Here is a 51,894-nt window from a genome sequence, read left to right as displayed (position 1 = left end):
AGTAGTTGTGGCTCCCGGGCTCTAGAGCGCAGGCTCAGTAGTTGTGGCGCATGGGCTTAGTTGCTCCATGGCATGTGGGGTTTTACCGGACCAGGGCTCAAACCTGTGTCCCTCGCATTGGCAGGCAGATTCTTAACCACTGAGCCACTAGGGAAGTCCCTTGTAGGCTTTTTAATGATGGCCATTCTCTTCCCTGGTGGCACAGTGGTTGAGAATCCGCCTGTTCATGTAGGCGACACGGGTTCGAGCCCTGGTCCGGGAAGATCCCACATGCCATGGAGCAACTAAGCCCGTGCACCACAACTACTGAGCCTGCGCTCTAGAGCCCGCGAGCCACAACTACTGAGCCTAAGTGCCACAACTACTGAAGCCCGCACGCCTAGAGCCCATGCTCCGCAACAAGAGAAGCCACCGCAATGAGAAGCCTGCGCACCGCAACAAGAGTAGCCCCCCCGCTCGCTGCCCGCGTGCAGCAACAAAGACCCAACGCAGCCAAAAATAAATAAATAAATAATGATGGCCATTCTTACCAGTGTGAGGTGGTACCTCATTGTAGCTCTGATTTGCATTTCTCTAATAATTAGTGACGTTGAGCATCGTTTCATGTGCCTACTGGCCATCTGTATGTCTTCTTTGGAGAAATGTCTATTAAGATCTTCTGCCCATTTTTCGATATCCTTGTTTGTTTGTTTTATTTATTTTATTTTTGGCTGCATTTGGTCTTTGTTGCTGCGCGCTGGCTTTCTCTAGCTGCCTCGAGCAGGGGCTACTCTTCATTGTGGTGTGTGGGCTTCTCATTGTGGTGGCTACTCTTGTTGCAGAGCATGGGCTCCAGGCACTCAGGCCCCAGTAGTTGTGGCGCACGGGCCTAGTTGCTTTGGGGCATGTGGGATCCTCCTGGACCAGGGCTCTAACCCATGTCCCCTGCTTTGGCAGGCGGACTCCCAACCAGTGTGCCATCAGGGAAGCCCCAGTTATTTGTTTTTGTTTTTGTTTTTGTTTTTGTTTTTTTGCGGTACGCGGGCCTCTCACTGTTGTGGCCTCTCCCGTTGCGGAGCACAGGCTCTGGACGCGCAGGCTCAGCGGCCATGGCTCACGGGCCCAGCCGCTCCGTGGCATGAGGGATCCTCCCGGACCGGGGCACGAACCCGTGTCCCCTGCATCGGCAGGCGGTCTCTCAACCACTGCGCCACCAGGGAAGCCCCTATTTGTTTTTTTGTTGTTGAGTTATATAAGCTATTTGTATATTTTGGAGATTAAGCCCTTGTTTGTCGCATCATTTGCAAATACTCTCTCCCATTCTGTAGGTTGTCTTTGTTTTTTTTTTTTAATGGTTTCCTTTGCTGTGCAAAAGCTTATAAGTTTGATTAGGTCCCAACAAATAATTGTTATTTTAATCCACTAAATTTTGAGGTGGCAATAGATAACCAGAACAACAGTGTATATCAAATCTGGGGGTCAAGGACCACCTGCCCCAACACAGGAGTAAGTTCCTTGGTTGGTCTATCTGGCTTCCCCTGGTTCTGCCCCCTAGGAAAATCCTCACTGTTTCCCATGGTCCCTTGCTCTGTCCTCAGGGAGGTTGTTTCTTGTCCATCATCCCTCATGGCCCATCTGAACAGGCCCCTGTGGGTGACACCCTCTCTAAGGGCTACACAGCTTTGGCAGCACCTCTAGAGGGAGCCACTTCTGTGTAGGAGGTTCAGGATGTTTTAGCTTACAGCCATAGCTGTTGCAGGCCAGATATGGGTTTTGTGTGTATGTTTTTGTTAACATAGCTTCCTAAAATAACTAGTAAGCTTCCAGTCAATTCTTAAGCATGAGTTACTATGGCCAAAGATCTTACACATCATATTAAGCCTAAAAACTCATATTCTGCATGTTGGTTTCTGTGCTCTGACCATCTTCCCTAATTACTCCCCAGGGTTTGAAGGGGAAGATAACATTGTTAATCTGGTCTTTGCTGGGAGTCTTGCACTGGGTAGGCACAGACCTCTCAACAGAAGGTGCTTGAGAAAGGATTGGGTCCACAGTGTTAGCTCCTGGCAGGGTGACTATTTAGCAGCTACCATTCTGAACTGCTTCCATTTGAACCTGTGTCCCCTGCAATGGCAGGTGGATTCTTAACCACTGTGCCACCAGGGAAGCCCTTCTTAATGGCTTTCTAAGATACAATGAGCAACCATTTGACCAAGTGGTTTTGCAAATACTGAGGGTTGCCAGCTTTCCAGGCTGCAAAGGAGTGGATCCTCCCTACACACTTGCCCAACAAACTTCCCCTAAGCTAATGCCACATTCTAGATACTGTTAAGGCACTACCCCACTTCTAGTACCAACTATGTATCAACTTGGATTGCATTTATGTCTGTTACAGAGACTGGAAATAGCAGAGACTTAAACTAGATGGAAGTTAGTTTTTCCTGACAGGTGATAAAGTCTGGGTGTAGACAGCTCAGGGCTGATGTAGTGTCCTCAGGGATTCATCAGGTTCTCAGACTCCCTGTAACTGTCTCTCTACAATCCTTAGCCTGTGGCTTCCATCCTCAGTGTGCCTCCAAATCACAAGATCCTTCAATCATCGCTCTAGACAGGAAACAGAAAGAGGGGAGATGGGAAAAAAGGACTAAAGAATTAAAGAGAGTATATGCCAGCTGACTGACCTTCCTTCAAGGAGTTTTCTGATAGATCCATCCAGCGAACACTACTCACATCTTTTTTATGTTTACATACATAGTTAGAATGTAGTCACATGGTCACAATTAGCTGCAAGAGGTGGTATATGTAATATTTAAGCGGGTTATGCTGCCACCCAAGATAACAGGGGCATGAGTAAACTTTTGGGATTGATGAGTATGTTCATTATCTTGATGGTGGTGATGGTTTTGTGGATGTATACTAAATCAAAACATCATATTGTACATTTTAAATACGTGCAGCTTCTTATATGTCAGTTATACCTCAATAAATCTGTTAAAAATGTTGTACGTGTACAAGAAAAGAATATGTGCTCCCAATTATTGGCTGCAGGGTTTTAGATAAGTTCAATATGCCAAACCTTTAACTGTGTCGTTCAAATCTCCTTACTGAAAAACACTTTTTTTCTTGATCCATCAATTAACTGAGGGAAATATGTTAAAATTTCCCACAATTGTAGTGGATTTGTCAATTTCTCCTGGGAGTTCTGAAAGTTTTCCTTTATAAATTTGAAGCTGTATCATTAAGAAATATAGGTTTATAATTATGTCTTCGTGGTGAATTAAAACATATCAATGTGGCAGGTCTCTTTATCTCTAGTTCATACTTTTAGTCATAAATTTTATTTTATCTAATATTAATATATCTACACAGGGTTTTTTTTGTTTGTTTAGTATTTGCCTGGCACATATATGTTTTCTGTTCTTTTACTTTTAACTTTTTTTCTTACATTTTAGTTATACCTCTTGTAATTGACATATAGCTGGATATTAATTTTTATTTAGTCTAACAAACTATGTATTTTGACTGGAGAATTTACTCCATTTATATTGATTGTGATTATGTTATCACTGGATTCATTTCTACAAAAAAAATTGGGTGCTTTTCATCTGTCCAGAGTTTTCTCTTATTTATTTTTCCCCTTTCTTGTCTTCTTTTGGACCATTTGAAGTTTCTCACCCCTTATTCTTTTTTTTCTTCTTACATGTTTGGAAATTACACGCTCTGGTTCCATTAATATTTAAATTAAAAATTTTAACATGAACATTTAACAATCAAAATTAATTAAGGGAATTCCTTGGCTGTCCAGTGGTTAGGATTCCGCGCCTCCACTGCAGGGTGCACAGGTTCAATCCCTGGTCGGGGAACTAAGATCCCGCATGCAGCACTGTGTGGAAAAAAAAAAAATCAATTAATATATCAAAACAAAAACATTAGAATAACTTTAATCAATCCCTTCCAACCAATATGCAGTTATGCTCAAGATTTTAGTTCTATCTTTTCCTATTTTAGTTTTGTTTTTAGTTATACATGCACATAATTTGGAGTTAAACAGTTATAATACCTGTAAACAACACCTCCTGGCCCACACTCCCCATTTCCTCCTACCTAGAAGCAACCACCTTCAAATCTTGTACCTGCTATTTTATTAATTATCTCTTATCATGTCTCTATATAACATATAGTGACTACTTGATTTTTTACTTAATAGTATTATGCACTGATTTCTAAAATGGAAGATAAAGACTCAGCTGTTTCAATCCTCCTCCTCCCTCCCCCATTTTCCCCGTATAATTATGTAACAATTTTGGTTAAAGGACTATTCATAATTTACATTATTTTGAATATGCAAATGATATTCATAGATGAGTCAATATGATACTTTCTCTTCCTTGAAATGCTTTTTGTTCTCTAGCTATTACTAATTGACCCCAAACTCTTCTCCAACTGCCTAGATCTCCTCTGAAAGCATCAGTCAATCTTACTTTCTCCTGTGATCCCCCTTCACTCTCATCCAGGGGATTCTTTGCTGGAGCCTCTCTGGCCTCTTTGCCCTTTCCCCTGTGACCTCGCCTGTGATCTCGTGCTGGGGATTCTCCTGGCTTCTTCTCTGTGTTGCATCCTATTTCCCATATTCCACTGGACTTCCTTCTTGGTTTACTCTTGCTTTGGTGGACCAAAGCCTCCAGTTTTCTTTGAGAGAGTTGTTCTAGCCCAACCAGCTAACGGCCAGGATGGGCTTATTGGCCTGTGGCAGTGAGCGAGATCACAGACCGAGCGAAATATGAGATCTAATGAAACAGTGGAAAAGATATGTGTGCTGCAGGATTGGGGGCAAGGGTGAAGCTTAGGTGAAATTTAAATGAAGCAGAGTTCTTAGAGGTTCAAAGTAAATAGGGATCTGTGTAAAGAGGTTAATATCAGCTCTGGACTATGAAGTAAACATTGATGTAGAATACTGTGTCCAGAAATCCCTTGTTTAAAGCTCTGCACCTCGGCTGTAAATCAAGGCTGCTTCTCTGTCTCAATGTGACTTGGATCCTTCAGGCAAAAGAAGAATGATTCATTCTTACTGATATCCTTTCAAAGAGCAATGTTTCTTATAGTTTATGATTTTAGAGAACAATTTTTTCAGTGAGTAAGAAAGCAGTAGTCACAGAAAGGGGTCGTTATGAATTTTACTGCTACATAGCTTGGGAAAAATAGTGTTTCTTGTTAACGTTACTGGCTTTCTGCGTCTATTATCCCAGCTTGATGAGTGGCAGGCCAGAATTGCACTGTCTCAGTCACAGGTACGTTTTACTTTCTCAGGGTGTGTGGGAGACAATATTTTTGAGCCTTTTTGGGGAGCTGTTAGCTGTAAGGTTCTCTGTAGGATGACCTGGCCAGGTCTTTTCCTGGGGAAACCCCCAGTGTAAGTATCATTAGATCAGATTCTCCAAAGCAAACCTATTCCAGTCTCCTACTTGGAGACTATAGTTCTGATTGCTAGTGTTCTGGGTACTGAGCTGGGGGAAAGGGCTGGGGTTCTCAGAATATAGGAGGTAAATGTTCTTTCAGGCCTCCTGTTTTTAGAATAATATTCCTGCCCTCTCTGGAGCATAAACTTCCAGGTTTCTGCTGTGGTGGAGAAGGAGCAGTCAAATTGCTGTGTGGACCAGGGATACACCCTTCCTTAAACAGATTTTCAAATAATTCTCCTGTTTTTTTTGTTTTTTTGCGGTACGCGGGCCTCTCACTGTTGTGGCCTCTCCCGTTGCGGAGCACAGGCTCCGGACGCGCAGGCTCAGCGGCCATGGCTCACGGGCCCAGCCGCTCCGCGGCATGTGGGATCTTCCCGGACCGGGGCACGAACCCGTGTCCCCTGCATCGGCAGGCGGACTCTCAACCACTGCGCCACCAGGGAAGCCCTACTCCATTCTTTTGAACCCACTACAGGCAAGTTTTTGTTGCCCTCAATCCACCTAATCTGTTCCTATCATGATCACCCATGACCTCCATTTGGCTTAATTCATTGGTCAGTTCTCAGGCTTCACCTTATTTGATCTTCTAGTGGCATCTGACAGGTCATTATTCTTTCCTCCTCCTTGAAACATTCTTTATTTGACTTCAAGGACACAATCCTCTCCTGGTTCCCTCCTTCCTCTTTGATCTTTCTCAGTCTCCTTTACTGATTCTGTTCACCTCCCTGACCTTTAAACTTTAGAGTTCCCCATGGCTCAGTCCTTGGACTTTTTCTCTACATTCCCTTGGTAATCTCATCCACTCTGACCCAGATTTTATTTTATTTTTTTATTAAAGTATGGTTGATTTACAATGTTATGTTAGTTTCTGGTGTACAGCAAAGTGCTTCAGTTATATATATATATATATATATACACACTATATATATAGTATTTATATTATATATATACTATATATGTAGTATTTATATTATATATATATTCTTTGTCATATTCTTTTCCATTATGGTTTACTACAGGATACTGAATATGGTTCCTTGTGCTATACAGTAAATTCTTGTTGTTTATCTACTTTGTATATAATAGTTTGTATCTTCTAATCCCAAACTTCAGATTTATCCCTCCCCCACTCCTTTTCCCCTTTGGTAACCATAACTTTGTTTTCTATGCCTGTGAGTCTGTTTCTGTTTTGTAAATAAGTTCATTTCTATCATATTTTAGATTCCACATATAAGTGATATCATATGGTATTTGTCTTTCTCTTTTTGGCACTTCACTTAGTATGATAATCTCTAGGTCCATCCGGGTTGCTGCAAATGGCATTATTTCATTTTATATACATATACATATATATATATATATATATATATACACATACATATATATATATATATATATATATATATATATATATATACCACATCTTCGTTTTTTTAATATCACATCTTCTCTATCCATTTATCTCTCGATGGACATTTAGGTTACTTCCATATCTTGGTTATTTTAAATAGTGCTGCTATGAACCCTGGAGTGCATGTATCTTTTCAAATTATAGTTTTGTCTGGATATATGTCTGGAAGTGAGATTGCTGGATCATATGGCAACTCTATTTTTAGATTTTTGAGGAACCTCCGTACTGTTTTCCATAGTGGCTGCACCAGTTTACATTCCGACCAACAGTGTAGGAGGGTTCCCTTTTTTTTGCACCCTCTCCATTTGTTATTTGTAAACATTTAAAAAAAATTTATTTATTTATTTATTTTGGTTGTGCCAGGTCTTAGTCATGAATCGCCGGCTCCTTAGTTGCAGCACATGGGCTCCTTCGTTGTGGCATGCGAATTCTTAGTTGCGACATGCATGTGGGATCTAGTTCCCTGACCAGGGATCAAACCCAGGCCCCCTGCATTGGGAGCGTGGAATCTTATCCACTGTGCCACCAGGGAAGTCCCTGTAGACTTCTTAGTGACAGCTATTCTGACTAGTGTGAGGTGGTACCTCATTATAGCTTTGATTTGCATTTCTGTAATTAGCAATGTTGAGCATCTTTTCAAGTGCCTGTTGGCCATCTGTATGTTTTCTTTGGAGAAATGTCTATTTAGGTCTTCTGTCCATTTTTTGGATTGGGTTGTTTGTTTTTTTGTTATTGAGTTGTATGAGCTATTTGTATATTTTGGAAATTAAACCCTTGTCAGTTGCATCATTTGCGAATATTTTCTCCCAGTCTGTAGGTTGTCTTTTCATTTTGTTTATGGTTTCCTTTGCTGTGCAAAAGCTTATACGTTTGATTAGGTCCCATTTGTTTATTTTTGCTTTTATTTCTATTGCCTTAGGAGACTGACCTAAGAAAACACTGGTAAGATTTATGACAGAGAATGTTTTGCCTCTGTTCTCTTCTAGGATTTTTATGGTGTCATGTGTTATATTTAAGTCTTTAAGCCATTTTGAGTTTATTTTTGTGTATGGTGTGAGGGTGTGTTCTAACTTCACTGATATACATGGAGCTGTCCAGCTTTCCCAACACCACTTGCTGAAGAGAAGGTGGTGTTGCATATTGTATACTCTTGCCTCCTTTGTAGAAGATTAATTGACCGTAGGTATGTGGGTTTATTGCTGGGCTCTCTATTCTGTTCCTTTGATATATATGTCTGTTTTTGTGCCAATACCATGCTGTTTTGATTACTGTAATTTTGTAGTATTGTCTGAAATCCGGGAGGGTTATGCCTCCAGCTCTTTTTTTTTTCCTCAGGATTGCTTTGGCAATTCTGGATCTTTTATGGTTCCATATACATTTTAGGATTGTTTGTTCTAGTTCTGTGAAAAATGTCATGCTTAATTTGATAGGGATTGCATTAAGTCTGTAGATTGCTTTGGGCAGTATGGCCATTTTAACAATATTAATTATTCCAATCAAGAGCATGGGATATCTTTCCATTTCTCTGAATCATCTTCAGTTTCCTTTATTAATGTTTTATGGTTCTCAGCATGTAAGTCTTTCACCTCCTTGGTCACGTTTATTCTTAAGTATTTTATTTTTATTTTTTTTTTTTTTTGCGGTACGCGGCCTTTCACTGTTGTGGCCTCTCCCGTTGCGGAGCACAGGCTCCGGATGCGCAGGCTTAGCGGCCATGGCTCACAGGCCCAGCCGCTCCACGGCATGTGGGATCCTCCCGGACTGGGGCACGAACCCGTGTCCCCTGCATCAGCAGGCGGACTCTCAACCACTTGCCACCAGGGAAGCCCTATTTTTTTTGATGTGATTTTAAAAGGGATTTTTTTTTTTTTACTTTCCCTTTCTGATATTTCATTGTTAGTGTAAAGACCCAGATTTTAAATACTTTCTAAAACTGATGACACTCAAATGTATATCTCTCAAGTATATATATATATATATATATATATATATATATATATATATATGAATATATATATGTTGAGCTGTTGAACTTACCCCAGAACCTGCTTCTCCTGCAGTCTTCCCAGCTGAGGAAATGGTAACATCATTCTTCTACTTCCTCAGGCCCCAAATTTTTGAGTTTCTTTTTCTTGTACCCCACATCCTACCCTTTTAAAAGGTAAGTGAGGAGACTTCCCTGGTGGCGCAGTGGTTAAGAATCCGCCTGCCAATGCAGGGGACACAACATGGGTTCCATCCGTGGTCCAGGAAGATCCCACATGCCACGGAGCAACTAAGCTCTTGTGACACAACTACTGAGCCTGCGCTCTGGAGCCCGCGAGCCGCAACTACTGAGCCTGCGTGACACAACTGCTGAGCCCACATCCCTAGAGCCCGTGCTCTGCAACAGGAGAGGCCACTGCAATGAGAAGCCCACGCACTGCACCGCAATGAAGAGTAGCCCCCACTCGCCACAACTAGAGAGAGCCCATGCAAAGCAACGAAGACCCAACACAGCCAAAAATAAATAAATTTATTTATTTATTTATTTATTAAAAAAAAGGGTAAGTCAGGCCACCATGTTATTTGTCACCTTCCCGTCTTACTTTGAGAGAAAGCCAAAGTCCTTCCATTAACCCCCAAAGCATCCCATGATCTGATCCACTCCTCCCACCCCCTTACCTCTTTGGAAAACGCTCCCACCTCAAAACCTTGTAGTTGTTCCCTCTTCCTGGTATGTTCTTGTTCCAGATACCTGCATGGCTCATTCACAACTTTTCAGCCTTTACTTAAATGCCACCTTCTCAGAAAGGCCTTCACTGTCTACCCTATCTAAAATTGCATCCCTCCTCACATGTCTTGTCCGCCTTCCCTGCTTTGCTTTTTCACATTTAAAAAAAATTAATAGGCTTTATTTCTTAGAGCAGTTTTAGGTTATAGAAAAGTTGAGCAGAAATTACAGAGAGTTTCCATATGCTTCCTTTCCCCTAGTTTCTCCTGTTATTAACATCTTGTATTAGTGGTACTTTTGTTACAATTAATGAATCAACATTGGTATATTATTAACTAATGTCCATATCTTACGTTAGGGCTTTTGACAAATGTATAATGTCATGTAACAACTATTACAGTGTCATAAAGAATAGTTTTTTTTTAAAATTAATTTATTTTTGGCTGCCTTGGGTTTTTGCTGCTGCACGCTTTTTCTAGTTATGAGCGGGGGCTACTCTTCATTGCGGTGCGCGGGCTTCTCACTGCAGTGGTTACTCTTGTTGTGGACCACGGGCTCTAGGTGCGCGGGCCCAGTAGTTGTGGCACGTGGGCTTAGTTGCTCCGTGGCATGTGGTATCTTCCTGGACCAGGGATGGAACCCGTGTACCCTGCATTGGCAGGTGGATTCTTAACCACTGCACCACCAGGGAAGTCCCAAGAATAGTTTTACTACACTAAAAATCCCCTATACTCCACCCATTCATCCCTCGCTCCACCCAAAACCTTAGCAACTACTGGTCTTTTTATTGTTTCCATAGTTTTGCCTTTTCCAGAATGTCACATAGTTGGAATCATACAGTATATAGCCCTTTCAGATTAGCTTCTTTCACTTAGCAATGTGCATTTAAAGTTCTTCCATGTCTTTTCATGGCTTGATAGCCCTGCTTTATTTTTCTCCTGGGCAATTTCTTACATGGTTCTGTATATTTTTCACTTATCATATTTATGGTCTTGTCCACAGGAATGTATGTATCATAAGGACAGGGATTCTTGTCTGTTCTGTTCACTGCTGTATCCCCAGTGCCCACAACAGTGTCTTATAGACGGTGCTCAAGAAGTATTAGTTGAACTAAAATATTTCTTAAATACAATTAGTGTATCTAATTGAAGAACAAACCTATCCAGAACCCTCCTGGCAAGGGAATATGTGAAAAAGTGTTTAGCTGTCTGCACTCTTAAGAATTTCAACTTCACTGCCTTCGACCTTGGGCAAGTGACCTAACCGAACCTGTCTGTGCCAGTTTCCTGCTCAGTAAAATGGAGTTAATAATAGCACTTCCCTCACAGGGTTTTGGTAACGATTAAATGAGTTACTATACATAAATTCTCATAATAGGTCCCACACATAGTGCGTGTATATGAGTAGTAATTATGGCTCCATACAGGAAGACTCAGAGAAGGAGATGAGAATGGAATGCCAGTTGGCTACATCCAGTATGCGATTCTAGTTAGTTGTTTAGAGGTGGACGAGGCGCCCTGAGCTGGAGCAATTGCAGGCAACCTTGAGAAAGACGGCGCCGGAAAGGGGGGCACTAATCCCATTTGCCCATCGCTTTACAAAGCACTTTTACATTCTAAACGCTTGAAATCCTCACAATCATGTCTGGTGGGCATTATGATCCCAATTGTATCCATGAAAAAACTGGTTCGGGGAGGTTGAACGACTTGCCCGATGGAACCATGTGGTAAGTGGTGGCCCGAACATTCCCATCCAGAGGTTCTGATTCACACCTCAATACAGTCGCTATTACCCACGTAAACTCTCAGGGCGCGCCAGAGTGTCCGGGGTCCAGGGGTCCTGGACAGGGTAACAGAGCCACCTTAATAACAACATCCAGGTTGTCACCGGCTGTGTGCAAGGCAGGATGTGCAGGCTCGCCGGCCGGCTAGGGTGTGCAAGAGCTGGCACGATGGATTTGCAGACGAACTCTGCAAGCGCTTGCGCATTAGAGTATCAAGGTAACTCAATTTCCTAGCATCCCCTCCCCTTCCCCCGCCTCCAGGGGGCGGGGCAACAAAGCGCGGGAAAACCGGCCTCGACTCCACCCCCTCCCCCCGTGCTGGGGGCGGGGAAAGGAGAACTCTTAAATGGGTAATGGACACGGGGCGGGTTTCCCCCTCCCCCATCCCCGTGCTTAGGAAGCGTTCCACAATGCCGCTTTAAGATCCCTTTGGAAATAGCCCAGGCCACGCCAGCACGCTAACGTCACCTCTCCCCTACTTCCGGTCTGCAAGCCCGTCCCAGGCTTCAGGTGCCGGTGCCTTCCACACTCCAAACCCCGCCCCCGCTACAAGCCCTCCTGCAGAGGGAGGAGCAGTGGGTGACGCCATCGCCCAGGAGCTAACCCGTGCGAGGACCCCATCCATTCAGATTATATGACGATTTAGACAGTGGGAAAACCACGAGGAAATGGTCAACCAGATGACGTGGTGCTTTCGGTGACGTCCCATTCTGTGACTGCTGCACGGCATGACTGACATTAGGGTTTAGCTTGAGAAAACACCGCAAACGGATCAACACATCCGGGCTCCACTCGGGGCCAACGCGGTTCTCCTCAACCTGCCCAACAAATAGAAGCAGAGAGTTCTCTAAATTTGCATAAGTGAACTGCAGGCTTCAGGGATCGCGGCCAATAGGGAGTGAGGGGGCGGAGACACACCTGGGATAGTCACATCCTCCTGTAGGAAAACAGGGAATCAGACTGGCTTCTTTTTAAACGACAGTGGCGGAGGCCAATCATTTTTGAGATGCACAGATGGGGCAGTGGGCCTCGGCGCAACCAATGGGAAGAAGCTTCTCCAGAAGGACTAGGCTTCTTGCCCAATGAGGCTGGGAAGCCTGTGCCTAGCTGTTTCCGAGCGGCAGTACTTAAGGCCAACCCAGTACGGAGCTGGGCGGGGCGCAGTACTGAACGACGGGGGTATTGGCCAATGGCGAGTGCGAAAGCGGGCAGCCCAGACCTGGAACGCGAAGGGAGCTGAGGGAGGGGGAGGCTGAACGGGAGAGAAGCAGGAAGTAGCGGCGGTCGTGGGGAGGGCGGCGGCGGCGGCGGCGGCGGCGGCAGCGACTGGAGCAGGGAAGAGACCGCCGGGTCTCGGCCCGCACTGGGAGCGGAACAAGTAAGCGTGCCTGGGGTAAATACCCGCCTTTGGCCCCGCCCCCTGGGGGGGCGGGTAAATACCCCCACCCCTCCCCCACTTGGTCAACTACCCCCTCTCCGCGCCGCCCCCCGGGATGGCTTCTACCGGGGCCCCGACGTCGCCCCCATTCCTTGGGGCACGTGGGCGAAACTCCTAGCCTGTTGAAAGCACAGCCCCTAGCAGGGTAAACGTGGAGGGGCGTCGGGGTCCCCAACTCCTGGCGCCCCCAGCCCGAGAGGCGTCCGAAGCGCGGCCCGGGGACTGGAAGCTGCGGGATGTCGCGACCTAAAATGGTGTCCGTGTCCGGGGGTGGGGGCGGGGGAACTGGGCCAGGCCGGAGCGGAGCCTGCACCCCGACTGGGCACGGGTCAGCGTCCGGGCCCGGACGGGACCCAGGCTCGTGCCCCAGGCCGCGGCGTGCCTTCCGATTCCTCCCCAGTCTCGAGAGAGCCTCGGGAGCCCTCGGGGGGAGGAGGCTGCGCAGGGAGGGAGGGGAGGAGGTCGGAGTTGGGACGGACCCCGGCTGGAGAGCTGCGAGTCTGGCAAAACTGTCCCCTCCCCACTACTCTCTTTCCACACCTTCCCTGCTCCGGTGTAGTCTTGGGCCGGGAGGTGCTGCGCGGCAGCTCCCCGAGGGCCTGGCCTGGCCAAGGCCCGTCCTTCCCTTAGCACGCTGGTGAGAGCTAGAAAAGCGCGGCGCGCCTCAGTTTCCCCTCTGGCTTCTCCCATGTACACCCCGCCCCCTTTCCGCAACCCTGGACATGCTCCCCGCGCCGGTCCTCAGCAGATGGCAGGGGCTTAATTCCGGCCGCTGCCCAGCTTGGCGGCAGCCTAATCGCCCCCGGCCGCCGGCCCCTCGCCCTCCTGTGCGCAGCAGGCCCCGGGCCAGGGAAAGGGACGCGGAGCCCCCACCCGACCCAGGCCAGTTCACCCTCTTCCTGTTCAGCCCCTTCCTTTGGCTTTTGGGGAAGAACAGAGGGAAGGAGGGGGGCTGGAGCCCGAGAGACAGGGCGCAGCAGCCGCAGAAAGGCCTGAGCCGTGGGGCGGGGAAGCCTCTTCGGCCTTGAGCTGCGCTTCTTGATCTACTGTCTGCTCCTGGCTCTCCGATGACCTCTAAGTCACTTGGACGCCAAAGGGGGAGTTGCTTGGGGGAGGCAAGTTTGCAGATGTTTTCTCATAGTCCCCACTGATCTGTGCTCCACCAGCCCACTTTTCTGAGGGCCTGAGCGGAGGGTAGCTCTGGTCTCTCGCGGTCGGGAGGGAGCCGGCCAGGGGAGGGCCCTAGCGATCCAGCTGGGCAGAGGCAAGGGGTGGAGGGCTTTGTTTAAACCCAGATCCTGTAAATTAAGTAGAGGGGGATGAGAGGAGCACTCCCCTTTCGTTCTTCCTCTAGTTGGTACCCTCTCCCTCCACCCCCATCTTGGTCCCAGCAATGCCAGCTGCCACCTGCTGGGACTATCTCCAGTTACAGTCTAAAGGCTGGAAAGAGGTGAGAGAATTGGCCCTGGGAAATGGCTTGCCTTGAGGGCAGGGAATGTGGAGGGAAAGAGACTTTTTCAGTTGCTTCTTCCTAGGTATAGAAACACTTGTGGGGAGAAATGGGTAAGGAACACACCTGGGTCCCCCACAAGCTCTAGGCTGGCCTTCTTGTTGGTTTAGTGCCACATAAGTCTTGTGGGACCTTTTTTTTTTTTTTGTACTGGGACAAATGGGGGTTGGGTGAGACTTCCTGGGCCACTGTTGCCAAGGGAAAATGAAAAGGGTGAGGAGTGTGAGTTGGGGATAAACTGGGGTGAGGAGCTCAGAGCAGAAATGACAGGGGTGAGGGGCCTGGCTTTTCCCGGTTGAGGCAGCTGTGCTGGATAAGCTCATGCCCTGGAGTTTCAGCCCTGAGAGAGCAAGATGGGGAAGGAGGGAGGGAGGGAAGGAGGAGGGGTTGGCTAAGAGGGGGCCAGGCACTCTTGGGAAGGTAGGTGAGCGAGCAGCAGGTGTTTGTGACAGGAGAGGCCTCGGCTGGGGCCCTTGTGACCAGACTGCTGTTATGGTTTTCCCGTTTCTTCTCTTTGTCTCTTTCTGTTCCTGTGTCTTATTCTTTCCATCTTGGTCTCTTGGGTAACTTCCCTGAGCCCACTTCGCCCTGTTAACCAAGCTAGATCTCCAGGTGCTAGTAATGACCCCAAGTGGCCCAGACTTGAGCTTACATGACCCCTGACTCTTGTCTCTGACCCCAGCCCTAGATTTCCAGTGCTTATTCCCTCCCAGCTTCTCTTCGGCCTGGCATATCCTTGTTGTCCTAGCTGTAATAATAAATCGTACTCTGGGTTCTGGCTCTCATGTTTGTGATTCATGTCATGCTCAGAACAACCCTATGATATATAGATTACTTGTCCGCTCTTTCAGACAGCAAAAGTAAGGCGGTAGAGTAACTTGCTTGTACAGCAGGCCATTGATAAGGCTGGAACTAGAATCAGTTCTTACATCGTGTCTTAAGTCACATGCCCCTTTGTACACATGGCCTTTCAGATCTCTGTGGACCCCCAGAAGATCCATGAAGAATATGAATGGATCCCATGCTGCCATGAATGAGCCCTTAAACTTAGAGCATCACGTACATCCTCCTCCTTAATAGTAGTATTGACTAATTGATCCTGTGCTGGGCACAGGAGGGGTTGAAGTGGTTTCAACTAAGATGCTCACTGAACTCCCTCAGTCTCTACTCCCTTGTCTCTTATCTGTATTTTTTTTTTAAGATTTATTTATTTTATTTATTTTTGGCTGCGTCCGGTCTTAGTTGCGGCATGTGGGATCTTCGTTGAGGCATGTATCTTTTGTTGCAGTGTGTGGGCTTCTCTCTAGTTGTGGCACGCAGGCTCCAGGGTGCGTGGGCTCTGTAGTTGTGGTGCGCGGGTTCCAGAAAACGTGGGCTCTGCAGTTTGCGGCCTGCAGGCTCTCTAGTTGAGGCGTACAAGCTTAGTATTTGTGGCGTGCGGGCTTAGTTGCCCCCACGGCATGTGGGATCTTAGTTCCCTGACCAGGGATCAAACCCGCGTCCCCTGCGTTGGAAGGTGGATTCTTTACCACTGGACCACCAGGGAAGTCCCTTTTGTCTGTATTTCTGAGAAGTCTCTTTTCCTTTGCTTTCTCTGGATTTTGGTGTCCTCCCTGGAAAGTGCATACTACATTCCTTTCAATTTTAGGGTTTGGTAAAACAGGTGCCTCCACCAGCTCTCTAGGATTTGCACTATGGTGGAGGTGTACCCAAGTCAGAGTGTGTGTGAGTTCTGAGAGCGGATGAATTTGGAGGTCTTGAGGGAGGAGGTCCAGCGTTCCTGCTTCCAGAGGTCTCAGTTTGTCTCTCTTTTTCCTGTTTTCCTCAGGTCTGGGACCTGTTGCCATGGGGGACATGAAGACCCCTGATTTTGATGACCTCCTTGCTGCCTTTGACATCCCCGACATTGATGCAAATGAAGCCATACACTCTGGGCCAGAAGAAAATGAGGGGCCAGGAGGCCCAGGGAAGCCAGAACCCATTATAGGAGGTGAATCTGGAGAAGCAACAGCAGCAGCTGCCGGGGATGGCCCTGGCTTGCCCGCCCAGGCCTCTGACCATGGCATGCCACCGCCAGACGTCTCAGCAGTCAGCGTCATTGTCAAGAACACTGTGTGTCCTGAGCAGTCGGAGTCCCTGGCTGGGAGTTCAGGAGGGGAAGGGGCCCGGGCTGGGGGAGTGACTAAGGAGGGGTCTGTGGGACCTCGTCTGATGCAAAATGGTTTTGGGGGCCCTGAGCCATCCCTTCCAGGAACCCCACACTCTCCAGCTCCTCCCAGTGGGGGTACCTGGAAAGAAAAATCCATGGAAGGCAAAGCTCCCCTGGACCTCTTTGCTCATTTTGGGCCTGAGCCAGGGGAGCACCCTGATCCCCTTCCTCCCTCTGCACCCTCCCCACCTCGGGAAGGGGCCATGACCCCACCTCCTTTCTCCTCTCCCTTTGAGCTGGCCCGGGAGAATGGCCCAGCCCTGCTGCCCCCTGGTTCTCCCCCACTGCTGGGGGCCTTGAAGCAGGAAAGCTGCAGCCCTCTTCATCCCCAGAGCCTCCCAGGCTCAGGCTCTAGCCCTGAGGCCACAGTCGTCCCTGCCAGTGTCTCCCCTTCCCGGGTTGCAGGGGTGTCCTTCTTCAAGAAGTCTCCAGGGCACCAGAGCCCTCTTGCCTCCCCTAAAGTGCCCAGCTCTCAGCCCCTAAAGGAAGAAGAGGATGAGGGACCAGTGGACAAGTCTCCCCCGGGAAGTCCCCAGAGTCCCTCTAGTGGAGCCGAGGCTGCAGATGAGGACAGCAATGACTCCCCTGCCTCCTCCAGCTCCTCTAGGCCCCTCAAGGTACGGATTAAGACCATTAAAACATCCTGCGGGAATATCACAAGGACTGTAACCCGGGTCCCCTCAGACCCTGATCCCCCTGCCCCCTTGCCTGAAGGGGGCTTCCTGGCAGAGGCTAGCCTCCTCAAGCTGTCCCCCGCAACCCCAACCCCTGAGGGTCCAAAGGTGGTGAGTGTCCAGCTGGGTGATGGCACAAGACTAAAGGGCACCGTGCTGCCCGTGGCCACCATCCAGAACGCAAGCACTGCCATGCTGATGGCAGCCAGTGTGGCCCGCAAAGCCGTGGTTCTGCCTGGAGGCACTGCCCCCAGCCCTAAGACGATGGCTAAGAATGTGCTGGGTCTGGTGCCCCAAGCGTTGCCCAAGGCTGAGGGGAGGGCAGGGCTGGGGGCCGGGGGGCAGAAGGTGAACGGTGCCTCGGTGGTGATGGTGCAGCCCTCTAAGCCGGCCACCGGGCCGGGGGCAGGGGGTGGCACGGTGATCTCACGGACCCAGTCCAGCCTGGTGGAGGCCTTCAACAAGATCCTCAACAGCAAGAACCTGCTGCCTGCCTACCGGCCAAACCTGAGTCCACCGGCTGAGGCCGGGCTGGCCCTGCCGCCCACGGGCTACCGCTGCCTCGAGTGTGGGGACGCCTTCTCGTTGGAGAAGAGCCTGGCGCGACACTATGACCGCCGGAGCATGCGCATCGAGGTCACCTGCAACCACTGTGCCCGCCGCCTAGTCTTCTTCAACAAGTGCAGCCTGCTGCTGCATGCCCGTGAGCACAAGGACAAGGGGCTCGTCATGCAGTGCTCACACCTGGTCATGAGGCCGGTGGCCCTGGACCAGATGGTGGGGCAGCCGGACATCACGCCCCTGCTGGCTGTCCCACCTGCCCTCGGACCTCCAGCCTTGCCTGCCTTGGGCAAGGGTGACGGGGCCGTCACCTCCTCCGCCGTAACTGCAGTTGCCGCTGAGGCCCCTGTGCTGCCACTCTCAGCCGAGCCACCTGCCGCCCCTGCCACCTCTGCTTACACCTGCTTCCGCTGCCTGGAGTGCAAGGAGCAGTGCCGGGACAAGGCCGGCATGGCTGCCCACTTCCAGCAGCTCGGGCCACCCGCCCCTGGCGCCACCAGCAACGTGAGTTACTTTTCCCAGCCCCTCCCTGGGACGGGGACAGCCAGATGCCATGGGGACAGGATCTAGGAAGGTGTGGGGGCTTGGTTAGCAGAAGGAATGGGGGACAGGCCACTCCTCACAGACTCACCTGGTTTCAACTCCTCGACAGGTGTGCCCAACTTGCCCCATGATGCTCCCCAATCGCTGCAGCTTCAGCGCCCACCAGCGCATGCATAAGAACCGACCTCCCCACGTCTGCCCTGAGTGTGGAGGCAACTTTCTCCAAGCCAATTTTCAGACCCACCTCCGGGAGGCCTGTCTGCATTTCTCTCGCCGCGTAGGATACAGGTGCCTCCCATCTCTCCTCCCCATAGTCCCTCAACACTTTTCCTCCTGTACTTGGTGGTCTCGTGGCTCCTGGGACCAGCCTTTCAGATGGCCTCACAGAGGTGAGCCCCATCTCTCCTGTTGAATCACTCAGCCCCAGTGTGTTAGCAAACGCAGCCAGGGCGCTCTCTGCCTTCCCTTCGTTCCCCACGGAGAGGGAGCAGGCGGGGCCCCCTCCAGAGCATCAGCTCTGCCTCTCTGCCCCGCAGGCCTCCCTTGGGGAACTGGGTGCTGCAGCTCCCTCTGTCCTCCAGTTGCCTGGGTTCCACCGCTGATTAACTCCTTAGAGTCCACCCAGCCCCTGTGAATGAGTGTGGGGTTGGAGGTGGCCGTGGAGATGCCCGCAGCTCACCACGGTGCCTCCTACTTACTTCCCAAGGTGCCCCAGCTGTGCAGTGGTGTTTGGGGGTGTGAACTCCATCAAGTCCCACATCCAGACGTCACACTGCGAGGTTTTCCACAAGTGCCCCATCTGCCCCATGGCCTTCAAGTCTGCACCCAGCGCCCACGCCCACCTCTACACCCAGCATCCTAGCTTCCACACGCAGCAGGCCAAGTGAGACCTGGGGAGGGAGCGTGAGGAGGGGCGGGTGGAGGGGGTTGGGCCTCGATGGGGCAGGACGTCTGCACTGTCTTCTCCACCCGCCCAGGATGATCTACAAGTGCGCCATGTGTGACACAGTCTTCACTCACAAACCCCTCCTCTCCTCGCACTTCGACCAGCACTTGCTGCCCCAGCGTGTCAGCGTCTTTAAGTGCCCATCTTGTCCTCTGCTTTTTGCCCAAAAAAGGACCATGCTGGAACATCTCAAGGTACAGGGGTCGAGGGATGGAGGCAGGGTTGCCCAGCTGTGTTGACCGGGGACCCCTCCGGAAGTGGGAGCAGGGGAGGAGCCAGGACTCTGGCAAAGCCAGGTCCTCCCCCACACCAGCCATCCCCCCTTGTCTCCTTCTCACAGAACACACATCAGTCTGGGCGCTCGGGGGAGGAGACTCCTGGGAAAGGGGCCGGGGGTGCCCTTCTGACCCCCAAGACTGAGCCTGAGGAGCTGGCTGTGTCTCGGGGAGGAGCAGCTGCCCCTACTGAGGAGTCTTCTTCATCCTCAGAAGAGGAAGAACTGCCCAGCTCCCCTGAGCCTCCTCGCCCAACCAAACGGCCCCGGCGAGAACTGGGGAGCAAAGGCGTCAAGGGCGGGGGTGGGGGCCCTGGAGGCTGGACCTGTGGCCTTTGTCACTCCTGGTTCCCTGAGCGTGACGAGTATGTGGGTCACATGAAGAAGGAGCATGGCAAGGTGAGTGGGGTGCCCCTGGGGAGCAAGATGGGCTGGAGGGGCAGCATTGGGATTGACCTGTGTGGCAGTGGAGATCGGGTGCTGCATGGAGCCTGGCTGAGACCCCCAACCCCTGCTCTCCTAGTCAGTGAAGAAGTTTCCCTGCCGCCTGTGTGAGCGCTCCTTCTGCTCCGCCCCCAGCCTGAGGCGCCACGTCAGGGTCAATCACGAGGGTATCAAGCGAGTTTACCCATGCAGGTAACCCTTACCCCCTGGCCCCCTTCCTCTTTTCTGTCCGGCAGGGTGCCCCCAACCCTGGTTCCCCAAAGTACCTTCCCACCTGCCTCTTAGGTCTGAGTGGACTGACGGTTGAGGCCTCCCTCTGCTCAAGCCACGAGCCTTGGTCTTTGGGCTGTGGCGCTGGAGACCACCCCGCCCGCTCTCCCCTTTAGGTATTGCACAGAGGGAAAACGCACCTTCAGCAGCCGCCTGATCCTGGAGAAACACGTCCAGGTCCGGCACGGCTTGCCGCTCGGGGCCCAGTCCCCTGGCCGGGGGAACGCCCTGGCTCGGGGCCCTGGTGCCAGAGCCCAGGTAGGCAGAGGCCCACCCTGCTGCATGAGGGCTGTGGGAGCAGGAGCCTGCGCGGTTATAGCCGAGGCCTCAGGAAGCTGGGCAGGGGTGCCAGGGACGGTGGGGGGTGACGGGAGGCCCGGTTTCTTCACTCTCTTCTCCAGGGGCCGGGACGGAAACGCCGCCAGTCCTCTGACTCTTGCAGTGAGGAGCCTGACAGCACGACACCTCCAGCCAAGTCCCCCAGGGGCGGCCCCGGGGCGGGAGGCCACGGCCCCCTGCGCTACCGGAGCAGCAGCTCAGCGGAGCAGAGCCTCATGGCGGGGTTGAGGGTGGATGGCGGTGCCCAGCAGTGCCTCGACTGCGGCTTGTGTTTCGCCTCCCCTGGCTCCCTGAGCCGGCACCGTTTCATCAGCCACAAGAAGAAACGGGGTGTGGGGAGTGCCAGTGCCCTGGGCCTGGGGGATGGGGAGGAAGAAACTGCCCCTCCTTCCAGGTCTGACCCAGAGGGGGGAGATTCACCCTTGCCAGCTTCTGGAGGCCCACTGACATGTAAGGTCTGTGGCAAGAGCTGCGACAGCCCTCTCAACCTCAAGACCCATTTCCGCACACACGGCATGGCGTTCATCAGGGCTCGGCAAGGGGGCAGTGGGGACAACTAGGGCCCAGGCCTGGACTCACTAGCCCCTCCCTCTTCCTTGGGAGCCTGGGTCACTGCTGCTGCCTGGTCCCTGGGCTGGGGAGTTCCATTAGAATTCATGTTTTGTTCAACTCCTGTCCCGCTAACCCCCAAGGACAAGCTTTTGAGAATGGTAGTTGAGGTTCCTGCCTTGGGTTTGGCCCTTGGGTCCTAGTAGAGTGGGTCCTCCATTCCTTCTTTCTGAGCCCAACACTAATTATTTTCTTGCTGCAGCCCCCCCCCCCCATGTGGGACGGCGGGGGGTGGGAGGACGGGAAGGCCCAATGCTGGGGTGGTCAGGGGCACTCTCCTCAACCCCTGTGGGCACAGATGGCAGCCCTGGCCTTGCCCTAGTGCCCCCCCTGAGACTCCCTGGCACTCAAGCCCTCCACCCCTGCAGTGCCTTTCACTTATCTTTTTTTTTTTTCCCCAGAAATCCGGGGCGGGGTGGGGGGAGGTTGGTGGAGACGAGTCCTGTCTGGGGGGGGGGGTCCCAGGGAGAGGAGGGGACAGGCTCTCAGGAATCCTTTATTCTTGTAGTAATAATAATACTAACAGTGGGGGAAAGGGGAAGGAGAAAACCAGACCATTAAAACTGCTCGTGGTTTAATCCCCATTCAAGCTCCTCTTTTTATGTGACTTACTTAGACAATGTGGACGTGTCTGGGAGGGGGTGAGTGACAAAGCTGGGAAGGCCCTTCTTCAGGGAAGTGGTGGTATTGACTGAGACAGGCAGGGAAAAAGCAATCTTCCTCCACTTCGTTCTGTGTGGTGCCTTTTGTATCCTGGACAGAGGCATCTGTTCACTCCCTACCCCTGAAAAAAAATACAACTCAGAAATGACACAGATGGCTAACTAAGGACTTTATTTCAAACAAAAATTAAAAATAAAAAATTGAGAGCTATTTCCCTGGGTGTGGGGAAAGGATAAGGGCAAGGAATTCCCCACAGCTAGGCCAATACCCTCAGACTGGAGGGGCTGTGATTCTTCCCTTCCTCACTCCTGGGATGGGGAACCTCAGCAAGTGCAGGACCCTATGCCAAAGCCCACCTACCAAGGGGAACTCGGGCTAGGGGTCAGTCCCTGGGAGGTGACAGAGTTGGGCAGCAGCATGGCCAAAGGCCAACCACAGGATCAAGTCCTTAGTACCAAGAACCTACTCTTTTCTCCTTCCTGGGACCCAGGACACATTAAGAGGACGGCCTGCGGAAAGAACCTCTCGAACCCTAGTGAGGAGAAGAAAGGCCCCAGTGTCCCTCACATTTATCACTTCTGTTCTCTGGAGAGCAGTGAGCCCTGGAGTCTGTCAGGTGGTAATACTGACACAGCTGGTGGGGGGTGGCAGGGAAGCCCCAGCAAGTCTGGACCCCACGGCTGGTTCTCCCAACCCCCCGGCAAGCTCTACAGTTACCACATGATCCTCTGTATTTCTTGCCTTCCATTTCCCTTGGTGGATGGCTGGGTGGGTGGGGCTTCCTGGTTTAGGGTTTCTCTGACAAGGGCCTTCCCAGGGAGGGTCCCCTGAATCCCCCACTGCTCCGGGGCCTGAGAAGGAGGATGTCACATGATGCCGTTGGTGAGGTACTGGAAGCCATCGTAGAGTTTGGTGGTGATAGACCGCATGCTGCCGTCCACCATCTGCTCCACCAGCAGCTGGAGCTGCTCCTCAGTCATGCTCATGTGGAACCTCTCCTTGAGGTTGCGGATGGTACTGGAGCCATGGAAGCAAGGAAGCTGAGAACCTGGGGGCAGCAGCAAGGGAAGAGGGTCACGGATGGAAACGAGGGAGTGGCAGTGCTAACAGCCACCACAGCCAGTGCAGAGCCGGGCTATCTAAGGTGCCCCTTCCCTCCCACCTCAGAGAGATCCCTGACAGTGTGGATGCAGTTCTGCTTGGGCAGAGAAGGGAGAACTGGCAGGAGGCCCTTCTTTATCCCACAATCCTAAGCCCCTCTAGGTGAGGGCACGAGGGTAGAGGGTCAACACATCTCCCCCAGTAAGGGCGGAGGGAGCAGACTTAGGACCCAGAGGGCAGGCTGGGAAGCGTCTAGGGAATGGGCCCTGAACTGGGCACTTATCTGCTTGCAGGCCTCTGCCTATGCTACGTCTGACACTCACAGATGACCTGGGCCACCATCATCACGGGGCCAGACGGGGATGCTCCTGAGCAACAGCGACAGCCTGTGGGGTGGGGGCAGGGATGGGGAGGAGGATACTGGCAGCTCAGACCGGGTGGACACCACAGCCTTGAGGGAATGGGGACGAGGGCCCAGGGATCCTGGACAAAAGACTAGATGGCAAGGCCGTGAGGAAACAGCAGTGAAAGTAGATAAAGATGAGAGAGGAACCCGTCTCGGCTCAGAGCAGAAGGGCTGAGTGTCGGGACAGGGAAGAGGTCTGAGGAGAGGGCAATCAGAGGTCAAAGGCCAATGACTGCAAACACCTGAGTTGGTGAAGAGCCGAGTGATGAAAGTTAAGCAAGGGGTGGGGAGATGAGAAGGGACCAGGAGGCTGGAGATGGGACTGTTCTTTCCCTGAATGCACCTAGGAGGTAGTTTCTGCTGCCTCGCCCTCCCACCCCCAGGACTAGGTCTGTCAGGAATCAGGAGGAATGTGCCGAAGGTGAAACAGGGCACCGGATCAGAGCCGGAAACGCTCTGGGAGGCCCCGCCCCCAGTCTTGAGGTGTAATCAACTTTCTGGAGGTTCCATGCCCCAGGGCCCCAACGTAAGTGGGACTCGCAGGGCACTATGGGTACCGCCCTATCGCCAAACGCCTGGCTTCTCCCTAGCCCCACCTTGCTGCATGATCTCCACGATCTGCACCACCTTATCCATGTGTTTCCGAGCAGCAATCAGCCCCTGCAGCATCAGCATCTTGTAGTAGTTGAACATGTCGCCATCCAGGCCGCCCATCACCTGGGAGGAGAGGAGAGAGCTGTGTGCGCAAAGGGGCTCAGTGTCAGAACTTCCTCCCTTGGGCAAACGTGCCAAACTCCGTTACTTCCCCAACTATTATCAAGCAGGAAGCCTCCCAGGACATCCAACCTCACCCTGACTTATTGCCATTTCTGTTCTGTTTGTCCCCATTTGTGGGGAGCCCATCAGCTCCCCATCCCACGACAGAAAGAACACAGTGAGACACCTCTCCTTCCTGACTCACGTCTACAAACTCTGTGGTCAGCTTAAAGGCTGATGTCTCAAAGCCCAGGTTTCGGGGTGAGCTGGACAGGATGAAGCCAAAGTCGATGTGGATGATGTGGCCTTCTGCGTCCAACAGGATATTCCCATTGTGTCTGAGGAGGGGGCAGAGGAGAGGAAGAGGCAGTAGTAAGTCCCACTGAGGTGGGAGCTTCAAGCTGCAACACACTGGCCACATGACACCAGGCAAGGGCCCTGCCATGTTTCCTGCTGCCTATAACTCTGGGTCCAACCCTCTAGAAGCCAAAGCTAGCAGTGAGAAGAAAGGAAATCAGAAAAGTAAACTGCTAACAAAGGCTGTGGGGTCTCATTCGCTATCATTAACAGCTTAATCAAATAGGTTAAGATTATCCAAATTTCCCAGTAATTGTGATTCTAAGCACCCAAGCCAATCCCAATCTAGCAGAGAACTGGGAAGCTAGGAAAGAAGGCCTGTGCCCTCCAACCAGCCTTTACAGAGGCCAAGCACTTGGCTTAGGGGGAGGCCTCCAGTCACAACCTAGTTACCTGTGTTCTGTTTGTAATTCCTATCGGCCCATTGCAGATCAGAAGCCCCACCCCACCGGAAGGGAGCAGAGATCCCAGGCTGAGTGAAGTTTAAATGTGAAATAGTCTGGGGCTTCAGTTTTAACTATCTGGTAAAACCACTTATGTAAAAAAATTCTCAGGAGGCAATTCCTACAGGCTAGCTGCTGGAAGAACAGTTAAAGGCAGATAAATCCTAGGTCTCTGTGATTCCCACATGAATGGCCAGTCGAAAGAGGAACAATTAACATGCAAAGCATGTGAGGCCTGGCCCATAACGGACCTCCTCTGTGTCAACAGAGGCTTTGTTAGGCTAAGAGCTCACGGTCTGAAGCCACCTTCTCTGGGGTTGGTCTGACTGGCCAAAAGACGGGACAGAGGGAGAACCCAGTCCCACCTGAGTCCTTCCCCCTCTGGAAAAGCATGACAAATTTAGCAACACACACAATCTTGAAAGCCAGAAAGTTCTAGATGTCCTAGTCCAGATTCTTATTTTACAGGTGAGAGGTGAGAAAACAGAGGCCCTGAGAGGAAAACTGACTGACTTGTCCAAGGTCCCAGGCCAGTGAGAGGCAGTTTCTCTCTCTCCTTAAGTGGAGTTAGCTCCAGCCGCAAAGCTACGGGGGACTCATTCTGAAGCAGTTAAGGAGAACTGCAACTGCTTCCAGCTTGGGGCCCCCTTCACTGCTGCCACTTCTCTCCAGTGGATGAGTCCATTCATTACTTGACTACATCTACTCTTTTTTGAGTTATGAAAGGTTTACCAGCTGCCTGTCCCCCTCTCCCCCTTTTAAAGGGGACTCCCATCTTCCAAATATATTAGTCTCCTAAGGAAAAGCCCAGAGGCCTGACTAGCACCTGCTTCTCTGCCTCCACTTACTCAACCCAAGGGTTCAGGCTCCAGGCTTTCTGGGCCCTGGGTTCCAAATGCTGACTCTTTAGGGACAGTCTAAAGCTTGCAACCAGATTCCTTATAAATAATGACGTTTCCCTCAGTCCTCAAATGCAAAGCCTCTGCTGGCTTTATCTGTAAGGCTGGCAGGGTGGAAGGAGCACAGGTTCTGAAAGTTCCCTGACCCTTATTTCCCCCCTGAGGAAACACCTGTCTGACAGCATTTTCATCTGGTTTCAACATAAGAATGTCAGGCCAAACAGGCCTGTGAAAAGATGCTCAACACTGCTAATTATTAGAGAAATGCAAATCAAAACCAAAATGAGGTAACACCTCATACCAGTCAGAATGGCCATCATCAAAAAGTCTACAAATAATAAATGCTGGAGAGGGTGTGGAGAAAAGGGAATGTAAACTGGTGGAGCCACTATGGAAAACAGTATGGAGGCTCCTTAAAAAACTAAAATTAGGACTTCCCTGGTGGCACAGTGGTTAAGAATCTGCCTGCCAAAGCAGGGGACACGGGTTCAATCCCTGGTCCAGGAAGATCCCACAGGCCGCAGAGCAACTAAGCCTGTGCGCCACAACTACTGACCCTGCACGCCACAACTACTGAGCCTGTGTGCCACAACTACTGAAGTCCGCACACCCTAGAGGCCGTGTTCCACAACAAAGAGAAGCCACCACAATGAGAAGCACGTGCACCGCAGCGAAGAGCAGCCCCCACTCACCACAACTAGAGAAAGCCCGTGTGCAGCAAAGAAGACCCAACACAGCCAAAAATAAGTAAATAATAAAATAAAATAAAACTATAAAAAAAAAACCCTAAAATTAGAGTTATCATATGATCCAGCAATCCCCCTCCTGGGCTGTATCTGGAAAAGACAAAAACTCTAATTAGAAAAGATACATGCACTGGACTTCCCTGGTTGTGCAGTGGTTAAGAATCTGGCTGCCAATGCACGGGACACGGGTTCAAGCCCTAGTCCGGGAAGATCCCACATGCCGCGGAGCAACTAAGCCCGTGCGCCACAACTACTGAGCCTGAGCTCTAGAGGTGGTGAGCCACAACTACTTAAACTCACATGCCTAGACCCCATGCTCCACAACAAGAGAAGCCACCGCAGTGAGAAGCTCATGCACCGCAACAAAGAGTAGCCCTCGCTTGCAGCAACTAGAGAAAGCCCATGCTCAGCAACGAAGGCCCAACGCAGCCAAAAATAAATAAATAAATAAATAAATAAAAAGAAAAGATACATGCACCTCAATGTTCACTGCAGCATTATTTACGATGTGGTGTGTATGTGTACACACACACACACACACACACACACACTGGAATATTACTCAGCCACAAAAAAGAATGAAATAATGCCATCTGCCGCAACAGGGATGGACCTAGAGATCATCATACTAAATGAAGTCAGTCAGAAAGACAAATATTATGTGGTATCACTTCTATGTGGAATCTAAAAAACTAATACAAATGAACTTATTCACAAAACAGAAACAGATTCACAGACACAGAAAACAAATTTATGATTACCAAAGGGGAAGGGGGCAATAAATTAGGAGTATGGGATTAACAGATACACACTACCATACATAAAACAAACAGGGGCTTCCCTGGTGGTGCAGTGGTTAAGAATCCGCCTGCCGGGCTTCCTGGTGGTGCAGTGGTTGAGAGTCCGCCTGCCGATGCAGGGGACACAGGTTCGTGCCCTGGTCCGGGAAGATCCCACATGCCGTGGAGTGGCTGGGCCCGTGAGCCATGGCCACTGAGCCTGCACGTCCGGAGCCTGTGCTCCGCAATGGGAGAGGCCACAACAGTGAGAGGCCCGCGTACCGCAAAAAAAAAAAAAAAAAATCCACCTGCCAATGCAGGGGATACGTGTTCGAGCCCTGGTCCGGGAAGATTCCACATGCCGTGGAAGCAACTAAGCCCGTGCGCCACAACTACTGAGCCTGTGCTCTAGAGCCTGCCTGCCACAACTACTGAGCCCCCGTGCCACAACTACTGAAGCCCACGCACCTAGAGCCCATGCTCTGCAACAAGAGAAGCCACTGCATTGAGAAGCCCACACACTGCAGTGAAGAGGAGCCCCTGCTCGCTGCAACTAAAAGAAAGCCCGCACGCAGCAATGAGGATCCAATGCAGCTAAATAATAAAATAAATTAATTAAAAAATAATAATAATAAAATAAACAACAAGGATTTACTGTATAGCACAGGGAAGTGTAGTCAATATCTTGTATAAACCTATAATGGAAAAGAATCTGAAAAAGAATATGTGTGTGTGTGTGTGTGTGTGTATACCTGAATCACTTTGCTATACACCTGAAACTAACATAATATTGCAAATCAACTATACTTCAATTAAAAAAAAAAAAGAATGTTAGGCCATCACAGGCACTTAATAGATGCTAGATTTCTGATAAGCGTTTCTGTTTAGCTGATCTTAAGGTGCTGCCGTGTCACTGGAAGCACAGGCCACTGAATTAGTGCTTTCCCAGGACAGCTGCCCTATGCCCTCGGAGAGGCACAACTCACAGGAGCATTCTAGGTATTGACCCTGAGTCACTGTCTGGAGACTGTCTTAAAAGGCAGAGCCTCAAGGGTGTAATTATCTTTATACGGTATGTTGTTCATCTACATGCGAAGCTGAGCTTCATAAAGGTCACATGATATCGAGAAAAACGACAGCTCTGGGCAAAACAACAGATATGTAAGAGTTTTGGAAATCATATGTTGGAACAAGGAGGAGCATTTAGGGCTGGGAGTTTCAATTCTGTGTCCACCATGTGTCTCACATCCATCTGCTCCTTTCTGCCATCAGTCACCACCACTGCCCTCAGGCCAGGCCTCACTACCTCTAGCTTCACTGCAAAGGCCCACTTACATCCAACCTCATCCACAGTGCCAAAGGGCACATTCACTCAACACAGACTGGATCATGGCATTCCCTCTGCCTGCAGAATAAAACTCCTCAGCCTCATAATGAAGGCCCCACTAATCTGGCCTCAACTTATCTGACGTCACTGCTACTACTGTGCCATGCAGTGTGGCCCAAGCTTTAATCACCTCGAGCGGTCTCCTCTGCCTGGGACATCCTTCCCCCACAGCTTTCTCTGTCCTCATTCTCATTCGTCCTTCAAAACCCTGCTTGCTCAAACCCTTGCTCCTCCCATAAATCCTTCACTTCTTTGGCCCTTACCCTGGTACTTGTCAGTCTGCCTCCTAGCCTTAATGGCACATGAACGTGTCTGTCTCTGCTTAAAATATGTTGTTTGTTTCATCTTTACATTTTGGCAATGGAAGGTCATGACGAATAAATGAAGGGACAGAGGGAACCCTGAAGAAAAGGTTAGGACAAGGGACAGGAATTCACCTACCTGTCCTTGACTTGCAGCAGGTAGCAGACCAAGCAGTAGCCAGCACAACTCTGCACAAAATTGCGCTGGGCACTGAGGAATGCCTCAGTAGTGTAACTGCCATGCTCCTGCAGGAAGTAATCGAGCAAGGAGAGCTGTGACTGTTTCTTCACCTGGTGGATAGACACAGCATTGACCACTGGTTCAATCATGCCACTGTCGGCCGAAATCACAAGAATCTTGTATGGCTTGATCCACAGGGGGACTCGCTCCTGTTCCCAAATGGACTGTGAGGAAACACAGAGGCATTGTGACTCTCTCTAAATGGGGGTAGGAGGCTAAAATCCCCTCTGTCCCCAACCTTGGACAGTTCCCATCTTTAGTGGCCTTGAATTCTAGGCCACCAAGTGAGTAAAACCCCCTGATCCCACTGAGAACCAGGAAGTTTTTTTGTGTGTGTGTGTGTGTTACGCGGGCCTCTCACTGTTGTGGCCTCTCCCGTTGTGGAGCACAGGCTCCGGACGCGCAGGCTCAGCGGCCATGGCTCATGGGCCCAGCCGCTCCGCGGCATGTGGGATTTTCTCAGACCGGGGCACGAACCCGTGTCCCCTGCATCGGCAGGCGGACTCTCAACCACTGCGCCACCAGGGAAGCCCAGAACCAGGAAGTTTTGAAAGGAAGTCCAGGGTGTGACAAGACACAGGGTGGCATGTAGGAAAAGGTATCTCACAGAGAGATATCCAAAAAAGGGAGGGAGAATAGGAAACCTCGCTGTCACCTCCCAAGCTGGGTCAGTGGGATCTATTAACCCAAGTTGAAAGAACAGGGATAAAGACCAAAAAGGATTTAGGGTCAGAGAAAGTTTCTCCAGAAAATGAAAATATTTATATAAAGAACTGATTAAACAGGTGAAGTTGCTTGTAGGCAACTAACCTGGGGGTCAGGGATTGACATCTCAGCCCACTGCAACCCACTTGCTGCAAATCAGTTGGGAGTTCCCATCAGTGATTAGAACAGGTGCCAGTCACAAAAGGGCCACAAGAGGTCGCTGTGGAGCTGCTCCCGGGGCTGTACTTCCTGGTAGGAGCACCAGCTTAGTTTAACGTAAATCTAACTCAGACCTGGGCAGGAAGATGGTCTCCAGTGGAGCTCCCTGCAGAAGGACCTGCGTGATCACCTCAGGTGGGCTGCACGTGGGCTGAGTTTCCCTTCTTTCTCCCTCCCTTCTCTTACCTGCAGTTGCTTCAACACCTGGAAGGCCAGCAGCTCCTGCCGAAGGTCATCCCCACACTTGACAATGACTGACAGGAGCCGCCAATTGGGGAGATGGCCATAGGGGGAGCCCTCTCTAATGCGCCTGTGAAGAAAAGCAAAAAGGTGTCAAAGGGTGATGCCAGGTTGAGGACAGAGACACGGCTTCTATCAAAAATCCAAATCAGGGCTTCCCTGGTGGCGCAGTGGTTGAGAGTCCGCCTGCCGATGCAGGGCACATGGGTTCGTGCCCCGGCCTGGGAAGATCCCACATGCCGCGGAGCGGCTGGCTCCGTGAGCCATGGCCGCTGGGCCTGCACGTCCGGAGCCTGTGCTCCGCAACGGGAGAGGCCACAGCAGTGAGAGGCCCGCATATCGCAAAAAAAAAAAAAAAAAAAAAAATCCAAATCAAACTCCTCACAAGGTAAGGACTCAGACTGCCGCCTGGGGGCCTGATGGATTTTGCCAGAGGGTGTTGGGCTGAGAGACAATATGGATGGTGGACCCCACCCAACTCACCGCACTTTCTCCTGCCAGGGCTCTTTGAGAGCAACTGCAGAAGGGTCTTCTGGGTCTCGTTTGAAGGCTGTGGGGGTGTGAGCCAGCTGCTCCGAAAGGCGCCGTCTAGCAGGAAGAAACTATATCATTTGCTTGGAGGAGATACCCCACATCCTCATGTCCCTGTCTATGCCAGCATTTCCTGCACTGTTTCCTTGATTCTGGGCACACAGAGATAGAAACCTGGGCTGAGAGAGACTCATGGAAGGAAACACACCACTGATATCTTTTTGCTAACCTGGTGGTTTGTAATCATGTTCAATGCAGATTACCAGGCCCTGCCCATTCTCCTACCAACATTCTGCATTCAGAACAGGTGTGGCTCCCGCATCTGCATTTCCAACAAGATCTCCTCCCTCTCCCTGGATTCTGACACGTGTGTCCTCAGACCCACTCTGGGAAACGCTGTTGTAATTCCTTCCTCTGGTGCTTTCATTCCTTTGGAGTCCTTTTAAAATGTAACTTCTTTCTGTAGTAGCTCAGTAATTTCTCAACCCACACCTTCAATGCCTCAAGTTTGGTGGTCTCAGGACATGGACAGAGTAAGGAGAGAGAAGAGGGAAAGATACAGGCTGACAGAGAGGAAGGGGACAAAGAGGAAGGCAGTGCCTAAGAGAGGGATGAAAAATGACGGGCAACATGGTCTGGCCATACCGGATGTCGCCTGCTGCAATGAACACAGGCTCCTTGCTCTCCTGGCTGGTGATGCTGTCCACGGAGAACTGGGAGATGTTGTCACAGCTGTTGGTGTGCACTTCAGGGAGCTGGGGAGAGCAGGGGACTGCAGGTCAGAAGCGCTGAGCACAGGGGTTGCCTCTTTCACCTCCTCCTCAGATCACCCTGCGTGCTGCCATCTCCAAGACACGATCAGCCCTCCCTTCCAAACCCTGCTCCAAAAAGCCTCCCCTGGTTATGCACCATCCTGACCACTTGGACCCCAAACTGCCTAGGCCCCCCCCCACACAGATCCTCTAGCAGTGTTTTTCAATGTGTCAACTACCTCCATCAGAATTACCTGGAATGCTGCTAAAACGTAGATTCCCAAATCCCACCATCAATCTGAATTAGAATTACTGGGAATGAGATCTGGAAGTCTGAATTTCTAACAAGTTCTCCGGAAGACTTCTAACGCACTCAAGTTTGCAAACCACTGCCATGACCATCACAGAAAGCTGAACTTTCAGCCTTATATTGAGAGCTCCCCAAGGCCAGGGATGCATTCTCCCTTAGGGTCCAGAAAAGACCCTCTCCACGCTAGGTTCCTTTGAGCAATTTCTTCAACCTAAGTCATTCAGTCTTATCTCCCCATCTCTCTCTAACTATAAAATATTCTACCAGACCCCAAGGTCCATATCAAGTCCCTTCTTTACTCTTTCCTTTGTACAAGTGCATTTCTCCTTAACCCCATTGATCACTTACTGCACACTGCCTTGTTGTGTATCTTATACATAGATTTTTTTCTTAAATGTCTGCATCCAGTCTCCCCATTTGGACTGTAAGCTCAAGTGGAGAGTCTGCCTTTCCACAAAGTGAAATCCGGCTGTGCTACAGCTCTAATAAAATCCTGCTCTGGATCCCTACAACCCCAGAACGAAATCCAAGTTTCTTTCCACAGCTTACAGGATCCTTCTTACAATCTGGCCCATGACGGCCTCTCCAGTCTCATTCTTCACCACCTCCTCATCTCATGACCACACATCACAGCCACACAAAATTTCTTTCTATTCTTAAAATGGGCCAAGCTCTCTCATGTCTTCCAGTCTTTGCACTTGCTGTCTCCTCTGCCTGGAATACTCGGTACAACTAATTCCTACCTACCTTCAGGCCTCAGCTGAGATATTATTTCCTCCAAGAAATCTTTCGGGGCGTGTCCAATCCCAAGTCTGGAATAAGTGATACCTCCACTCTCAGGTGCTCCCATGATACCCCATCCTCTCCAGCACAACCTGGATCACACCACACTACATCTACCTGCTGACTGGCCTTGTTCTCTCTCCTGTTAGGTCATAAGCCCCTTGCAGGCAGGGGCCAAGCCTTGTTTACTAGCACACAGCACTCAGGGCTGGCACAAAGGCCCTCCATAAACATTTCTTGAATGAATGAATGTATGAATGATTCTTCTCTGCGTTCCTAAGACAACTTTATATCGCAGGTGTTCAATGTATATTTTGATTAAAATTTTCACACTCCCCTGGGCTTAGAAGTTCCTTCTTACAGTAAGCCTAAATTCTTCTTGCAGGAAAATGAGCTCCACCTGAATCTGTTCCAGACCAGAGCTGTTCAGAGCTGTCCCCTCTCACACCTGTCACTACCTATGGCACTCATTTGGGTACTTGCTTCAGCCTGCCTCAGGGTGTGTTGTGTTGTCTCAAATACATTGAAAGTTCCAGAATAGGTGCTGTGCCCTTGGAGCTCCCTCACCTCCACCTGCAGCTCGCCTATGTCATCCACCGACCAGGCCTCATCATCGTTGTCATAGTTGGGCACAGTGCTGAAGCTGCCTGCCCGCTGCTCGTGGGTGATGCCGCATTCGGGCAGGTTCTCTACAGACCGGGTGCTACGAATTCGGTTCTCCGGGATCCGGGCGGGGACGTTGGTGGTGTCGAAGTTTTCACATTCGAGGACTTCCACATAGATCAGGTAGGGAGCCTGCGGGTAAGTGAGAACAGTATTTGCAGCTTACCTCCACCACTGTTCCCCCCAAACCTCAACTCTGCTAACACGGTTCTTCCTGCTGCCCACTACTGCTCCAACCTGAGTCCATCAGTCCCCTGACATCAGGAATGCCATATTTAGGGCAGGAACTTATCCTATGGGTGCTGCTACTTTGTGAGCTCCAATTCTTAGCGTCTTTCAGTTCTCTCCTTAATTAAAAACATACCTGAGGTGTTTCCCTCTTCAGCCATGGCTGAACTACTGTAAAATACTAGTTTTTTCCCCTGAAGTGTTGGTTTGCATGAGAACCACCTGGGGTGCATGTTGAAAACTGACTTACTTGGGGCCCAACCCAAATCTAGTAACTCAGTCTGGGGCTGGAGCCCAGGAATCTGCATTTTTAAAAAGGCATCCACCTTCCCCAGGTGGTTCTACTACAAGAGGTGTCCTCCAAACTGATCAGGACACAGTCTCGTAAAGCAGTGGTCCACACACTATTCTGCTTATGTACTTCCTAAAAGTATTTTGAAAAATCATGTATCCCCTCAGTTTTAAGTTGACAGCTAAAGTTTTTCATGGGAAGTTAGTTGCCAAAGTATATACTTTCTAGTGTCATGCAAATATTGATACTTTAAACTAAAACTGTTAACATCACTGTCTTAAAAAAAAAAAGAATTTGGCTGAGAGAGTACACAGGTCTTTAAAATGTTTCAGCTGAGCTTCAAAATGTATAGCTGAAGCACCCTGGCAAAACCATTCCAAACCATCAATTACCACCCATTCAGAGAGGCCTGAATGCCTCTGTGGGCTTGTCCTAAAAACAGACAAAAAGACTGGGAAAAAGTTGGGCACCATTCCAAGCAGGATTCTAATCTTCAATACGTCTTCTGGGAAAAAAATCTGAACCATTAGTGCTCATTTCAACCAGCAGACTAATTTAGCTAATTCTCTCCTTCTCCCTGCCCACTGTGATCAGAAAAGGTCTTAGAAACAAAGATTTCTCTACTCTCATTGTTGCTGTACCTGGAAAGCCTAAGAGTTATAGAAGGGCTGGAGAAAAGCTACCAAAAGGACTGTGAGGAGGGGAGGAGAGCAGCTCTCTCCTGAGACATGGCAAGAGGCAAGCTGAAAAGATCAGGCCTCTTTGATCCAGAAAAACAAAGCCCAAGAAGGGGGACAGGAGGGCCCTCGGAATCACAACAGTACTCAGGTGAAGTCAAGGCTGACACGTGCACGTGGGCTATGGAGGGAGTCTAGGATGCTGGTGGGGCACCCCTGGGCACATACACACACCCTGGACAACGACAGGAGTAGAGTCAGATGAGGGGTATGGTTTGGGCCAGAGCCCACCTACCTTGTCCTTAGAGTTGAGGACAACAGCCTGGGTGTGGGGCACGCGGACCACGTGGTGGTCAAAGGCAGCAGTGGGCAGCCAGACTCGGGCAGGGAGCTTATGGTTCAGCAGGGAGAGCTCTGAGATCAGCCGCTGTGTTTTCTGTTCCTTGGTGGGGAGCGTGGCCAGCCGCTTGCCAATCGCCATCAGGGACTTGATGAATTCTCGCTCGGGAGCCAGTCTGACGGGCTACAGGGGGTTGGGATGAAGTAAAAGATGGTGAAGAAACCATAGAAAAAAGTGGCCCAGTCACTCCTGGCCATGCAGGGCAGGAGTCTCAGTGTCTCTAGAACTCCAGGGAAGGAGCTACCGTTAGGCCCTTGTAGGAGATCCCACCCACCCCTGTCAACTTGAATTGGGAACAGGTGGAAAAGCCAGCACAGTCCTTCTCCACAGGCTAGTTCTTGAGGGTAAGGGGGTGATGTGTGAATCCAGGTCACCAGGTGCACCCCTCTTCTCTTGGACTTGAGTTTCTGAGCAACTGTCCCAAGGCTTCAAGATGGGTGGGGGATGATATCCAGAGAGGTTAGCCAGGGACCCAGAGAGAAATGCTGCTTACACCTGAAGTGCTTCACCCATCTCAAGAATGAGGCTGTCCCTCTCCCCACCTGGATGCTTGGGCTGGGTCTCCACCAGGGCCCACAAGGCTAAGGAGGGGAACAGCGAGTCAGTATTTCCCCTTTCAAAGGAGGACTCAATCCATAAGTGACTTTTGATACTTTCAACGGCATCCCCCTGTCCACCCCACAATCTCTCACAAAGGGTCAATGCACATGCAGGGGATGAGGGAAGGATGAGCTGACTTTGCACTAATGAGGGAATGATCAATGGGGAAAGGAAAAGCAGATGGAGGGAGGTACGGGTGGGCAGGTGGGTGGAGAAAACAATAGCTCCTTTCAGCCCCTGATGATGGCCCTGAAGACCTGTCTTTCAGTGAATCCTCCTTGGATCCTCTTCCCCTACCGCTCAGGGACTAGGCTCCCCATATTAGCTCCCTCCTGTGAAACTGGCTGCTCACGTTGGACACTTCATTCTCAGAAAGGGCAAAGTCAGTCTGGGGAGTAAGGTGGGGATGGGGAAAAAGATGGACTCAGCTAGACAGGAAGAAGGGCTCTTTTCCCACCCTAAGTCCTTCTACCGTAAGGGGCATTTTATCAGGATAGCCACCCCGTTCCATCTCTCCTCACCTAGATAAGAACGGTTATCTCATCCACTTATAGAAACAGTAGTATTTCACTCACCAGGCTTCTCTCCCTCTCTGTGTGTCTTGCTTAGTTTCCTGAGTGAGAATTTCTACCCTCACACTGCAAAAAAGAACTTCTTTTGAAAGCTGGGCAGTACCATGCCCACCTCTGCATGTGCACAGAGCCAGGGTTCAAAGGGACAGCTCATCTCTCAGCCTCTACCCCACAGGGGGCTGGCTCAGGTCCCCATACAATAATGAAAAACAGGGTGTCTGAATCAGTCAGGAATGCTTTGGGAGGCAGGGTTGAACAGAGATAAAGACAGGAAGACAATAGAACTAGACCTCTGTGGTCCCTGGAAATATCCCAGGGGCTTAATAGAGAAAGAGAAAGAAAGGAAAAGGAAATTTGGAGACTCACTCCTTCGTTCATCCTTATCTCCTAATCCATCCACTCAGGTGGCAAATGGTCATGGTCCCAAGGACCCTCCACCCCAAACAATTCATAGTTATCTCAGATTAGAAACAACAGAATTCCTTCCCATCCTCAATTCAGCATTTGGGTCAGGGGCCCCTAAGTCACATCAGCATGTTGGAAATATGACCCCAGGCCTTGAGAGAGAGGCACTGCCACAATCATGACTGAAAGGGGATCAGCACAGAACAAACTGATTGGGTAGACAAATCAAAAATAAAGTGTAAAAAAATCATCCAAACTCCCAGAGGGTCCAGCATTTCCTCTCACGTCTCTGCCCAGCAACAAGGTCCGAGACCCTGTGGGACCAGAGGGTCAGGGGTTAGTTCAGAGGGAACAAGAAAGGAGAATGAGGATTAAGGAACATCGTGGGCAGTGAGCTGGGAAAGGGAAGAACTCAGACCTGGAAGAAATGTGGTTGAAGTTGAAAAGAAAACTGGCTGTGGGGAGGCAAAACTTTCCTTCAGGCCAAATCCTGTTTGCTTTTCGGGTCAGCTCACCCAGCACAGGGCCTAGCATTTGGAAGACACTGAATAAGTATTTGATGGTCTGATGGCACAAGCCATGGGGAAAGGGTTCTGGGTGGGAGAAACAGGATCCTCAGGGTTTCCTGCCAAGCAGTTTTTGGCTCCAATCCAGGGATAAATTCTACCTCTCTCCCAGCTGTTTGCTCTAGAGACCCAGGAGCTGGGGGCTGAGTTGCACTGCATCCCAGCTGTCTCTGGGAGAAGGATCAGCTGAGCCCCACTCAGCCTGGGCTCAGAGCACTGGCAATAAACAGCAGGGGGCTCCTCCAGGTCTGGGAGGGAGGAGCTGATGTCCCAGGAAGAAAAGGCACCTTTTAACTCCAGCCTTGGCCTGGGGACTCAGAAGACCTGGGGACGGAGAGGAAATGCGGCCATGGGGGGAGCCTGCCACCCAGTCCCAGCCTGGCCCCACTTACGGAACTGAATGAAATATCAATACTCTCGGTGCTGGAGGAGAGCTCCTGGGAAAGGGCCGGAGGGCAAGGGGAGAAGGAGGGGGCGGGGAGGGAAGGGAGAGAGACAAAGGCAAAGAATTTAGCTCCAACTTGGATCATAACTGCTTCTCTTGTGTAGCTCTCTACCTTTCCGCTTTAATGAAAGAAAGTCAACCCACAAATGCCACTTGCCCAGAATCTTGACACTTGTGGAAGATGCTGGAAAGCTAGTGCAAACCTTGAGGTCAGGAGGGGTGAAGAGACACTGTCCTCTGCTTTTCACTTTCTTCCCTTCTATTCTTGCCTGCACAAGTCTTCCTTCTGGGACAAATCCTAAAGCTGGATCCCTCAGGGAGGTAACCGCGCTGCCAAGCTTCCCTGCTTTCTCTTCATCCACTCACATGCTCTCAACCAACCCCTTCTCCATGGAGACCACCATCGAGAGACTGAATTTAACAAGCTTCATGGCCCCCACGCTGGAAATCCCATGTTCCTCCAGCTTCTTGGAAACGTCAAGGAGGAAGCAGAAGAGCTAAACTTTCAGTGCCAGGTACATCTCCTCTCTAATCAGCCTCATCATCACCCTGGGAAACCTAATCCCAACCTTCAATCATGTGACAAGGGATACCATGGACCCATGAGCATGAAACTTCTGGGCTAGATGCTGCTGGGAGTTAAGGATGAATAACTTTCTTACCTACCAAACTTCTGTAGGCTTCCTATCAGGGTATTTCACATGATACTCAAAAAATTACAATTTTTTTGACATAAGTTGGGGAGCCAGGTACCAGCTGAATCCATCTGAGAAAGCTGAGTAGCTGAGCAGCAGCAGCTGTCCTAGTCCCAGCCCAGGGGATTTAGCTAAAACCTCACCCCATTCCTATGTCTTACTGGTGTCTGTAAGCAAAACAGGGGAAAGGGCTGGTACTGAAGCTCATTCAGCGGCTCTGCTGCAGCTCGTGCACAGGCCCATCCTGCGTTGTCCACGAAGGTCTCCCAGAGCAGGAAGAAGGGGCAATACGTGTACACAGATGTGCAGCAAGGGGCAATACATGTACACAAATGTGCAGCCTGGACTTCAGAGACGAAGTCCAAGGAACTCCCAGGGCAGGAGGGCAGTGGTCACTGAGCTACTCTGCAATCCGCGTTTCAAGCAACTACTTAATTCAATTCCACGGTTTAAGTTCTATTCTAGCTGGAGGTCCTCTAGTCAGGTCTTTCTTTGAAGAACCTAGGGAGAGGGGCACTTTGAGGCAGAAGCCAAGCTGAACACTCTCCCAAGGCAACAACTGCTTTGGGCAGGGGTGGGAGGGAGAATTGAGGCGAGGATGCTAGAGGCTATGGTGACTTACTGGTTCAACTTTTACTCATGAGCTGGGTGGGGAAGGAACAGCAGGCAGGATATTGGTTCCATGAGCCACGCTCCAGCTGACTCTCCTACAGACAGGACGGTCCTGACTCATTAACAGCCTTGGGGGAAGGGAGTTATATCATGACCTGCTCCTCTCTCCTACTCTGTAGGCTTGAGTCACTCAAACTGAGTCAGCTCCAAGGAGAAAAGCTTGAGGCCAAGAAGCTGACATCATACTCTATTAGGCTGAAAGGCCTGCTGGGGCTTACAGTGTGATACGCAGCATATTTCTCTGTACAAAGGTTATAGCCCTGAGAAGACAAAGCTGATCTACAAGTGTCATTATGTGGGGTGCGGGGCTAGCAGCTAAATTACTGCCCCCTGCACCCCCAACCCTATGCCAGAATATTTACCATTTGGTTACAACTGCAAAACTGCCTGAACAGAGTTCCCTGACTAGGCTGATAGAAACTGCTTTGAAGGAGTGGGCTTGGAAGGGTGGAGAATGGTGGGGGATGGAAGGAATCAGTGCTAGAGCCCTCTGAATGCAGGGGAGAGTGTAAAGGATTCCTCATTAAAAGAAAACAACCTTCTGTGAGATCTGGGCAGAGAAGAACTCTGTAGGGATACCCCAGGCAGGAAGAGACTTGTATGAGCACCTGGGCCTTTTCTTTGAGGCCTCTCTTCACCCTCCTGAGCTTCCCTACGGGTGGCAGGAGAGTAGGATTAAACTCCGAACCCACAGGAAAGCAAGAGATGGGGAGCGGTGTGTCTCTCCTTCTGGAGTCTCTGCTCAGACCTGAGATAATTATGTTTTGTTTTAGGAAGCTGTATACTTCCTCCTCATATGCAGGAATCAACATTTCAAGAGAGTCACAAGCTCCACCAAGGAACTGTTAGAACTAATAAATTCAGTGAAGCTTCAGGATACAAAATCAAGAGCCACAAAGTAAACAATTTCCTAGTTAATGCGATCTCCATACTCCCTTGTAAGTTCCTGGAGTGAAAGACAGCATTTTATCCTACATCCTCCACTGCCTCTAGTGCAGGGCTCCACACAGTATACAAGCTCAAGAGCTGTATGTTGAGTGAATAAATGTTGCATGATGGGGAGAAGGAGTATTAGAAAGAAAGAAAAACAATTCCCTTGGTATTTGGGAGACAAAGGCCTTGAAAGATGTATCCTCAAAATGCCAAAGGGGTTTGGAGAGACCTCTGTGCTGAAGACTCCAATGCTTAGACTCCTGGTGACTCTCACTCTCACATTTCCTGAGGAGACACAGTGGATTCAGATGTCTCTTTCTGCCAGCATCAGATAACATGGGAGTGCCTGGGGACGTGGTATCTCCTTCCTTTCCTGGATCTACTGACCCAAGATAAAGGAGCCAGGTTGGGAAGAATGGCAGCTGGAGAAGCCAACCTAGAGGATTTAAGCACTCACAGAATAACTGTGTCTCAGCATCACCCCAAATCCCATCCTAGGCAGGAGTTAGATGCAAGGAAGAGGGACTGAGGACCAACACAGAGTAAGAAAAGCCAGAGGCCTCAGTTTTTCTGGTCCTAAGATGAGAATTACAAAATGCCTGCAGAGAAAAGCCAAGAGGCACCAAGGGATTCACTTGCAGCTGCTCCCACTCATACTGATACAGGCTCCCTCTGATGCCCCAAGAGGAGGAGCTCCCAAACACTTCACGACCTTAGTCCCACCGGCTCTGGATGATTCTTCTTGCTGTGCAACAGCCTCCCTTCATGACCCTGGGCTGCCCTGCCAAGCTCAACCAGAAATGAAAATGGTCTCTTCTGGTTCTGAGAACACTTGGGCTCTGCCTGTGCATGGATGTGGAAACCTTCATGGCTAAGGCCTAGGCTGTTCTTCCCCATATGGACTCTGACAGCTGAGGCCTGGTCTGATATGCACTGGTTGAGAGACCTGGGGCAAATCATCTAACCGCTCTAAGCTGTTTCCTCAATAGTAAAATAATACCTGTCTCTTAGGGTTGTTGTGAGGATTAAGTGTAAAGTATTTGACGTGATGCTTGGCGCGTAGTAAGTGCTCAATAAATGTTAGTTCCTTTAGCTTCACTATTATTCTCATAATAAAATACCGAATTTCCAGAGAGACCAGGCTCTGTAGTCTCCCCTGCTCTTGTCTTTTCCCTTCCCTAGTCACTCTGACCTCTCTCTAGTTGAAAGAAGTCCCATTGTATCAAAAACGTGGGTGGGTTATGTGCCCCACAGAGGCAGATGCCAGCACAACTATATGCATTTTCCAACAACGCAAATTCCTCGTTCTTTTCTCCCTTCTTTTCTAGGCTAGGCTGGCAGCCAGGATGGGAGCGTGGCTGGTGGTGAGTCGGGGGTGGGGACTGGGGCACCATTGTCTGGCTGGGACATCAGGTCACTGATACTACTGGTTGTCCACTGGGCAACTTCCCCTGCTATCTGTCCAGATATGGAATGAAAGGTGGGTATAACCTACTCATGTGCTTATCTCATCCCTGCTCTATATCCTAAATGGGATACCCTGACTGCTGCTTTCTCTTCTTTAGGTTTCAGGTCCTTGACTAGACACTGGGTATGCCCAAGATTTACTCTATTACCAGGACTGCTTCCCTCTTCCTTTTGTGCTTCTCCCAAATGATATGGGAAAAAGACAAGACATCTTTTCCCCCAAGGAAAGGCGGGTGGGAGGGCATTCTGCAGATGCCTCAATGATAGGGAATGAACCTCACCCTTCTGTCAACAAACAGCAGGATCTTCAGGGAGTGGGGGAGAGGGATTATGAGGAGGAGTGGCTAGGAGAACGAAGCTGAGGTTCTACTTAACATCTCCCCTCCCGCAGCACACACAAAATTCACACACAGGGTCCCTTCTCCTCCCCCATGGTTGCTGCTCTAAGAGGTCCTGGTAGATATCCCAGGTTTCAAGTCAGGCTGGGGAGGGTCTCTGCCACAGTTCTCAGTAAGAGAATGGAAGTGCAGTTTAGTAAAAACACATTGGACAGAGTCAGGAGTGTCAGCCTTGCTGTTAGCTATATGACCTGAGGAAAGTCACTTTATCTCTCTGGGTCTCCAAGTTCTTCCTTTGTAAAATGAGGCAGCTGGAATACATGAATTCTAAGGTCTTTTTCCATTCTAACATTCCATGCTTTTATCAGTGAAATGAAACAGAGGAACGGAGAGAAAAGGACAGAGGAACCCTATGTCAGACATCCTGGCTCCATGCCACCTTGCTTACCCCTGTCCCTCCCGGGAATTTTACCTCATCCTCATTCTCCACTTTAGGATTGCTGGCTGTTCGTTTCAGGTTGCTGCTGAGACTTATGCTGGCGGTGGCATCTGACTTAGAGCGCTGGTGAGTCCTTTTAGAGGGAGACAGCCCTGTGTCAGGGGCTGGGCTCAAGGAGGGCAGCTCCCTCTTTCGGTGAGCTGGCTTCAGCTCATCTGAGAGGATTAGCTTCCGGAGCTTGGTCCCGCGGGAGTGTCGTTGAGTGGAAATGTGCATGTCTGAAGAGTAGGCCCCCAGCAACAGGGCACACTGGAGAGAAAAGTTAATGCTCTGGCGGCAACGGTGGACGATGTAGGGCTTGATGGCATCACCCACGTCCTCATCCATGTGAATGTACATGTTAAGCAACTGGGGCAAATAGAAGTCCACGTCCTCATTACGAAAGCAGAAGAGCCGGTTGCCGATGTACGCTTGCACTCCAGGCTCCTTGGAGTTATACAGGTATGAAATGGCCATGGAGATGTCAAATAGTTTCGACTCAAACAGCCTCAGCAGCCAAGACTGTTTAGCTGAGTTGTTCTGCCGCCGCCTTCTTGCTCCCTTGGCTGTGCCCGAGGCCACTGTGGCCCCCATCTCATCTTCCTCCTCCCTTATCTGAGAGGGTGGATCGTCCAGGCAACGGATCTCACTGTCCACACCATCCCCATTGACCAACTCCAGTGGGGTGCCTCTGCTAGAGATGGCCACGCCTCCATGCAAAAGCTTGACTTTCTCCAGCACCTCCTGGCAGGCCTTCTGGGCCACCTCAGGGTCAATCACTGATAGTTCCCCGACCCCCTCCGTGATGACACTTAGCAAGGAGCCCCCATTGTTCCCTGATGGGCCAGGAGTGGGCTCAGAAGTTGGCTTCAGCGGGGCAGGCTCCACTACTGTGTCCCCCATGGCCACAGCCAGACTTCGAGCTTCCAGGCTACGGAAGGAAGGAGGGAGGGAGAAAGGAACAGAAAGGGAGACACGTACACACACTGGTTAGTGGTGCCATCCTCAGGTCTTCCCTTCGCCATGAAACCTTCCCTGGCACCTCCTCTCTTTATGTCTTCCTGGACTCATTCAAAATCAGATGAAAAGTCCTCTCCTCCCAGGAAGCTTTCCCTGACTACCTCCCTCCACTTCTGATTGCTACATTACTCTTCATTCCTTCTGCACTTAGTTACTCAGCTTAGCCTTTATTCTTAACTTGTATTTGCAGAATGCTGCTTTATATGTGTTTTGTTCATATAGGTTTACAAATTCTTCAGGTAGACTGGGAAGCAATTCTGGTTTTAATTCCCTTGTCCCCAACTCTTCAAATGCTTTTCTATCTCCATATCTCCCTTTAAATGCCTGCCAATAACCTTTTCCTTTTCCTCTTTGAACTGTATTTTCTTACTCATATAACACTCCATACACTGGTTCTGAACATCTCACCTTTATTTAGTGTTAAAATCTTCATGTATTTTTCTAGTTACAGATAATTTCTTACCTTCCCTTTTAGACTCAAAGTTCCCAAGAAATACCATACCAGGCTTCACTGAGAAGAAAAAGCTCTAAAACAACCATCATCCCTGCTGAACTGTGCCGTTTCTCTGTTCGTCTGACTTCATGACATCATTCTCCCTTTCTCAAGTGCAGTGGCAGCTGCAGGAGAGTGGAAAAACTCCTGAACTTGGAGTCAAATAGGCTGAGGCTCTAAATCCTGGCTCTGCCATTATGAGATGTGTAAACTTATACAAACCACATTATCTTCTAAGTTTCAGTTTCCTCAATTGCAAAATGGGAAAAACATATCTACTTCTTATTGTTGCTGTGTAGAATAAATAACTTTATGTGTGTAAAGGGATCTAACAGAGTCCCTGGTGCACAGCAGTACTTAACAAATGCTAGTTGAATCCTAATCACCTAAAAGGTTAGTAAACAATGCGTGTGCACACACACGTTGTTTATAAGGAAAGTGAATTGCAGTTAATACTCGTTACTTGAGACTCTTCCAAAACAATTATCCCAACACTACTTTCCCCATTCTCATACATACACCCCAAGAACTGAAGAGGCTGTGAGAAGGCAAAAAGATATCAGGCTGGGACTCATGTGTCTAGAAAGTCCAAAGAACAGGGAGGGGCAGGAATCACATAACCAAGAATCCCTCTCTGGAGGGACTCTCAGAAGGGAAGTCAGCGAGAGAACACTGTTGATAAAAGCCATTGCCGTTCTAGAATGATTCTTCAGAGCCTCACCAAATCCAAATCAGGAGAATCAGTGCAGAAGAGGAGGAAACTTCAAAGCAAGGACTGGGAGAGGCACACTGTTAATGTCAGATCAACCCAGCTCCGGAGTCTGGCTGTAGTCAGCAATGGACTCAGAGGCCTTTTCACAAAAATACAAATAGAGGGAATCTAAGACACACTCAAGAGCATGAGCAAGAGAAAGGCAGAAGCAACTGTGGAGCTGGAATGCAGGTAATTTCCAACTGATAGTGACATCAGCTTTGACACTAGTGAACCTGGTTGCATATACTTTGGGTAAGTGGAAGAAGGCTCAAGATACAGATTCTCTAGTCACTCTGCAAAGCCCATGTTTCCACTGCCACTCTTCCAGTGCCTCTTCTTGCACCTCTGAAATGTTAAGACTCAAGGTTACCTTCATTTGCCCAACATTATATAGTACAGCTCCCTGACTCCCAGCAGTCAACCACTAAAGTTTTGCAGGAAGACAGATGGGGAACTCAAGTTCTCAGAAAGCATCAAAAATGGCTACTTTGGTTTATCTTTCTCCTAACTCTGTCAAGCAAGAAGTTCATCCCCAAATGTAATTTCTCTGATGCAGTTTTGAGCTTGGGATCAGCAAAAAGGTGGCAACTCTTTCACTATGCTCTCTCCCAAATTAGGCAGTGCCCTCTGAGCAGTAGAACCAGCATGGCTGCCTGTGCGGATCTGTCTCTACTCGCAACTATGGGTTGCACAGGAATAATAAGAAGGAAGCTTTAGTCATTCCCTGCCGCACCTTTGTAGGACACTCTGCACCAGAGGGTCACTCAAATTCAACTGGGACCACTACCTCTTAGGTCTGCTTAGAAACTCACACAACAGCCTCAATCACTTTATACAACCAACTCTTTTTTCTCAATCTCTCTATGCTTGGCACATTTTTCTCTTTTCCTCTACTCCAGAGACTTCCAAGTCACCAAAAGCTCCTAAAAATCCACTTTTCAAAAGTTGCAAGGGAAATGAAGTTCAGACATCCTCCACAAACAGCATCTCAGACTTCACTAGGAAACACAAAAGATTTGGAAATGGTCACAATTGGGATTATTACTGGCACCAGGAAGGAAAGAAAGGAGACCATCATTTCTTTTATTCCAGGGCTCAGTTAGAAATCCCACATCACAGTATTCAGGGGACTTCCCGCTGAATAGAACAGGTCCCCAATTTGGCAGCCTCTACTATCCAGGGAACAGACAATGTCAAGAGAAGGAGGAAAACCAAACTCCTCTCGGGTATAGGCAGCTCTGCCACTAGAAACTACCAAACTGGAGCTAGGCCTCCCTCCTGGCCTTTCTGAGCCTCAGGAACTGCCTGCATCTGAAGCAAGTCATGGGGAAAAGGAGGAGTTGAAGGAAATTTAGCAATTTAGGCAATAAGAAATAAGAAATGGATTCTCCCAAACCTAAATCCAGAGATGGTCCTCAACATCAATTCATTCATTTTCAAATGCAAAGAAAATATAGCTTTGATAAGTAACTATTCTAAAGAGAGTGAAAGGACTAGAAAGTGAAAAAGGAAGAAACAGTTTCTGTATTCACCACCTTTCCCCTTATAAGTCAGAGAACAAGAAAAACACAAGAGAAGGAAATCCAGACCTCTAGGATCAAATGACTCCTACAGCTCTCAAGGACATTCAGACAACTGAGGCTCCACATTTCACACTGGGAGCCTAAACTGGCCTTCCAGGGAGACTGGAAGGGAACTGAAGAGGCCAACCCGCCCCAGACTAGCAGCTGGCTTCTAGGAAAGGGGTGTGTGTTGGGGGGTGTGGGGGGCATGTTGAAAACCGACTGGCTCCACACGTTATGTCTGGGCAATGCAGGGAATCTTCAGCTGAGCATCAGAGGGTTGTTCAGGGCAAAGCAGAGAACAGCAGCAGTGAAACAGGATAGAGAGGGTACATATGCATGTGTTCTGTGACTGAGCATTTAAGTAAATGTCTGCAGAAGACTCGGGGGGAGGGAATGCTATCACTTAACATGGCTTCCCGCCTCTCATCACCTCAAAAGATTCTAGGCAAACAACCCTCCATGGCCTCCGTTAAAGGACTTGGTGGATTGTTCTCTGGTAGCACAGGATATAAGGAGCCCCAAATCAATTTCCTCACTCAGTTAATCACCACTCCCTTCTTAAAATCTTTTTCCATGAACTAGATAAATACAATTGCTTCAGATCAATCCTCACTTTTTTTTTTTTTTTTTTGTGGTACGCGGGCCTCTCACTGTTGTGGCCTCTCCCGTTGCGGAGCACAGGCTCCGGACGCGCAGGCTCAGCGGCCATGGCTCACGGGCCCAGCCGCTCCGCGGCATGTGGGATCCTCCCGGACCGGGGCTCGAACCCATGTCCCCTGCATCCGCAGGCGGACTCTCAACCACTGCGCCACCAGGGAAGCCCCAATCCTCACATTTTTATATGTTTCTGTATTTTCATAGAATGACCCTTAAGAGATCATCTAATTTAGTACTCTGCCTCCAAGCGGATAGGTGAGCTCAATTTTCCACTTCCTTTTAAAAGATCCCTTTGGAAAAAAAAAAAAAAAGACCCCTTTGAGATGGATCATGTGAATTGGAAAAAAGAGTAGTGGAGCCAATATCTTCATCCTACAAGGTAGAGTTAAGAGAGGTTACTAAAAGTTAATGGAAAGAACAGAAGATTCAAATATGTTATTTAAAGTTACACAGGGGACTTCCCCGGTGGTGCAGTGGTTAAGAATCCGCCTGCCAATGCAGGGGCACTGGTTCGAGCCCTGGTCCGGGAAGATCCCACATGCCGCGGAGCAACTATGCCTGTGCACCACAACTACTGAGCCTGCACTCTAGAGCCCATGAACCACAACTACTTACTGAGCCTAAGTGCCACAACTACTGAAGGCCGCACGCCTAGAGCCCGTGCTCTGCAACAAGAGAAGCCACCGTGATGAGAAGCCTGCGCACCGCAAGAGTAGCCCCCACTCACTGCAACTAGAGAAAGCCTGAGCGCAGCAACAAAGACCCAACGCAGCCAAAAAAAAAAAAAAGTTACACAGGCTTCCGGTAGAAATAAAAATGACAATATATAAGCAAGAGGTGTGAATCTTCTAAAGTGCAATCTTCTTTTGTAACAATTAATAAACTAAGAAACAAAGGCACAAGCATTTTATCTAAGGCTATGGCAATAACTGTCAGAGAGAAACACTGAAATAATTAAGACATTAACTCTAGGAGTAGGGATGAAGGGAAAGGGAGTATTGATTTTCATTATAAACTCTTTAAGTACAATTGGATTTGTTCAAATGCATGTATGCCTTTAGTAGTAATTTTTTTTTTTTTTTTTTTTTTTGCGGTCTGCGGGCCTCTCACTGTTGTGGCCTCTCCCGTTGCGGATCACAGGCTCCGGATGCGCAGGCCCAGCGGCCGTGGCTCACGGGCCCAGCCACTCTGGGGCATGTGGGATCCTCCCAGACCGGGGCACGAACCCGTGTCCCCTGCATCGGCAGGCGGACTCTCAACCATTGCCGCCACCAGGGAAGCCCTTCAGTAGTAATTTTTAAAAGAAGTTGCTCTTCTAAAGAGACTCCGAATCATCCTAAGCTGCCTGTTCTGTGGTTGAGAATTTCCTCTTCACGTCTCAAGGTTTAACTCAAACCTTTCTTTAAGGAGGTCTGAGCTCATCTTTCCCCCTTAACCTTAACGGTAAACACGGAGATTGAGTACAACCTTCTCCCTGTAGAAACAAAGAGCCGAGCAGTCAAACAGGCTCAAGCCCTACCAGGAACCAGGTAAACACTTACCCAAGGCCCCAAGGCAGGGTGGCATCAGGGGAGAGGGCATTCTCAAGCTACCAACAGGAGGGTAGGGAGAGCAGTGGTCTCTGGGTAGTTAAGTCAATATTGAATCAGGCTGAGAATTCTGTTCAGGACTATAGAGCTGGTATAAGCAGATTCCAGCCAGACAGCCCAAGCCAGCTCTGGGAGCCCCTGCTGTAACAGACAGATGGCAAAGAAAGCAACCTGTACACTCACCTCTCTCTGAATTGTTCCTTCCTGCTGCAAGCTCCAAATGCACTTGAACTAGGCCCTCTCTTGTCTCATGCCAGTTACTGAGAGGTCCCACTCAAACTTCTTCCCCAAATCAAAGAATCTCAATTTGCTGCTTTAGATGGCATTCAACAAACATGTTCTTGTGCAGTGTGGACCCAGCACTGAGAAGGAAGCAGGGAAACTAGGGGAAATATGACTTCTCTTTGGGGGTGCTTCCAAGGAGTGAAGCTGCTCCTAAAAAGGCGAATTATGAGATTGGACACTGGCTAACGAGGAGGGAGACAAAGGGAGAAGTGGGATGAGGCAGCATGATGACTTTCAAACAGGCGTAGAGTAGGAAGATGAATGGAACTTCATATGCTCTCTTCGCTATCGCAGGCCAAGAGACATGGCATACAAGGAAGCAACTAGTTTCCTAAGGCCTAACTCACTCCAAGTTTTCTTTTCCAGCCAGTTTCTTCAAAGGACTTTCCCACAAACATACTTTCCATCTACAGAATCTGGAGTTATGGCTCAAGTACAAGAGGAACAGCAAAGGTGGTCAGCAACTTACAGCAGTGGGGGAGAAAAGCAAGGCAGATCAAAGAAGCTGGCCTGGAGCTTGTCTTTCAAACTGATTTACTCCCATGGTTGTAAGACTAGAAAGGCCCAACAAAGAGACCAGAATGAAAGGAAATTCTCAGAACAACTAAATCACTACTCATAAATACCTTGTGTCTGAGGAACCCAGAATGTTTTGTAAACAAATAAGTCTAATTTTTCCCCCAACCCACATCCTGCTATAAGCCTATTACTGCACTGATGCCTATACAGTGGACCATTTTCCCAAAAAAAGTCATTCTAAAGGTCAAGTGAAGAAGTCACATGCTGAACTCAGGAGTCCTGATTCTGAATATACAAGCTCTTTCCATTGTCTCATGTTCCTTTTCCCAGTTACCCCCTGACCAACCCCACTCCAGGCCTAAACTCTTAAGGAATCAACCAAAACCATTCTAGCGAAGCCACAGACAGTAAACTGATTCCTCTTAGGAGTGGGAGGAGACTCAATTTGTGATCCCTTTAAGACAAGCCTAAAATTAAATAATCCAAAACAAAATTTCTCACAACCTCATTCAGTTTCCATGCAGGACTGTTCGTTCCTCCAACGAAGTGTAATCTGATAGGAACTTCTTTTAAACTTGCTCCATCCTTCAGAAACACCCTACTGTCCAGAGAAAAGCCTGAGACAGCTGAGGCTACCCTTCCTCCCAACACATTTTCTTCTTAGCTCAAGGTTTAGCTGATCCAGAAATAAGTGGTATGTAAAGGTAAAGAGTATGACAGAGAACACGTAAAGACCATAGGGAAAACAGAACCAAGTGTCACAAGGATCAGCAAAACCCTTGAAACTCGAGGGAGGTGTTGAAGTTGGAAATCCTGAATGGGAAGGGGCACTGTCAGATCTCTCCTCTACAGAAACAAACCTCCAGAGATTGGGGGAATTGAGGAAGGGTAGAGGGAAGTTAAAGAAAGTTACAGGAATCATAAAGCACTCCAGAGAAGAAGGGTAAGGCTTAAGGTCAAAGGAGAATGTAAGTAGTACTTTGGGAATGATGGGGAGAGCCTAGATCCCTTCAGGAGAAGGGAACAGACAATTCTTGGAAGCCAGGAGCTGGGTGGGTGGGTGGCAGTGGGGTAACGGAATCAGAAGCAGCAGAGGAAGAGAGGGCCACAATCTTTAGATCAGGAAAAAGGGAACCCAGTGCTGGGGTGGCATAGAGACATCGGAGGAAAGGGACAAAATAGGAAAAGGGGTAAAGGCAGAGGCCATGGAAAGATTCGGGGCTGGAGCACAGACAACGAGGAAAGACAGCATGGATGGACATTATAAAAGGCGTCGTGATGTGGAAAGGGTTGACGACTTAAAATAATTCGGGACGGCGGCAACAGGGATAAGAGTGAGGGAGGGGGGAATCCCCGGGCAGAGGGAGGAGCTAAACAGAAGAGGAAGCCAAAAAGCAGAGGAGGACCCCAGGCTTGGGAAGAAAGGGTGGAGAAGGAACCCAGGGTGCAGCTGCCACCGGGAGGGCAGTTTTGTAGTCAAACCCAGGTGTGGGGGCGGGGGACGCTGTGCGGGACAGGTTGGGAGAGGGACCCCTTCACACACAGGGCAGGGGGCACTCACGGGGTAGGAGGAGCTCACCTCCGGGGGACCCCGGCGGAGGGGGTGCGGGCGGTCGGGGTCGGGCTGCCGACACCGCCGCCTCAGCAGCAGCGGCGGCTCCCGGGTTCCATTGGCCGCCTGCGCTTCCCTGACAGCGGCCGCGGCGGCTGCACCAGGCCCCGGCTGCCGGGGCTGCCCTCGGCGCCGCCTGAGGGGGCCTTCGCGCTGCCTCACTTTCGACCGGGCCTCACAACTTTTTCTTCCTCCCTCGCACAACCAAGACCAAAAAAAAAAAGAAAAATCCCCAGCAGATCTCGATTTTCTTCTGAGTTCAGGCCCTTCTTCGTGGACTATGCTTTCTTGCTTCTCCGACGCTCAGGACCCTACTGATCCCATAGTAATGTAGGGAGTCGGGTGAGCTGCCTGGAACATGCCTGTTCAGAAATAGAGAAGGGGGCGGGGAAGAGATATTTGGCAGCTGGGGAGGGAGGAGAAGACGGAGAGAGGAGCTTACGGGTGGGAGGAGGGGCCAACCTTTGGGAGGCGGACTTAAGAGGCGGTGTTCGCGAGGCTAAGGAAGCCGAAAGGGAAGTAAAATTTGCTGGATAAGGGGAAGGGGCTCCCGGGCTAGAGCAGAGAGCAGCAGTGTGGCAGGCGGGCGTGGGTGCTCTGTTAGAGGAGTGCAGACTTATCGCGTACTTCAGAAAGCACAGGAACATGCAAATTATATGTAAATGAGCCCGTTCGGCTTAGCAACCGAGTTACCGTAATTGCAAGCAATGGCTTTCCCCCTCCGTTATTCCACACGACTTCCTTAAGTAAATCAGGTCAGGGGATGGACGCTGGGGATCCAGCTGGACAGCAGAAAGACAAAGGGCAGGCGGGGAAAATAGTCACCTTCACTATCCTTTTCCTACTCATCTTTAAGGACGATGCCAAGATTACGCCCCTTATCGCTTGGGGGGGAATGGCGCGGTCCAAAAGCGTCAGTCTTTCGCCGTTAGCGGCGCGACTCGAGGTGGCGGTTCTGCCTCCGAGGTCACCACCTGCCTGGGCAGCCTTCGGCCTCCAGCCTCCGGACCTCGATCCAGCCAGGGAGGGGCTGGACAGGGCCAGGTCGGGAGAGGTGAGTGAAATGAAAAAAGCTTGGAGGGCATAATCACTCCTTCCAAACGAAACAAAACCATATAAAACTAAACAAATAAAAAATACGCCCCGCAAATGGACTTCTGGTGTTGCTTTTGTGTATTTATCAGATA

At 49.9% G+C, this 51,894-nt stretch overlaps 2 protein-coding genes across 7 annotated transcripts; one reads left to right on the top strand and one right to left on the bottom strand.

Annotated features, from left to right (window-relative positions):
- The first annotated feature begins 12,602 nt into the window (after positions 1-12,602).
- ZNF687 (zinc finger protein 687) lies at positions 12,603-21,986 on the top strand. The gene is made up of 9 exons (XM_082663540.1): positions 12,603-12,723; positions 16,122-18,241; positions 18,390-18,568; positions 18,987-19,163; positions 19,258-19,420; positions 19,567-19,899; positions 20,024-20,136; positions 20,331-20,472; positions 20,616-21,986. The coding sequence occupies exons 2-9, from the start codon at positions 16,139-16,141 to the stop codon at positions 21,111-21,113; spliced, it is 3,708 nt and encodes a 1,235-aa protein (XP_082519666.1). The 5' UTR covers positions 12,603-12,723; positions 16,122-16,138; the 3' UTR covers positions 21,114-21,986.
- On the bottom strand, positions 21,980-51,064 carry PI4KB (phosphatidylinositol 4-kinase beta). Of its 6 annotated transcripts, XM_082663552.1 has the most exons (13): positions 50,675-51,064; positions 48,475-48,653; positions 42,208-43,144; positions 37,578-37,622; positions 34,938-35,165; positions 33,350-33,577; positions 31,583-31,692; positions 30,890-30,994; positions 30,353-30,476; positions 29,141-29,406; positions 24,294-24,426; positions 23,929-24,049; positions 21,980-22,873 (listed from the first exon to the last, which is right to left on the bottom strand). In XM_082663552.1, the coding sequence occupies exons 3-13, from the start codon at positions 43,114-43,116 to the stop codon at positions 22,692-22,694; spliced, it is 2,451 nt and encodes an 816-aa protein (XP_082519678.1). In that variant the 5' UTR covers positions 43,117-43,144; positions 48,475-48,653; positions 50,675-51,064; the 3' UTR covers positions 21,980-22,691. The 6 variants fall into 6 exon arrangements, with proteins under 6 accessions (XP_082519678.1, XP_082519677.1, XP_082519676.1 ...); XM_082663551.1 differs by lacking the exon at positions 48,475-48,653 and having other exon boundaries at positions 50,657-51,064; XM_082663550.1 differs by lacking the exon at positions 48,475-48,653.
- Positions 51,065-51,894: the final 830 nt, after the last annotated feature.

The sequence above is a fragment of the Grampus griseus genome (assembly GCF_964374135.1).
Source record: "Grampus griseus genome assembly, chromosome: 1".
Lineage (NCBI taxonomy): Eukaryota > Metazoa > Chordata > Mammalia > Artiodactyla > Delphinidae > Grampus > Grampus griseus.
This window is presented reverse-complemented; position numbering and strand designations above follow the sequence as displayed.

Bases quoted from the DNA above. Each gene is read 5' to 3' on its own strand.
- ZNF687 (XM_082663540.1), top strand. From the start codon at position 16,139: ATGGGGGACATGAAGACCCCTGATTTTGATGACCTCCTTGCTGCCTTT. The intron at 18,242-18,389 runs GTGAGTTACTTT...ACTCCTCGACAG, and splicing joins CCCCTGGCGCCACCAGCAAC to GTGTGCCCAACTTGCCCCAT. The intron at 19,164-19,257 runs GTGAGACCTGGG...CCACCCGCCCAG, and splicing joins TTCCACACGCAGCAGGCCAA to GATGATCTACAAGTGCGCCA.
- PI4KB (XM_082663551.1), bottom strand. From the start codon at position 43,116: ATGGGGGACACAGTAGTGGAGCCTGCCCCGCTGAAGCCAACTTCTGAG. The intron at 24,050-24,293 runs GTGAGTCAGGAA...CTCTCCTCCCAG, and splicing joins TGACCACAGAGTTTGTAGAC to GTGATGGGCGGCCTGGATGG. The intron at 22,874-23,928 runs GTGGGGCTAGGG...TGCTGCCCCCAG, and splicing joins CGTGGAGATCATGCAGCAAG to GTTCTCAGCTTCCTTGCTTC.